The sequence below is a fragment of the Centruroides vittatus genome, unplaced genomic scaffold (genome assembly GCF_030686945.1).
Source record: "Centruroides vittatus isolate TY-2023 unplaced genomic scaffold, ASM3068694v2 contig_1218, whole genome shotgun sequence".
In the NCBI taxonomy this organism is placed as follows: domain Eukaryota; kingdom Metazoa; phylum Arthropoda; class Arachnida; order Scorpiones; family Buthidae; genus Centruroides; species Centruroides vittatus.
Genome location: NW_027120780.1, coordinates 409,785 through 460,334, shown reverse-complemented (window position 1 = coordinate 460,334; position 50,550 = coordinate 409,785). Strand labels below are relative to the sequence as shown.

The 50,550-nt window shown below is 30.9% G+C and overlaps 1 protein-coding gene across 1 annotated transcript; it reads left to right on the top strand.

Annotated features, from left to right (window-relative positions):
• Positions 1-9,185: 9,185 nt before the first annotated feature.
• On the top strand, positions 9,186-46,565 carry LOC136987409 (SUZ RNA-binding domain-containing). The gene is made up of 4 exons (XM_067285147.1): positions 9,186-9,310; positions 17,391-17,437; positions 30,951-31,205; positions 45,338-46,565. The coding sequence occupies exons 1-4, from the start codon at positions 9,248-9,250 to the stop codon at positions 45,441-45,443; spliced, it is 471 nt and encodes a 156-aa protein (XP_067141248.1). The 5' UTR covers positions 9,186-9,247; the 3' UTR covers positions 45,444-46,565.
• Positions 46,566-50,550: the final 3,985 nt, after the last annotated feature.

Here is a 50,550-nt window from a genome sequence, read left to right as displayed (position 1 = left end):
AAACTATCTAAGCCATAGAGGACACCATGTTGGTTTTCACCGTAAATTACTATTACAAGCGGCAGTTTTTGCCGTCCCGCGGCAGGCACTCAGCCGGAATATAGGAAAGCAGGAATTTTTAAACGGATGGTTACTCTCAAAATTAAGCTTTTTGCCATTTTATAATAGTTAAAAATATAAAACGTTTTAAAAATAAAATATAATAATAAACGGCGCCACCTAACGTTGCGGGAAAGTTAAGTAACTCGTTGCTGAATTTCTGCAACGAGCATACACACATATAAATATCCGTTCGTTTATACAGAAAAATTACATAATTTTAATAGGTAATCCCTATAAATGTTCTATATACAGTACAAAGCAAAACTAAGAAATTTTAACTACTGTATATTGAATTTGAGGTTTTCAAAACTAATAAATTCATTAAATATGTCATTGAACGATATTTTTATCAATAAATCGCTAGAGTAGAATATTATATTATATTGAATGTTATAGCATGTTATGTCATGAACATAACGTGCTATAACACATGCTATATTTATTACACACGATGTGTGTAAATAACTGGTAAAAAACCTTGCATTTTAAAATATTTTCACGTAAATTTTTGACTTGGGAATGTAACTGAAAATATGCGAAAAATTACGTAGAATTTCGGAAACGCAATTTTAGTTTCTTTCGTCCGACAACTCACACAATTGGTTTGAAAAAACCGTTGTTTCAAGAGTGTACTATACTGAAATAATAAGTGCCATACTGAATAATCTCTTAATATTCATTCTAAAAATACTAGAAGAATGTGTGTTTCTTTATACGATTCTATAGTTTTATGGAATTTTTTCCTTACGTAACGAGCAATTATTTATTACGGCATCGTCACAACCCCGGACAGCAAATTTTCGTCACAATGTTCTCAATTCTTTTAGTAGTGTCTTGCTCCCGTTTATTATGAACCATTGTTAAAACGGTTTTAATGTTTAAAGGTTGAATAAAATATAGCAAAACTGACCCAAAAATCAGTTTTCACGAAAATTATTTTCTTTTTTTTTCTTATAGGCTTATTCTTGCAAGATTTTTTGAAATTCGATTGGACTTTTTAAAAGATTCAAATATATTTAGTTTAAACATAAGAGTTACACATATAAAACATTGCAAAAAAAAAAAAAAAACTGTTAAGAAATTATAAAACCATTATAAATTTGCAGCATTTGAGAAATCATTTAAATGCCGGTTAGTTACAGTGCAAGACACATGAAATCCCAATAAATTATACATATCACAACACGAACGGATTGGACACAACATATCACAACACTAACTTCGTAATACGTCACAATAACAAACTAGCAAAAACCACTGTTAAATTATAAAACCTCTAAGAGATTTCCAACATTTCACATATTACATATTAATATTCTGTAACGCAGTTTGTCTAAAATGTTAAATTAACTGCCTTAAATTAAATTCCAATTATAATAAAATGCTTTAACTGGAATAAATGTAAAGAAGTTGACTGATAAGAAGGATGATCAGATGATAAACCGAAATTGTATGACACGTTACGTGCCACAGGTTCGCCAGACCAGGTGTACGGCAACACATGAGCAATTTACCGAAAGAGAGTGTCTTCCGGGACGTCTTTTATGGGAAACTGGCCCGTATTTAGGAGTTACTAATGTGGAGAAAACCCGAAAAACTCCACGGAACCAGCCCGTTGATGAGGCGCACCCACAACCAAAGTTCAACGGTTTTATCCACTCGGCCACTGATAGTCAACTCTGGTAAAACTAAAACATTCAAGTTTTATTATTTTTTTTTTTTTTTTTTACTTTACAACAAACTGAGTTTTTCTACTGAGAAATGTCAGTTATCAGAATAACCTTTTTGACGGGGACATGCTTTCCTGTGGTTGCACCCACCACCAAGTAAATTGATCAAAATAACAGACAAGCGTGAGAAAATAATTAAAGACCATTTAGCAATTAATTCTTAAGAACTGTAAAATATGTATATAAATCACTTAAATAAATTCAAAGTACTGATTAATAAATATTTGTATAAGAACTTCTAGGATGATTTGCAAACTATCAAGGTCGCGTCATCCGCTGCTGACAACGTTCAGTCTTTTGTTTCTGTCAATGTGAAATGTCATCACTAAAAGAAAAATAAGGAAACAAAACAAGTTTTTTCAATAAATTTTAATTCTAAATAAATTACAGTATATACGCAACAATTTTATTTTTTAAATGCTTACTACAATCCTACAAATACAACATGAAAAAGTCCCGTTTTTGAATTGAATGCCTCAGCAAAAAAAAAAAAAAAAAAAAAACAGAAATCTCATTTGAATGTCCCTCAGAGAATATCCGGAGATACGTCCCAATTTTAACAGTTCTCTGTCTTGCATTTCTGTTACTACAAAGAAGAATTTGAAATTGTACAAAAATGATAAAAAAAAACTAACATTATTTTTAAATGTGTAGATCAAATTCAATAGAAATAAAATTAAAAAATCTTATTGTAAAATGAATAAAACTACTGAACAATGGTATTTCAGTGGCGGTTCGCGCCTCATCAACGGTCAAAATGGTGTTTTTCGGGTTTCTCCGTGTATCTACTACCTAAATAGGGGTCAGTTTCCATAGAAATCCTCCTGGGAGGAATCCCCTTCTTGGCAGATTGCCCATGCGTTGCATTGCTTTACCTATCAATCCAATCTAATTTATTCTTGTCAAAATTAAATATCATCTGTAAGTACTCTTAGCAGAATAGCTGGCTAGAGAGAACTTATTTGTACTTAAAATTATTAGAAATTTTATGTTCGAAGATAAATACTTTATATTTAATAGAGTTATAAAGGATAGGGTTGAATAAATTATGAACTATCATTGAATATGATAGATAAAATACTTGCATTAGATAAAATGCATAATCCGTACAGATAATGTCGTAGTTACAGTTCGACGTAGCTACAGTTTTGTTCAAAAGCGAATATTTTGTTATAAGTAAGAGATAGCTATACTTGTATTACATAAGAATATTTATATCAAAATTTGCGGGTTAACTGAAGATATATGGTAATTGCCCATAATTATTTTATTAAATGTCATGTTTGACGAGCTTATCAGCTAATTATTAATAAATTGCATTTTCGTTTAAGTTCTATTTCTAAATTATTTAAATACTAAAAGCTAATAGAATATTTAATTTTTCGTTTAAATTATGAATCAGAGAACCTTCATCTTTCACACAGGAAAATTTTTTACATTAGGTAGTTTTTGTAACGTCAATTAGGAGATGTAAATTCACCAACTTTTTTTTTATTACCGGTAAAACTGTAAATTTTCAAAACATTACCGGTAATTGGTAAATATACCGATTAATTACCGGTAATTTTAAAATTTTGATTCTAAATGCAAAAATTAAAGCACTAATAATTGTTTAGTTGCTAAACTAAACAATTATTAGTATACTGTATCCAATTGAATTCCGTTTGTTTTATTCTTATTCTAAAAAGCATAGTTTCATTGCTTAAAAAAAGAAACATACTATAATTTTTAGTTGCGGTGACTAAAAAGCTGCCAGTACGACCTTTTAGATTCGAATAAATGTGTTTCATTCTATCAGCTATAATGTTGCTGAATTAAAATCGCTACTGAGCACTAGGAATTGGGATAAAGAAACAAATAGCCAAATTGTCCAGTATAGTGTTTCCCATCCTTCACCATTCGGCCGCCCCATTGTGGATCTGGCCGAATCCTGGCCGATAGAAAGGTTCTCTCAGCCCCCATAGGGTGAAAAAAGTTAAATGTACAGTACTGTACAGTACTCTACCTCATTATTAGATCCATGCAAAAAAAATTGACGATTTGTTAGTCTTTCATTTTTAGACTGTTTTGTATGTTATTCCTCTGTGAAAAACATGAAAAACAGTCTAAAAATTCGCTGATGATAAGCCAAAGCATAACCTATAATCTCTGCAGTGGAAGTCTCCGCAATGGAAGACTGTTGTTTCTGATGATTGGACATGACGAAAATGTAGGCATTTTAGTCTTTCTATATATTTTGGTGTTTTTATATTTAGTGTTACCACATTAAAAAAAGTATTAAAAGTTTTTGGCTATAATAGAGAATTAGAATAACATGAAAAAATACCCATTCTTTAAACACTATTACGAAAGAAAAAAAAAAATTTATTCAATGGGTTTAACAATTTGGCAAGGTACTTTAAGGCATGAGAACAAAGATTAAAAAAATGTATAAATAAAGCGTATTCCTTGTGATAAAGAAGCTACTGGAAGTTGAAGATGTTCATTCAAAATATTAATTTCATTTTTAATTTTTTAAGTTGTATTATATTCAAATTTTCATACATAAAAACTTACTTTTTATTAAATAAGACATAATAACACATTAATATTTTAAATAATCCTATCAACAATTGCATTTTTACTGAATTATTACATTAAAAAACTAACAAATCATCAATTTTTTGCATGGCAAAGTACTGTAACTTACACGATAGATAAAAAATTGAATAAAACTGTAAAAAATACATTAATTTAAAAGGTAACTGGCAATTATTTATTGCGATATCGTCACAATGCCGGGCTGCAACTTTTAATCATATATTTTAATTTATTTAATTTAAAATATATGTTCTCCACCTCAAATTAGTAGTGGCTTGTCCCGGTACAGTACATCATACTTTTCCTTTAACAATAGAGTAGTGCCACTCATTTATCTAGCATCTTTCAGAAGAAAATTTTTGAATTGAAATAACGTAACTTCCGGTTTTCATCGGAAGTTCGTATATAGTTAATTGCCTCTTGCTCATAAGCTTTCTATATCGGTCTTGATTTTCATGTATTTAACTCTGTTCTCGAGATTAAGAAAGGACAGACGGAGGAACATACAGACGGATGGATGACAGTTAGAATGTTTTGGTCTACAATTTTTTCAAATTGCAGCCCAATGACGTCGAAATTTTTCACTTTAAATAAAAACATTTGACGCTTCTGTTTCTTTAATACATATAAACGTATATATGCATAAAAGTGTATAGGAATAAATATTTGACTTCAAAAAAATTACATGTCTACTTTCTTTTACCGAGTATTAGATAAAAAATATCAATTTACCGGTATATTTACAAATGCATTTTAACTAATTACCGGTAAATTAGTAATGCAACTGATAAACCGATAGGGAATGTGTTATAAATACTATCCCTTGTGTTAATAACGGATCTATAAAAGATAACAAAGCCAAAGAATGTATAGAAATGTTTGAATTTTGATTTAAAAGTAAAATTTAAGTTCCTTTATTCTTTTAAAAGATTATAATTAAAATTTATATTATTTTCTTGTACCAGGTCTGATTATTTACACTATATACTGTTTAATATATAAGATAAAACGACTGTCATCAATATTTCTTTCCCACTCTTTATCCGAGGCTAAGCTTATTTATATTATGAATAAACAACTTTTAAAATAAAAAATATAAAAATCATTACTTATACTATTGTCTTTATTGTTCTTATATATGCATTTCGATCCTAAGATCCTCTTCTGTATAATATCACACTTACAATTTTTAATTATTGGCCTGTGATACTATACTGAAGAGGATCTTAGGATCGAAATGCATAGGTTACCGGCAAAACCCGATTTTACGCCAAACTAGTTTTGCCTAGGCCAAACTAGTTTGGCGTAAGCGTGTCAGGCCAAACTAGTTTAGAATTACTATTCAAGTATATTAATGGTTAAATATATTAATGGTTAAAATAAAATTAAAAGGCAATCAATCAAATGAACAATATTTATTCAAACATAGTCTACTTAATTATAAAAAACGAGGTTAATATTACGCTAGGTATCGAAGGTGGCGGCTCGTCTCCGATTCCAGCAATCAGTTCCCTGTCTTCTGACAGGGAACAGTGGGGACGCACGTTCTAATCTATGTTAACCTATTCTAATAATTTGGTTGCTGATAATTATGGTAATTTATTAGAATAGGTTAGGTTAGATTAGAACGCACGTTTCCAGTGTTCCGTCTTCTGATTGCTGGAATCGGAGACGAGCCGCCATCTTCGATACCTAGGGTAACATTAACCAAAAACGGTATTGATTAGAAGTGAACACAACACTTGTACAAAACTATAAAATAAAAATAAGCTAATCAGTAGTTATCAGTTTGTATTTTTTTTTTTTTTTATTAAGCCATGCACTTTTAAAGGTAATTAACTTTCGAAAATATTTTCAAAAATTCAAACGAAATAATAAAAATAACTTTTAAAATCAAACTAAAATTAAAAATGAACTTATCTGTGTTTTACGATGAACTTAAATTAACCATTAATATATTTAACCACTAATATACTTGAATAATAATTCTAAACTAGTTTGGCCTGACACGCTTACGCCAAACTAGTTTGGCCTAGGCAAAATTAGTTTGGCGTAAAATCGGGTTTTGCCGGTAACAATAATATAGCCTCGGATAAAGAGTAGAAAAGAAAAATTGATGACAGTAGTTTTATTTTATAAGTTGTAAGGCTTACATGGGGTAAAATTCATATTTTCAGTGCTTTTAAAATAAGACGTTAAGTAGATCTAAAGCCACAAAAATAAAAAATACGGAAAGTGTAATTAAAAAATTGTGATAAAATATAATAATATATAAAATAATTACAATAATAACAAGTAATATAATATAATAAAATTGAAGAAAATTATTTATTTTTTCAAAAATGTTCTGAATAATCAGATTCCCGGTTTTTCTTAAATCTAAACGAAGTAAATACTTGTTGCTACTGTTCTTTAACCAATTTTATCAGATAAACCTATGTGCCATCGCATAGCAACTCGATCGCAAGAATTTCTCGACACGAAGTCAGTGTTTTTTTTTAGTATTTCCGCCCTGTGGCCACTAAGATGGCTTTTTCCAGTACAATTACAGGTTTGCTAAGGCGCAAAATACGGCAGTCGAGTGTTGAGGGACGAGGCACGATACAGAACAGACCATTCTTCGAAAAATCTTTGAGTTACTAGGTTGGAATCGATCCCAAATCCTCCAAAGCGGTAAGCTGACTCCCTAGCCGCTCGGCCAAAAACCGTCTAGCGACAGATTTATATTATTTTCCATAAGTAATTCGGAGCGGAATTACATTCCCTATCTGTATTTACTCTTTTCCACCCGTGGGCACTAAGAGGGTTTCTTAGCAAGCCCATTATGGGCTTGGCCGGACCCATGATGGACAACCGCGTGGTGAGGGACGGGGCCTGATATATCCGGACGAACCACCACCTGAAGAGTTCCTGGGTGTTTTTGGACCTATATGGATTCTATCCCGAGTCCTCCAGAGCGGTAGGCTGCCACCAAATGACATCATGTTACATTTCCAGCAGGACGATGTACCACTACTGCCTTATTAGGGTGTAATTGTACGCACTTTCCCGCATTTATTCAGCAGTCCAGATGGTTCCACCCATTAGTCTCCACGTTTTGCATGACAACCCCTCTAGATGTTTTTTTTTTCTTCTGTTGGATTATGTGAAGAACAGAGTATACGCCACGAGCATACGAGATGTGGACGTGTTGAAGCAGCGAATCAAGGAAGTCGAAGTCGTTGCATGTATGACACCGGACATGCTGACAAACGTGTGACGGGAAATTGAGTATCGCTTAGATGTGCTGCGGGCGACGAAAGGTGCATATGTGGAGATGTACTGTTATGCTGACAACTGTTTGCGTTTGTCGCGAGTAGTCATGAGATCGCGACTAGTCATGAGATCGAAACGTTTCAATGCCTAGATTGCGTTTGTAAGTTTCTCGTTGTCTTAAAAATAAATTTCTAAAACTCGACACAAACTTTAAAGACACCCTGTAGAGTAGGCCAACTCTATTCGGTCATTGAGTTTCCGTTGAACATCATTTGCTATCATTCTTGTCTCGGGAGAGAATGATTATGTTAGATATAACACGAGCAGTGCCGTAACTAGCCCTCTGCCCTGTGCAAGAATTTGCATTTAGGCTCCTTAACTAATTAGGTTTGGGAAATTAATAAAACAAATACATCTATTTTGGGCCCTCCTTCCAAGTGGGCCCTGTGCGGGTGCACCTGTTGCACCTGCCTAGTTACGGCACTGACACGAGTTTTGTAATAATTTAACACAAGAAATAATTGTATTGATCATTAATAAATATATTCTCTAATCAGACTGGTTATATAAAGTATATCAGTACTATTATGTATATTTTTATATAATCGACAGCTACAGTGTATTAAAAAATAATATATTAATGCAATTTTTTTATGAAAATATCACTTATTTTTACAGTATTTCTGTACAAAAGTAAGTTCATAAGAATATGAGGAAGGATGAAATTTTGATAAACTCCAAATGATAACAAGTTATACAAATTTTAAAAATCTTTCCGAAATGCGGATGGAACAAGGAAAAAGGCGCAGTTTCTTTAATTCTATCTTTTCTTTTTTCCTAGTTGGTAGCAGAGAAATATATGTATTGCCTCCAGTGCTATTTTTTCATTAGAAATAACCGAAAAGAGATCTTTCCGAGTTATTTGATTTATAATATATAATGTTGTGCGAACTTTAAAATTATCATTAACCTTACTTCCTGCTGCTTATTATATTGCAAATGAGAAAAGTAATCCATTAATCGCCATTTATTAACAGATAAAGACCTGTATCTCGGTAGCCCATATACATTATGTAAATTAAATTTAACTTTTTAATTTGTTGAAGCGTATTTATCTGCCAAGTTTAATCCGGTTTATAGTCTCGCATTGCATAAACCTCCCTTGTCAGTCAAGTTAACGATTTAATCACGAAAACGGGCTATATTCTAATATTACCAGTTTGTGACTCACGTGGTACAGTTAGCAAGCCGCCATATGACTGAACGGGATATTTCTAGACCATAGAGAGGTGCTGGATTCGATTATCATCTAGATGAAGTTCCGTTTCTCTCCCGCAAAGAAAGACCTCCCTCAATGCCGCACGGAAGAGGGGGGAAAAATTCGACTAAATCAAACCCGAAAAGTTACATTACTTTAATAAAATTATTATAAATTTTTAAAAATAGGAAAATATAAGAGATGTTATGAACATTTCAGAAGGAAACCTCGCTTTAAAAAAAAAAAAAAAAATGGAAGTAAAGAATTTCAAAGGAATTCAAAAGATGTCGCGACTAGTCATGAATATTGAGTAGAGTCGAAGATGGCGGAGGAAGATTCTTGTGACGATGTTTGCGATAGTTGGGAGGAGATGATCGAAAATGGAGTAAGCTCGTATTCGTAATTATCGATATAGAATGTACCATAAAATGTTCTGGAAATTTTTAAATATATTATTTAAGCTTGTTAACTGATAAAAAGTCGAAATCGTCTACTTCCCTTCGTTTTATGGGTTGAGATTGAATGACCAGTTTTTTTAGCCCAACTAAATATTTTTCTCTGCGTCGTTTTCGCATCAAAAATTCAATTTTTACGAGAAATTATTGTTATTAAGGCACACGTTGAAATTTTAGCGGGATTTGAATGTGTAGATATTATTTTTTGAGATTCTTGACCGCATTAAAAGGAATCAAAATATTTAATTACTGTAACAGGTCAATTGTTATTATGATTAACTATTTTAAATGTCGACTTTGTTTTGGTTAAATAACTGTCATTAAGGCAATTAATTTTGTAATGCCAACTATTATTTAACTGCCTTAAAAACTTCAATATTAGTTACATTTTAACTGGAATTATAAAATAAAATTTATAAGTATTTGGATAGAATAATTTGACAATAGTTTTAAATTGGTGATGATTTATTTAGCCTTTATTTACTTAAAATATATAATAGTAGTGTTTACATGTATGTATGTATGTATGTATATAATTGTGTGTGTGTTGTGGTTATACTCAGGGGTGGATCTACATAGGAACTAATAGGGCTTAAGCCTGGGCCCACAAAAATAGAATTATCACAAATTTTTAATACTTTTTCATTAACAATGAGTACTTAATGTATAGTAATAAATAGTTAATATTAATAATATAAAAATACTGATAATTTATAGTATTATTTGTTGTATTGTAATTAATGTAACATAATTGGTCAGTAATTAATCCATGTAAATATTTCTTTACTTCTTTTGTTTTTTTTATATAAGATATAAAGTTTGTCATTCAACACCATTTTGATAAATAAATATATTTCAACTCTGATTTTGATGTTATTAAAAATGAATTTTAAACCTCAATTTAAAGATTCTTAATCTAACAAAGAATGGTGCCCCATTGGACTTCGATAAGCCTTAGGCTCCGAAAAACCTAGATCCACCCCTGATTATACTTAATCAAAGCAAAAATTTTTTATTTAGTTAATTAACTATGGGGCATGAAAATTTTTTGTGTAAAAATAAAAATTTAGGATATTTTAATAATTTCGGATGAATCATTTACAGAAATTGCTATCGTTATTTAATAGCGATTATTTTTGAGTATTATTCAATTTTTAAGCTACTGTTTTAATAAAGTTAAAAATCTGCTTTGTTATAATTCATTAACCTAAACATTCCTCATCTATTACTTGCAACCTAAACATTTTATGTATGCAGATTTTTTAAATCTTTATTAAGAAATTATAATAATAATTAGGTACCTAAAAAAAAATTTTTCCAACAAATGTTTTGTAAAATATATATGTAGGTACCCCAACTAGTATGTGTGTGTGTGTGTATATATATATATATAATGTATATATATATACAGGGTGGGCCAGCGAAAATGAAACGGCAGAGTGTTCGTGTTCGTCCAAGCAAATCGCTCGGACAGGTCGATTTTATTCTCGAAGGGACATCTTTTGCAATAAAGTTTTTTGCGAATCTGAATATTAACTAAACAAACAATTTTTTCGAAATAAATGTTTGTTTAGTTAATACATAATAAATGAGTTTTTAAACTTTTTTGTTGTCTGTTGTATTCAGAATCACAAAAACTTTATTGCAAAAGATGTCCCCTCGAGAATAAAATCGACCTGTCCGACCGATTTGCTTGGACGAACCCGAACACTCTGCCGTTTCGTTTTCGCTGGCCTTCCCTGTATATACATACACATACTAGTTGGGGTACCTGGCTTCGCTCAGGAAGTTGATATGAGATTATGTGGTAGTTGGAATAAAAGGATAAACTTTAAAATATAAGAGGTAAAAAAATTTTAATGAAAACATATTTTAACTATTTACAATACTTGTTTATAAACAACATTTTTCATTTTGTTATCCGGGGTATATATGTACAAATTTTTCGAATTTCCTACTCGAGAGCAAGCTATGTATAGTTGATCGTGAGAGAAGCAGGAGTCTTTGAGGTTGATGCCGCAATGTTTTAAAGTGTATCCTTGCACTTTGTCAATTATAAAAGTATAGGCTAATTTGATTGGAAATTGCAGTCTTTTAAGTTGGAATGGCAGTTCAGTAGAGATCAGTGGTATTCTGGGGGTAAATACTCTGTGTCCTTTGTCCTTTCCAGTCGTAAGTTCGGCTTTGATGATGTTATTCGATAGCTGTTTGACGATTATCCTTGTTCCATTACATAGTTTTGGTGAGTTCAGATTTCTGAGTAATATGATCAGAGATCCAATTTTCAGTCAAAGACAGTGTAATGGCATTCCTGGTACTTGCAAACAGTTTAGAAATTCTGTAGGGAAGTTGACACTTTCTTCAAAGTTTACCATCGTGTCAATCAATTTGTATATTCTCTCCTCACTGGGAATTTTCTTTTGAATATTAAAGTTGATATCGTTGACAATATTATTTTTAGTTGCCAAAATTGCCCTTTGAAATAGCCATTCCGTATTGGTATAGCTGTGAACAATGTTTGGATAAATTTGGTTGACGAGTTCATTTTCAGTAGTGGCTAGGTTGCAAAAATCACTGTTGAGTTCAATGAGGCCGGTCGTCTGGTCAGTGGGATATGTGCCTATTTGTAAAAGTTTTTGAGCAAAATGTGCTGTTGTTTCATCTTCCGAGAGTTCAACTCTCATATTTTTTGTTAGTTGCAGTATTTGAATGTGTGGCCAGAGATGTGATTTTTTTAAGCATGCATTGATCTTGTCTGCTGGTGTTGAATTTGGGATAACTGGAAGTGTTTGTCGAAAATCTCTTCAGAGTATGAGTATCCTCCCATCACTTCTGAGTTTCCTCTCAAGTCCTTTAATGTTCTGTCAATGGCTTTGAGTGATTTTTTTTATGCGCCATTGTGCATTTGTCCCAGAAGATAATTTTAGTTTGTTTTAGAAGTTCACCCCGTCCAGATCCTCTTGAGATTTTACATACCGGGAATTGTTCTTCGGCTATATTCAACAGTAGTTGTAGGGCCAAATGGGCAGTTCGTCCTCCTTCCATAAGTGTGGCTGCAATGCCAGATGATGCCAGTGCAAGTGCAATGTGTTGTTTAGCACGTATTTCTGCCAGCAATAGATTTATTAGAAATGTTTTCCCAGTGCCGCCTGGATCGTCCAAGTAAATAATTCCACCAGTGTTGTTGTTGATCCGGTCTATGATAACATTATAAATTATTTTTGATTGTCATTGAGGAGTGGTTTGTTGTGAGCAATGTATTGAAGTAGTTCGTTGATTTTGTAGCTTTTTTCCTTTGTAATTTTGAAGTTTAGCACACTGAAAGCATCTTTTCGTGGTGCTGGCATCCCAAGTTGTACTAAGGTCTGGTTTTTTATTGCTAAACATTTATCTTCTAGGCGAATGAGTGTTTCATTGAAGATGTCGTCATTGAATTTGATAGCCAGTTCTAGATGAGCTTGTTGGATTTGGTACAGTATGTCATCACTCATACTCCCTTTGAAGGAGTCCCATAGCTGTTTTGGATTTGATGGGTTCCATGTTGTTAGAATTTTGGCGAATAAATTCTCTGATTTGTTCAGCTGAGGCTGTGATTGAGGCTTCTTGTACTGTTAATTCCCAGTGGTTGTCATTTTCCAGTAGTCCTAAGTGTTGGCATTCTTCCCAATGCTTGGGACTACTGGAAAACTGGTCAGTGGAAAATTTCTAGAGGGTGAAACTTTCAGCCCTTATATCTTCAACAGCACACCCTTCAGGTAAAAACGGGAATCATCTTCATGGATGGGGGATAGAGGGCTACCACACCATATAACTTCCTTGATCGTACTGGGACTCGTTTTTGAGTTTTAGTGGCATGCACATTGTACACTTATAATATATATTGATTACTATTTCACAATTTTTTTTAGAATCAATGAAGTAAATAATGTTAGAAAAATTTTGTTTCTCAAATTTATTTAAAGCAATACTTCTTTATACTGTTAAAAATAGATTTATAATAATTATTATAACTACATTTTGAACTTGATATTAACATGTTTCCAACATAAAGAATTTTTCATTCTTCTTCCTGAGACATATACAGTAAATACTGTGTTAGATTTGAAGTATTTATGATTGTTTTTAGAGTACTGATATTATTTATGGTGAATTAGATTATAATGATGACTTTGTTTATTCATAGATGATACACAACAGTTAATTATTACATTCTTTAAACTTTTCTGGTTTCCACCTGTGGCTGACACTAACAGAAGTGTTTTTGAACTTGATCATGGAATAAACATTGCAAATGTTTGGAACATATGTGCCATGAACAGCAAATGATAGGTATGCAGCAGTTTAAGAGGCAATATTTTCTGCTCTAGTAAAGTCAAAAAAAAAAAGATGAAAAAAAAAATTGACTCAGTTTTATTTCTCCATTTTACCTCATTATTTTTTAAGTATTCTAAAGAAGTTATTTTTATCTTAAAAATAAATTTTTAATTTAAGAGAAGAAATTTTACTTTTTTAAAAATAGTTGTTTCAGTTCCAGTTTTCCTGTAATTTTTTTGCTTGATTTCATTTCAGTAATTCATTTAAAGTGTAATAAAATTTATTTTTATATTAACATAAGTGCATTTGGTATATGTGAACTTCATACATCATTTGTATCATCAAAAGTAGTGCTAATGCTTCAATAATGGTACCCATGAGAAAAATACTATATGTATCGTATGATATAAAAATATATATAATATTATCTATTATAAAGATGGATAACTATACACCAAAGATAAAAATGTAGTCCAACTAAGTGGCATTTCATTTTATTGTGGATATTGTGAATATGTTAACAAAATAAAATCACATATACATTTGTATCAATTTCTATCTTTCATATTAACAAAATCTGGAAAATTCTAAGTTGTAATATTTGAAGCTATGTTGTACACTAGGAACATAGTGTACAACATAGCTCGTACCTACACACAGGGAAATACACGTAACAATCCAATCGCTATGGTGGAATTCGTGGATAATAATAGTGCAAGAAAAATTGTAGGGTACAACCACCATCTCGATGTGATATACAGAGAAATTTCATCCATCACCAAAAATAAGATAGCTTATAAGAGGCCAAGTATACAGCTTACTCCGTAACGGAAAGGACAGATTAGACATGAAACATGCACCGGGGGTTTATGCGGTCCCGCTTTGGGATAATAGATTTAATAGCAGTTTGGTCTATGTGGGCTCAACCAAACGCTCTCTCCATCAACGCCTTCGGGTATGACATTGACAATAAAAAAAAAAAACACACTACCACTCTTGTGACTTTTGCCACAGAACCGGGAATCGCAGCGGATCTGCAAAATGCCCGTCTAATCAGACTCTCACACCGTACTGACCAGCTCAGAACCTTGGAGACTCTTGAAATATATAAGGTGGGATTGCATCAACTCTAAGACTGCAACCAACATCTCACACAAATTTTGTTATGAGAGAGTGCACACCCAAATGACTTCGCATCAATTTATTTCAATTTATATTCACCGTTTTGCAAACTTGATATTACACATGCATAATCGTCATCTTGACATAAGCATAATGTTCCATTTTCTATTTTAATTTTACAATTCTAAATTTGAATAACATTCACTTTGGTTTTTTGTTCCATTCCACTTGTATTTGAAATCTCTTATGATCTTTGCCTGAGGAAAACCCCGATGGGGTTGAAAACGTTAGTTTTTGTATAAACACGCATTACTGGATTTTAAAGGTTTTTTTGTGTGATGAAGTTATATCACTCATTCATCTAATTAACATATATACAATTCATCTTTGTTTTATCAACATGGAATTAAAAAGATTTGCTATTTTGTCAGGGGAAAATGCCTAGGGAAAGCATAAGAGTAAAATTGGTCAGGTAAATAAGATTTAAAAGAATAAGAACAACTGAGATTCCTGAAGGCAGTGAAGTTTGACTTGAGCAACATCAAGTAAGAATTGTTTGGTCAAGGGCAGAAGAAACGGCATCATAACATCAAAGCTCTTCTCAATTCTGCAATCTCTATTTTCTCATAAGAAGTATTCTGTCACACTTGATGGAGAATTTCTAGTATTAGAATGATTTTCACAGGTACTGTACATGTGCTATATTCAAATGCTATTCTGTATTTGTATCATCATAAAAAGACGTCTCTATCTTTTGTTCCTTGTGTGATAGGAAAAATTTGAAGATTTTTTTCAAATCAAAAGGATATCTTTAGAAATCACCTATTTTAATGCTAGAGATATAAAAAAAATTGTTGGGTAGTATGAACTGATTCATATAGTTATGACATTCTTGCATCAGAATTAATATGTAGTATAGTACATAGTATAGTACACTATACTATGTACTATACTATACTAGTATAGTAAGTGTAGTATAGTACACTTGTAGTTTTAATATGAAAATATATATTTTTCCACTGAGTGTATACAGGGTGATCCAAAAGTCACAGAAATTTTAAAAAATTAATAACGCACAAACTATTTACAGTAATGTAATGCAGTTTTCACAGAAATGCTTAGAAAAAAAACAGGATTTTTTTAGGTGTAATAAAAATTTTAGTACCAAAATAGTTACATTTCCTACCATAGATGGTGCTGTAGAATTTGTAAATTTGTTAAAACAAGAATAAAAAAATAAAAATGTTCTTAGTGTAAGCTCTAATAACAACTACACAAATTATGTAATCTTATGGAGTGCCATCTATAGCAAGAAATGTAACTATTTTGGTACTAAAAATTTTTTTACACAAAAAAATCCCATTTCTTTCTAAGCATTTCTGTGAAAACCACATCATCTTACTGTAAATAGATTGTGAGTTATTAATTTTTTTAAATTTCTGTTACTTTTGAATCACCCTGTATATAGCTGGCAATTGTAATTTTTAAATTTTATGTATAAATTAGTAATGTTTAAAATTAAAAATACATTTTAGCAATAAAATCGTTTAGTAAATATGATCCTTACATTTTGGTCACTCTAAACACTAATGATTGCCTTAACCCATTAGCTGTTTATATTTATACTATGCATTTTTAATGGGCCAAGTTTTTATAATTTTTCCAATTTGAATGATTGGAGTTTTAATTTATTGGTTATAGTTTTAAGTTCATCAGAAGAGAGTGGTATATTAACTTATTTTGAAGGTATGATATCATACTATATAATAGAAAAAATTTTAAATTTTTATGATATAAGGATTTATCTGTTATTGATCACTTTCTAAAATATCTAAAATCTGTTTTGAGAAATTTTCATACTAATAATTCTACAGTAATACAATGATTGATGATAAACATGGATTATAAATGCGGATTATAACTGTGCATTATATTTACAATCAACTCCGTATAAGTCGACACCTGATAACTTGACACCGTAGGTTAATTAGTCAATTTTCTGTGGTCCCGGCTGACTCACATAGGCATTAATGTTATTAACTTTAAAAAACTCGGTTTACTCGACATCGTTTAACTCGTCACCATTGATAAATCAACATACTTTTTCTGTTTCACACTTTTTAGATGTCTGATAAGTCGACTCTCCTCCTGAAAAAATGAGTTCACACCGTACAATAAGCTGTATGGTGTGAGCTCATTTTTCAGGGGGAGTCGACTTATCAGACATCTAAAAAGTGTGAAACAGAAAAAGTATGTTGATTTATCAGTGGTGACGAGTTAAACGATGTCGAGTAAACCGAGTTTTTTAAAGTTAATAACATTAATGCCTATGTGAGTCAGCCGGGACCACAAAAAATTGACTACGTAACCGACAAGTGATGAGTTATCCGGGTGTCGACTTATGAGGAGTCAACTGTAATTTTAAATATGGTATTTTTATTTTTATTTTTTGTAATTTTAAAAAATTGTTGCAGATATTTTTTTAATTTTTATTTTATGTTTAATTATGTTATGTATTACGTTACTTGAGATACTACAATATATTAAGTTTAAAATGTAATTTTTCTTTCACAGATATTAGAAAAAAAATTAGAAGAACTCAAAGTTAAAGTGGATAACAGGTATTTATATAATTTTTTCATTATTAAGAAGTTGAGTCAGCTTTAAAATTTATGGAAACAAATTCAAAATAACTAAGAAATAAAAATAAATGAAATTATATATAAAATATTTAGCAATGAACAGTTATCTGTATCAAATTAAAGCTGACTCTAAATAAATTTTTATTTTAATTAATACTTGCATTTGTAACTTATTAATATAAGTAATGATGTTTTTTATATTTTAAGTTTTTTAGAAAATTATAATATACATCAGTTATAAAAGATACTGATCTGATCTTATTTGTTTAATTCTACACACTTCAAGATCTTTCTTTAAATAGATAATTATCTTAAGACATGATCTTTTATCTTAAATTAACTGAAAAGAGTCTTCAGAGATACAATATTTTTCCTGAAGATGATATTTTAAAATATTGAAAATGTTTAAAACAGCATTTATATAGCACCAAAAGCTTTCTTTTTTTGTTAGACAAGACATTTTGTTCAAGTAAGTGAAATGTGTCAAATGTTTTTTTATATACATTAAAAAAAGATTTTGAAATGTTGTAATTATTATATATTGTTTTGTAAAACATTTGACCTACTTCTTATAAGAAGAAAAATTTTTCTGCTGCATTAAATACTTTTCTGTTGATAAAATATCATCCACAATGGCATGGCAATAGCATGCTATTTTATTATTGCTGATTTTTACATGTCATCTTATGGAATAAATTTATAGAATGACTATGGAATGTAAATTAAATCCTAATGAAGTTTTTATACATACATACATACATACATATATATATATAAATGAAAATGTTTGTTTGTTTGCTATGCACTCCTAGGATATTTGACCAATTGTTATGAAACTTTGCAGTTATATTAACATACTTCTAACTTAGGTAATGTCATACATACTGCCCCAAAATTTTGATTTAATTTTTATATACCAATTAATTTTGTCTACTTCCAATTTTCTGGCTTTACATGTAGCACCATCTATTAGCAAAAATATTTTTAAAAAATGAAATAAAGGAAATCCTCATTAGTTCAAAATTAAAGGAACAAAATAATCGCAACTTTGAATTATCGAGTTTAGAATTATCTGAGATTTATGTATATCTATACTTTATGCCAAATGCCATGTAACTGATGCAATTAAGCAAACTGTGATGTTATTAAGCAAATGGATATGGATATGTACAAAGAATGCTGTTTTTGTTAATTAAAAATAATAATAATAATAACATAAATATGAAGGTAAATAGCACGTTTCTCATTTGAACCTCATAGGTTGCCAGATACATTTTTATAAAAAAAGTAAAGCAGATTCCTTGAAATTTAGCCCAAATTATTTTTAAAGTGGCCCAAAAAGAGTAAGTCTCTCAAATCTAGTAGTGTCGAGCCCTACAAATACCTCAATCTGCTACTTGTAACCCAATCTTACAATCCCAAAAACTAGCCGTATTTTATGAGATAAGGAAAAAAAGGGATAGTCCATGGGTAAGGTGACACCCGAAAATGTGTTATACTAAAAGCAAAGCCATATTAACCAGATAAAAATTGTTCTTGGTCTAATTTTCTCTTACAGCATGGAGGCACTTCAATCTAATTGATCTATCTGATGTTGAAATTTTTCTCCGTTGCATGTCGTGCAATGGTATGCCATGGCATTTGATGATAGAGAAGCTGTGTTTCTGTAAGAAGCCGACTTCCAGGGGCAATCAGTTAATTGTGCGTCAGTGATGGTCTAGGGTCCATTCGTGTGTGCATGGTGGCAGAAGAGACGAAGACGACAAGTATCTGACAAAAACCATTTAGTTTAACATAAAATAAACATACACTATGTACAAAATAGTTTGCTTTAGGACAATCAGCTGTTTGGACATCCTGGGTGTCAATGTAGTTCTTTGATCGTTGATCAAAGGTGGCCCTGGGACAGTGGGGTTAACAAGTCTGTAAGATACGGGGACACTTCATCTTTTGGCATCGAGGGACACTGTCTAACTCTGAAGTGGCACGGGTTACAGGTTGGCACAATAGACAAGAAACTGTTTTTTTTTTTTTTTTTTTTTTTTTTTGTTTTTTTTTTGTGCATTGATACACAGTGTTTTGGTTATTCGGAATATTAACTGAGTGCAAGGTGTTCTTGATTGTCGGGGATTATATCAATCTTTGTCCTTTATTTTGTCCATTTTGATTGGTTATACTCCCTCAATCATGCTTCCCTAGTGGTTGGTCCCTCATTACTAAGCGTAATGAGACTCTTACCTGGAGTGCGAGAAAAGTCAAAATTGAAGATGAATTCGATCTTCCACCAATCATAGGACAACTTCCTTCTGCAATTTATGGTTTCTGTGTCACAGTTTGATATAAACAATGGGTTGTCGACTACAAACGACTTTTACCTATGTTTTTTTAAACTAAATAATTTTTCTCTAAATTAACTGTTTTTTTCGTGTCTTTTGTGATGGGTCAGACCTGTCCGGTACATCACATTTCCATAAAAGGTTTAAACAAATACTGGAAATGAAAAAAATATTAAATTTTTGTTGATGTTAAGCCTAATGAAAATTACACATTTTTGAAAAAATAATTGTGGCTATTGTGTCATCCAAAATTATTTTTTTATTTTGCACAAACAAAATAAATATATTAATAAGTGTAAGAACAAAAAAAATTATATTTCAAAAGTTAGTTTTAATATAAAAATTATAGCAACTAGCGACATCTAGTTTCAAAAATGTTCCGATGCTGAAACGAGATATCTTGGATCAACCAGTCAAAGTCAGCAGGTCACAACCTGAGATATGTTGAGAATAACACAGGACAGGTTGAACAAGTTAACATAGGCATATCAGTTTGGGCAGAATTTTCACTTCAAATTTTCAGGTAGCCATATTTCAAACTAACCAAATTCCTTAACATGTTAATCTCTATATCTTTGGTTGGGACAAAAGTACAGTTACGAACTAACAGGATTTTGAATTATCAGGGTTTGAATTAATGAGGATTTCCTGTATTATATACACTTAATTACTGCAATAGTGATATAACATAAAGTACATGTACTATATCTTTACTGCAATGGGTAGCACAGAGCACTTGCATGTGTCCAGTCAAAAGTGTTACACCATGAAAACTATCAGTATTTGATTTTACACATCTAACAACTCTGGCATTTTCATTTCTGATGGGTGCTTTCTTTATTTTAATAAATGACCACCAATGGCCAAATGGATAAAATCACCAAACACTAGTAGTTGGTTATGGGTTTGTGCATTGCTAATGGGCTTGCCATGTGAAGTTTTCTGGGGTATCTTCATGTTAGTAACACCTAAATAGGTGTCATTGTGCAATCTGGTGAAGCATTTCCCCTCAGATCATCAATGTGTTGCAAGGGCATAACCAAATAAATCAAACTAATTCTAATCATTTTTGTATAAAGTGAACATTATCAGAATGCCTATAAACTATGTGGGAAATATGTCCTCATATTTCCCACATAGTTTATAGGCATTTTGATAATGTTCTTAAAATGCATTTTACCACATACATTTTTGAAATTTATGCTTAATAATGCTAGTATATAAATACAGTAGAGCATCGATTAACCGACTTATTGGTTAACCGACCGCGTTCTAGTCGGCAAATTCAAATGTCTGCTAGTGATGTAGTGCTACAATATTTAGTTATGTCTTAGCTACTTTAATATTATTTTTGTTAAATTTTTACATGTTTTAGCTGGCAGCACTGGCTTGACCATGAAAGGGAGGCTAGTATTTAAACTAGGCCTAATACACTATACCAGGCATGGGCAAATGCGGCTCTTTTTGAGTTACATGCGGCTCTTGCTGAAAGTGTTAATTTCTGTTTTTTATTATTATTTTTACAATTTTATTTTTAATAATTTTGTGAAAATATGTTTATTAAAAAAATTCAATATTTGTTTTATATTATATTTATATTATATAATAAAATCGTGTGCCTTACCATACTATCTATCACGACAGTACAGAACTGCGGCTCCCATGCATTTTGCAAAACCTATATTCTGGCTCTCACTGAACTCTTGCTTGCCCACCCCTGCACTATACTAATAATGTATTTTTTCATACTTTTCGGTTATCCGACTTTTCAGTTATCTGACCAACCCCAGTCCCCAATTAAGTCGGATAATCGATGCTCTACTGTATATCTATTTAAATTCAAATTAGCAATTAGAACTTGGAATTGTTGAACTTCAGTTTTCTTTATATAGTACCTTTATGTTTATCATTATCTTCTGGTTTCAAGCAATTATCAGCAAGTTGATTGTATTTTATCTGGAAATGAAATTCAACAGAGATAATTTAGGAAGACGAAAATAGATTCATTTCATCTATTTAAGTTTTTGATTAGATTATTAATTGACATAATCAATTCAAGTCCAAGTAAAAACCTTTAGAAATTATTATGGATGGTTTTGCCCAGATATTTCAGGTCCCACTCAACTCACAATAATTAAGGGAAAATATCTCTTAGAGCCAACAAGCAAAAAGAGTTTTAAAAAAGATTAATGAATCTGAATTAAAAATAGATTTACAGCAGTTCATCAATAAGTGTCTAGAAAATGTTGTTAATTAAAGCACTAAAAAGCATTGAATGTAGAAATAGATCTCTTCTAAACCAATTAACAAAAGCAGAAAAACAGTCACGAATAACAGCAGGACTACACTCGGAAGAGACAGTTGTTGGAGAGAGGAAGTAATAGACAAAAGCTAAGTTTGAGCTGTAAGAGAGTTCTTTTCCCAAAATAGTTCTTGAATAAATGAAAACATTTCTCCAAATTGCCACTGATCTATTTCATCGTTTTTGTTTCTAATCCAATTTGAAATCTTCCTTCTGGAGACATTGTATTTTAACTCTCATATTCAGATCAAAACAATCCACGGAATGGCCATCACCCTTTTCTCCATCCATAAAAGACCATACACAACTAGTATGTATTGTCCCAGTGCATGATGTATATATACATCATGCATTGGGAGAAAATTAAGACAGGTATATTTAAAATTTCCTAATACACTAATCCTCAAACATTATTTCATAAAATTGATGAAACAGTGTTAAGTCAAAATTTATTAAAATACTTTTGCTCTCTCTGACATTGGAAGCTTCATCAGCAAAATACTCTCAAATATCAGATAAGATTACTCTCTTGTTTCATCAGTTTTATGAAACAACATTACCTATTTGATGGATTATGGCATTATATTTATTATGTTGAGACAATTGGCTTTATTCATAATTATCTATCTTCAAATACAGATTTTGAAATAGCAAAAATCAATATCAGCATGAAAATAGCAAATTCTCCAACACATTATTTGCTGAGGGAAAACTTTAATCTTTCATGAATGTTTTCAACCTGTTTTACAAGTCATCCTTGAGTGTTAACTACATGTTACCATTATAAATTGAACATTTTCAAAACAATGTTTTTGAAAAAGTTCGTTCATGAAAAATAATAATGGTAACATATAGTTTTTCTCAGCAAATAAGATGTTGAAGAATTTGCAACATAGATTTTGTTTATGAAATAAAAAATTTATAAAATGTAAATTTATTTTATATGAATATACAAATATTGAATTATATGAAATTTCATTTAATTCAGATTTATCTAGAATTAATTTCAAGTTAGGTAGCAATAAATAAATTAAATATATATATATATATATGTGTGTTAAATAAAAAAATATATATTATATATATATATATATATATATATATATATCAACTTTATTAATGCTTTCTAGTGTGGAGTTTATAATTATCAATTTGGTATAAAAGCTGCTGAATCTTAACACTGTAAGGTGCAATCCTTTGGCAAGAATGTTGTCTACAAGTCTATAATCTATGGTTAGTTCTTGGCAACACATTTGGTCACCAAATTGACCAAATTGTGCATCATTGTCTTATGTCTTGATGTAATAATACAATTATTAAGCTAAAAGCAATTGATTTCTAAATAAAAACATCTGAATGTAAAACTTTATGCCAAGTAAAAACTTACGACAATTTAGACAACAGGCAAAATTTTTCTTAAAAGTTTTTCTTTGGTAAAGATAAGCTTGGTGCTTTGAAGTGGTATCCACAAGATTTTTACCTGTATTATACTTTTCTACATTTTGCTTCAAAGTGCCAAGCTTATCACTATCAAAGAAAAACTCTTAAGAAAAATTTTGATTGTCATCTAAATTATGATAAGTTTTTACTTGGCACAATTTTTTTACATCAGATGTTTTTGTTGGATATCATTATTACAGGAGATGAAAAATGGTGTCTGTATGTTGTCTTAAAGTGCAAAATGTTATGGCTTGTCAAGTAGCACAGGCCATGCCAAAAACTAGAATTACATCAGCTACAACCCAATATATACTTTGGCTGATGCTGTCTGCACTAAGTGGACAAAGATGAACATTATCAGATGCCATGCTGTCTGTTGCAAAATTTGCAGCTTTTGAAAATTTTATTCATCTGTCGATTGGAGTGGCAAATAGCCACAAAGCAGGCCACCAAAAAAAATTCACTTGGGTGAAAAAGAGTATTGTATCATAGAACATGAATCAGTCTTGGTCTGTTGCAATTTTACTGTTAATAAACAAAACTAAAGTTGCTTGAGAAACTCAGTCATAAAAACTGTTTTTATTTATTTATTTTTTTTCTGATTGGTACAAAAAATCATAGTAAGTGAAAAAGTAACCTGGCAAATAACTTTCTATTTTGGTGAACAAAATGTGTTTTGCAGATAGATTGACAATTGTTATAAAAAAGCCAGGATGATCCTTAATTGTGCACTTTCTTTGTGACAATGCAAGATCACCTGTGCCAAAGTTGACCCAGCAGAATCTGCTTGATCTTGACTGGGAGGTTCTCCCACACACTCTGTGTAGCCCAGACATTGCACTATTTAACTGCCATCTCTTCCACCCTATGTAACATGTCTTGTTGGAAAGCAGTTCACTGATGATGAGATGAAAATTGCACTTGCAGAGTTCTTTGAGTCAAAATGACCCGAGTTTTATTCAGCAGGAATCAGTGACCTACTCAATCAATGAAAGAAGGTGCTTGAATGTAATGGCAATTACTTTCTTGAATAAACTATTTTTGTTTTTTCAAGAAAATAATGGTGTTTGGAAAGTCAGTGGAATCATGCTTGACATTCCAAGTGCCATTGTCAAACTTCTAGGCTTATAGGAAAGCGGCGCTGAACATCCAACATACACGTTTTCGCATTTAAAACTTTGGCCTCAACCTTGCTACTATAAAACTCTAGAAACTTTTGCATCAACCCAATAAAATCAATTACATAAAATGCAATTAAATGTATACATATACAATTAATTAATCTAGTCTGTGTTAGCAATCTGTCTCCCCTGAGCTACACTTACTAAAAGGTATTCTATTTGGCTGTAGATAAAATAATAGCATCACTTTTATTGATCAGTTAGGCATCTAGGATCAATCTTTAACAAAATATTAAATAAGGAAAACTATCAGTGACTAAATATATAAACTAGATTAGAAAAAGAAAACTTGAAAATAAATATAATAGTCATGAAAATAAATTTTAAAATAATAGAAAATTGAAAGAATATTGTTTGTAATTGTAATTAAAAAGAAAAATTATAGCATAGGGGCAAAATTGGCAATGAAGGCTGCTGTGCTCTAATATCAGAAAAGATCATTATACTTATTTCATTTAGAATTCTTTATATTTTCACTGAATATTATCTTACTTCAGATATTTTCTTTATCAAATTTTATTTCTTAACTAGCTGTACCCAGCCACTCGTTGCTGTGGCTCAGAAAGAAAAGAGAAAGTGCATGTTTCTAATATGTTTAATTTCACAGTGCTTGTGAGTATACAATGTTTTTTGTTGTTCCATTATCTGTGCAGATATAGAGATTGTCTGGTTTGCCGACTCTAGAACATACAATGTATATTTGTCCATGTGAGAAGCAATCTGTGTGTAGATCTAAACCGCACAATTCTAAAGATTGGCTCTGAGCTTTGTTGATGGTAATTGCAAATGCCAATTGAATTGGGAATTGCAATCTCTTAAATTGAAATGGCATATTTGTTGGAATCATAGGAATGCTAGGAATGAAGACATCTTTACCTTTGAAAGGTCCTGTCAAGATTGTTGCTTCTACAACGTTGCTCATTAATTATTTTACTGCAAGCCATGTGCTGTTGCAAAGCTTTGGCTGGTTGATATTTCACAACATGATAATTGGCATGCTGATTTTCAATTGCAATACATGCGGTGGCATTCCTGGCAGATCGAGTGAATTCAAAAATTCTGTTGGATAATTAACCACTTCATCTGCTTCCACAATAGTGTTGATGGACTTGACTGCCTCGCTTTGAATGTTAGACTGAATAATAATGTTAAGTTCATAGACGTCTTTGTTCTTGGCCGCAAGAATTGCTCGTTCATTCAGCCAATCGTGATTCTTATAATTGGTTTGAATATTGGGAAATACTTTTTCAACCAATTCTTCTTTTGACGTCACTAAACTGCAGAAGTTATAAGGCAATGAAATTTGTTCTGAGGTCAGATCAACTGGCACCATTCCATTCCCAATTTCCAGCAATTGATGTGAGAATATCTCAGCTGATCGATCGTTTTGCAGCTGGACACACATATTTGTAGTTAATTTTAACATCTTTGTGTGTTACCACAAAGTAGAGTATTTCAGGCAATCATTTATTTCGTCTGCTGGTGTGGATCAAGGAATTACAGGTAATGTTTGCCTGAAATCTCCTGCAAGCAATATTAATGTGTTCCCAAATGGTCTGATGTTTCCATGCAAATCTTGCAATGATCGATCAAGAGCCTTGAGTGATTTTTTGTGTGCCATTGTGCATTCATCCCAAACAATAAGTTTGCATTTCTGCAATACTTTTCCCATGCTGGATGCTTTGGAAATGTTGCACGTGGAGTTTCAATGAATTACATGTTCAATGACAATTTCAAAGCAGAATGAGCAGTTCTTCCACCTGGTAGCAATGTTGCAGCTATTCTGGATGACGCAAGAGCTAAGGCTATGACATTTTGGAATCGAATTGCTGCCAGAATCAATGTAATTAGGAACATTTTACCAGTTCCTCCTGGCACATCTAAGAAGATTTCTCCAACCCCGTTATTGACAGTTTGCATTATTTGATCATAAATGGCTTTTTGCTCAAGTGTTAGCTTAGGAATATTTGATTGCACATATGACAAATGATCACCCGAGTTGTAATTTTGTTCACGACGCAATTTTACATCGAAGGAAGCAGCAGCAGATTGATTCGGTGACGGCATTCCCAATTGATTGAGAACTTTGTTCGCAATTTTTAAGCACAAATCTTCAATCATTATCAAAGCTTCGTTGTAGATTTCTGCTGTGAAATCCATGTTCATATTTGAGTTTTCCTTGCGTATTCGACAGAAAATATCTTCAGCCATGTGCAATTTATATTTCTCCCATAATTCTGTTGGAAATGAAGGAGAGCAGGCAGTCTATATGATTGCAAACAATGCACAAATTTGATTTGGATGTGACATATTGCACACATTATTAATGCATACATCCCAGTGTCAGTCGTTCTCCAATAAATTCAGAGCTTGACATGCACTGTCGAAAGTGGCATGTATAATGCCATTGACAATTGTCAATTGCTGGAAAGACATTGGACCAGACACATTTACCAACAGCATGCGAAGAAAGAAGCATTCATCTTGATTGGGATGCACAGTGTACAGTCTGCCTGTTGTACTTTCTTTGAATATGCCAGGTTGTTCGTCGACTCATTGTCCTCAAATGGCACTGTTTTTAAAAAAAAAAAGCGTGTTTTTTACCTGTTACAAGTGTGACATCTATATAGTAGGTATATAAAAACGTGTGTATTCGAATGCAATGTTGTGTTGAAATTTCAAAGCAGTTGGTGAAGAGCTTTAGTGATTTAGTGTTTTAGTGATTCTGTTAAGAATTATAGAGTAAAATGATTATAAATTTTCCCAAATGCATTTTCTTGAAATTTCCTTTATTTTAATTTCAATACGAGGATTGAAAAAATTTATTGATGTCAATGAATTTATTGTATATAAATTACTTTATATATTCTATTTCAATCTTAAGATATAATTTTATTTGGAATATGAAGATATTTATTCATTTATGGATGGATCATAATGCTAATATGAAGCAACAAAATTAAAACAAATTTTAAACATTATTTGCTCTTAAAAAACTGGTAAGGGTTCTTGCTTGCCTTTTGCAGCATTTGAACTATTAGGATGTCTGATGATTTTCATTTATACTAAGATGTAAAATATAAATAATAACAAAGCTTAAGAGGAGTAATTTGATGAATTAAGAGAAATTTCTTTACTTAAAAAGAATATTTAAGTTTAAAAAATATACTAGATACATTAGCACAAGCTAAAATTTTTGTGTAGTGCCATGTTATGAGAGTTTTATTAAAAAATAATTTTTTTAATAATAATTATTAATATAAAAAAGGCTATCCTGCTTATAAGGGTAGAGATGAGTTTTTGAAAAAAAAATTTATAATGCCAATAGGTAAAGCTTTCATTAATTCTGACCTACTCAATATGTGATATGACTCCCTTATCTCCCCAATGCCTTGACCTTTAACCACCAAAATTTAATAGCATCAATGCCCCATATATAGAAATTAATCTGCCAGTTTCAAAGTTTTTGGTTCATTCAGTCCTGAGATATGATTTGTGTGCAGTCATCTATTTATATGACCTCATATACACCATATCTCAGGACAATCTGTAAGGGTTTTTTACATTTTTGGGCTCCTTGAGTGCCAAAACATTAAAATGCAAAAAAACTAGGGGGATTAAAATTTGACAGATTACCATACTTTTCCTATATTATACTGTATAACAGATGGAAAAAATGTATAACGGCTAGAAAAGTAAAAATGTGTGTAAAAAGAAAAAAAATCATTTGACTAAAGGTAAAGAATAATGGTTTACTGGAATAATTTAATTGAAATAAAAGTAAAAATTTACATAAACCAACATAAACAAACTTGATTTTCCTAAAGAATCATTTGACAGTCAGATGCAAGTAATTTGAGAAATTTTTCCAGATATTAATAAAGTTTAAATTATCATTTGCAGCATTCAAGATCTTAATGACTGTTCTTTGCTCAGCCAAAGACCAGTCTTCTATGAGTCTTTATTTCATATTTTGTTGGTTATTTTGAATTATTGTTTCCAGAATGTTTCTAATTAATGAAAACAAAATATATGTATATATAAGCAATAGATGAGGTAAATATTATACATTTAATTGTTCTGTTAGTTTCATTTGTACTGTATTTTTATTTAGTTTGCAACAAATTTTTTTTCTTGTTCTGTCATTATGAATAACTACAATAATTTACATGTTGCAAAATATTTTAATGCAGTGGCATACAATCAAAATTGCATGATTTACCTTGTAAAAAAGCAATTTGATTTATTTACTGTTCAAATACATTGAATCTTGAACATAACATAGCTGTAAAATGTTATAGCATTTCTTATTGATTCATTTAAAATAAATAAATAAAAGCAAATTATACTGTTTATTTTACTCTAAATAAGAGAGTTTATCTTAATTACAGTATTAAAAGAATTTTTTGTTACTTTCTAGTATAAAAGTTTACATTTAATGTAAAAAAACATAATTGTATACAAGTATACTTACTAAAAAGTACAGACCTGAACTGAATGATTTAAATAGATTTTTATTCTGTATTTGAAATATTTCTAGTTTTACATAAACAACTTTTGTTTGTTCATTTATGACAATGCATATTTATCTATTTATCCCAGATTGGATTAAAACTGAAGACATGTCCAATCTCTGACATATCTAAAGAATGCATTTATTATTATTTTTTTCTTTTTACATATTTAAGTAAAATGTTTTCTGTTAAAAATTTTGTTAACTTTTGTGTTTTCTTATTTATTATTCATTACTTTTTATTTTTCTTAGTTAATAAAAGTCTATTGTTTTTAAATTATGAATTTGCAGTAATGCAGTTCTCATAATGAATTATAATCAATAATTTGCAGTTTTTATGATTTGATACATCATATTTGAAAGTTGTTATCAGATTATTATATTAATTTTTTAAAATTAGTTTGATGTAATTTACAAATAAAATTACATTACTGGTCTGTAGAATTATATTTAAGTTTTCTAATTTAAATTCTTCAAAAATGGTTGACAATCAAATCAAACATAAGTTTGATGTATGTATGAGTAATAAATATCCAGCTTATGCTTCTTGATAGCTGTATGGTTAAGGCATTAATGCATTTGCTGCTGCTCTGGAACTTGGAAACCTAATCTAGGCAAGAAAAATCAAGAGTATTTTTATGGGTAGTCTATCTCAAATATGTTGGGCTCTGTTCCTCACCAAAATTGGTCTTGTGTTTGGGGAAAAAAGCACTTGTAGTTGCCCACTGAGTGGCAGAAAGTCATAAAATGAAAAAATTATGCTTTTTTGTTAAACTTCTGACAATTTTAATAATTCTTCTTTAAATCAGTACACTTAAATTTTTTATTTTCACAACTCAATGAACACCATAAAATTAACAGATTTTAGAGAAAAGTTTCTTTTTGAAAAAAAAATCCCATATTTATAACAGATATATAATATTTGTGGATGCTGAATATTTATACAAATTAAAAATTACTATTATGATATCAAATAAATATATTCTTTATTTTTATTAATATCAACATAATAACTTAGAATAATAAAACATTTCATTATATATTTGGTATATAAAATTTTTTTTAATTTAATAGTATATTTCCTTATTATATGAAAATTTTTCCTATATAAAATGTAAGTAAATTTCTAAATAATAAAATAATCAGTAAAATTCTTCCAGATATGATTATAATCATGTTCATAAAATTTGCAAAAGTTGATTCTAATCTAAAGAAACTAATTTTTTATCAGTAAACTTTAGTATTAAATATTTAATAATGTAAGAGTTGTTTCATATAATTGATTATTTTAATTATGAATTTTGTCCATCTTTCATTATTATTTAAACTGTTAGTATAAGTTTTAACATTTGAAATTTTGTATTCTATATTCCATACCTGATGAAGAGCACATGTCAAAAATAAGTCCATTTCGCTTGAATAAAGTTTCAATTGGTATAGCAAGCAGTTTGATCTTTTTTCATTTTAATGAAATTACAATACAAATTTAGATGCTATTTTTTATTTTAAACAGAATTTCAGGGGGAAATGAATATTTTATGAGTGAAAAATTCTAATATAATTCCATTATATTGGTCATTAAGACCAATGAAGCCTGTCATTAAGAGATCCACTTCATTGGGTATATACTTTCTCATTTATCTCTTAAAGGTTTATGTTGTTTCATTTAATTTAAAAACTGAATTTAAAATTACAAATAAAAATATATATGTTGTTTCAGTCATCAAGAAAATATAGAATGGGATGGTGTGTTACCAATTCCTCAAGTTAAATTAGAAGAAACAACTCGAACACAGTATGTACCTCAGGTTAAAATATTGAAAAGACCTAATGATACCAAATCAGGATCCACAGGAAATGAAAAGTCTCCGAGCAAGCATCCAGTTAAAACATTACAACAAAGAGAAGCGGAATATGCTGAAGCAAGATTGAGGATTCTTGGAGCATCTTGTAGCAGGGATGAAGAGAAAGAAAAGTAATTTCTTTTTAGTATTTAAAACTCACTTATTATCATTTTTAATATCAAGTTTAATATCAAAATATATAATTTGATTTTGATAGCCCACATTTGAATATAGAATCAGTGACAAATTATATTAAGCATTCATCATTGTTTAAAGAGAATGAAGAAAAGGTTATCCTTAATAACAGACAAATAAACTTAGTTTTAACTTGAAAAATATTCTTATAAAAAAAATTGATAAAAGTTTAATATATTCGAGAGTTTTTTCATTGTAAAAAATAAAGCCTTGCCCATCTTTCCTTCTGGATGGGATGAGGGCAACTTTAAAATTTCAGTTGAAACCCAGCATTTTTACATTTTTGGATTCTTTGTTTAAAAATAATCTTTTATTTAGAACATTTTTTCAAAACAATAATTTGAAAAGATATGAGCATATGTATTTGCATTGTTTTGACAGATAACTTTCTAATAAAGTAGGGGAAACCAGGGTTAGTTGTGACAGTTTTTTATGAAGGTTCGACTTAGCATAGAAATCTGTAAGTCTGCTGACAGGTTAAGCATTCTCTTAGCTATATATTCCACATTTTTGTACTTTTCTATGAAGTTATTAACATTCTGAAATATTCAGTTTTCTGAAGAGTGCGACTTTGTAACAATGTACCCCTTAGTGGGGCAAGTTGTTACAGAGCCAGGACAAGGTGTTACATTTACTTTTTTCATACCAACAAAACAGATTAATTGAAAATCTGAAAGTAAACATGACGTAAAGTTTAAGGAATATTTATTTTAAAAAACTTTCACAATGAAACACAGTTATACATATATATATATATAGTAAGAGAAAAAGCCATTGCACCAATTCAGAACATATTTCGTAAAACAAAATGTGCTCTTACAAAGCATAATGATTTTATTAATCAGAGTCCATTGATATATCAGAAACACAGTGAATACAAACATAGTAAGAATCAGTTCCTCCGCAGCGCTCGTGTGCCCACTTTTTACACTCAGTGCATTGGATCCACTTTTCCCCAGAACTACTAAGAGAGAATGGTCCGAAACAAATCAAACAAAGACAATCTTCGTCATCGTTTTCTGAACTACTACTGATTTCAAGTTTCTTTTTTACGTTCTTCTTCATGGGTCTTCTGTCTTTGTTGAGTGAAGTCTCCTTTTTATGTCCTTTCTTCTCATTCTTTTTCATTCTTTTTTCATGTTCTTTTTGAAGCTGTTCTTTCACCGGAGTATCAGTTAATATTGACGATTTCCCCTTCTTCCTGCAGCCCATAGTTTTTCTAGCTCCTGCCTTTGGGTATGGTCTTATATCTTCGGGAGATATGGGGCATTCTTTAGAGGCTCCACTGGTAGAAGGACCTTGTGCTTCATGGACATCAGTTTGCCCATTGACACTGCTGGTATCTTTGGTATAGTCCTCAATGGCAATATTTCGCGGTCCCTGATGTGGATTATCTGGTGGAACAGGTCTGTCAGTAACAGCTGACGTTAGGAAATCTTCATCAGAGAAAATGCTGCGGTTGAGTGGCCATATTCCAGTTTTGCGAAACCCAGATGTTATATTTTTTGGTGTTAAGGCATTAGCATTAAGGCATTTAAAGCTTCTTTGGCAATTCCCGGAATGTCATAGATTGATATTGGAATACCAGGATGGGAGTTCATGAAGTCAGTGCATGCCAAGTAGTAAAATTTTTTGAATGGTCCATATACACTCGCATCCAGAGGTTGCAGACGATGTGAAGTGTGAGGTGGAAATGACAGCAGGTAGATTCCGTTTGCTTTGCAAAAATCAAGAACTGGTAATGACAAACAAGAAATATGGTTATCAAGAATGACTAAAACTGGCGAATCAACTGATGATGATACATGCATGTGGAAATGTTCCATAAACTGCAAAAAAATTGGTCTAGTCATCCATCTGCTGGGATGAGCAGCACCAATGCAACTCGTTGGACCCTGGGCGATGAAATGCTGCTTAAAGTGGACACGTGGAAATATGAAGAGGGGAGGTACAGAATTGCCTATAGCATTTACTGCTACTTCAATCGTCAAAGTAGTTCCCTTTTCTGCGGACGTTGTTCTTCCTACTTGTTTTTTGCCCTTCTCAGCTATGATTTTATTTGGTTTTTGAACTGTAGTTGCACCTGTTTCATCCACATTCCAAACCTGGTGCCCTTCAAATCGGTGACGTTGAAGAACATCTTGCAAATTGTCAAAAACTGTCCAACGTTATGAGCATTAAAGCTTGTTGCCCTAGATAAACTCGTGGCCTCAGGAGTTCGAAGGGATAATTTGGGATGCCTTTTTAAGAATCTTGAAAGCCAGTTTTCTGTAGCTTGTTTTGTTTTGTCCCAATTTTTCGGATAGCTAACTTCACAGGCAACACCATATTCGTACACAAGCATCCTTACATCAGTGGAAGATAAACCATAGTAAATTCTACTTGAATGAACAATATATTCCTCGAGTTTTGATTCTTGTTCATCTGAAAAAACTTGCCTGTGCCTAGTGTACCCAACCAAGTTGACAGATGGTGCAGAATTATTGTTATTTTTCCCTACTCTTTTGATGTAGCGTTGGAGAGTCATAAAATTAATTTTATAAATATCAGCTGCTTTTCTAAGTGATAACTTCTTTTCTTCTACATCCTTTGCTGCAGCTTCGTAGATACTCACATCTGTAGAACCTCTAGTGGTCTTCCTTTTATGTGTTCGATACATTTTCTGAAATATAATAAAAAATACAAGCAAACAAATACACGGGGTAAGTTGTTACAATGTAACAACTTGCCCTGATCCCGCCATTTTGATTAAGTGGCGAAATACTCTTGAGCATTTCAAGATATTTATGCAATTACAACAAAATATTACACTATCGTATACTGTTAATAAGCATGTTAAACATTGGAAACCTACCACGCAATCCTGTATTCAAAAGTAGATGGGGATCACAATACAAAAAAATTACTTTTAGGTTGGAAAATGATACAAATGAAGATATCACAACTCTATCAGCTCCTCCTACCGCCAAATTTCACGCAGCGTTAGACTGACGTAAGTGTCAAATACCACGTTAATTAGCAAGTGCTGCCTCTTGCGTGTGCTCAGAAAACTTAAAATAACAACTAACCCCGGTCTCCCCTACACACATTTTATGAGTTAATTAATGGAAACAGAGTTGAAAATTGTTAATGGTTAATTTTTTAATCAATTCTTAATGTGGTTGAAAAGTTAAAAAGTTAATTTTTTTATAGTGAATTCAAATGATATGTATGTATTCATGGCCATCTAGATCACAGGTCTTGACATCAACTGATTATTTGTATGGGATTTCATAAAAGATCAAGTTATGTTTCAATAATTTACCAAAATTTAAAATATGAAGCAAAGAATAAGCAATGCTTATACTAAAATAAGACTGGAAATGTTGCAGTCTGTTCAGTGAAACTTTTGTTACTTGATTACTGAAATGTTTAGATGAAAATGGACAGCTCTTTGAACATTTGTTAAATAACTGAAAAAAATAAAAAAAATAGAAATTAATCAGTGCATAAAATTTTGAAATTATTTATTTGAAAAAAATGTTCTGAATAACAGTTTATTACAGACATGGGCAAATGCAGCTCTTGCTGAAAGTGTTAATAATAATAAAAAGCAGAAATTATTACTATTTTATTTCCACAATTTTGTGAAAATATGTTTATTAAAAAAATTCAATATTTGTTTTATATTATATTTATATTATATAATAAAATGGCAGTACAGAACTGCAGTACAGAATTACAAAGTACAGAACTGCGGCTCCCATGCATTTTGGAAAACCTACATTTCGGCTCCCACTGAACTCTTGCTTGCCCATCCCTGGTTTATTACTTTTTAATGGAAAATCTGAAATTTTAAAAAAATTGAGGGGTTTAATTTGAAATGTCTGTCACTTATGAGATTCTTATCCCACAACTTTGCTAATCAGAGAAAGATATGTGCAAAATACAGTTTACTGATGGTATAATACCAAAACACATAATAATAATAGTAATAAAAAGAGTATTTACACTTAGATTTTTATACTAATATTTTTCACATCAGTCACTAGTTAATTTTTAAACTTTACATTTATAGTAATGTAATGAGACATTACATTTATATTTAAACAATAAGTGTTATTATGTTGCTTATACCGTATTTATATGTTATTTCAAGAATATGTTTTGATAGTTGTTATGTAAGAATATTTACTCCTTAATATTGGTCGATGCATTATATTATTACTAATTATCTCAACAAATATGATTTATTTAAAATTTTCTGGTAGATGAGGGTTGTCAGGAAAGTAGTGCTAACACAAATTTTAAAACCATTTTTTATTCTAACTTTGGCTGTTTTAAACCTTCAATATAGAATATATTCCTTTCATCTTATAAGATGAAAGGAATATATTTTTAGTTATAGTTTATAGTTTCTTTCCATTTTATAAGATGAAATTCTAGATTCCATTAGCAGAGTTGTTTTTATTGATATTGGTGATGGAATACTCTACACCTTTCTAGAATGCATCTAAAAACTAAAATCATCTACCTCTAAGGATTTTACTTTCCTGGCTGTTATGTATACATAACAAGGGAAAGTATTGGAAGTGTCAGATTTGACCCTCCAACTTTTTTGCTAATCTCAATATTTTGAGACCTGAATCCAAAAAAGTAAAAAAAAAGGCAAAAAATTCCATGTGTGTGTGTGTGTGTGTGTGTGTGTTAGCATCTATTTCGTTCAATATCTTAGAATGGAGTAAATATTCAGTAACAAAATTTGACATGGTGGCTTGTATATGAGGGGCATTGATGCTGTTTAATTTTGATGGATAGAGATCAAAGAAGGCAGGGGGATAAAGTGTGTCATGTGTATCTCCGGTAGGGTCTGACTTAGTGACAATTTTACTCATTATCAACATTTATACTTTTTTATAAAACTCATCCTTACCCTCAAAATTAAGCTTTTTGTCATTTTATAGTAATTAAAAATATAAAAGTTTTTATAACAAAATCTTATAATAGATGGCATCATACACAATTTTATTAAGTTATATTGTAATTAAAAATATAAAAATTATTTTCTAAATAAGATGTCATAATAGCTGGGAAAGTTATGCAACTTTTGTTGCTGGATTTTTTTCATTTTTAAAGAGGTCATAGTTACGAGTCATATCCAGGTAGATTTATGAATGGTACTCCAATACTTTCCATATCCATGACATTAAATATTCAGTTTTTATTTCAAATAACTTCTTGCTAACTGTGAAAATATATCTGTACTTTTTGCAGTTGATAGTAAAATTCAGTCATTCATCTATATATGCCTTGTTAGATGAGCAATGCTTAAATCTTTTACAAGACCAACTACATGGCAAGTGGCATTATCATACAAGGTAATACCTATATAGACAAGAAAGATTAATTCTTGTAAGATTAATTATCTTACAGGATTTGGAGTATGAGTATATTTTCTTACTCTCTTAATTCATAAACCAAATTTTTGGTTCAGCATTCTATTCCAAATTTCAATTGTCTGACTTGCAGCAATTCAAGTAACTATGCTATTTTTGACACATGTGAGAAAATAAATATTGTGTCAAAAATAGCATAGTTACTTAAATACTACTTGCAAGTCAGACAATTGAAATTCAAAACAGCATATTCTATCAAAAATTTGTTTTACAAATTAAGAAAGAAATAAGAGAATAAACTGAAAATTCTTGTGCCAGATTACCACTTAGAGACTGATGTTCCAGAAAAGAGCCATAATAAGTAGCTTATAACTGTTTTACTTTGGTAAACATAAGTTGGTATAACATTTTCAGCATTTTATGTACAATTAACATATTCAGTTTTGAATCTTCAGATGAAATTTCTTTGGTGAGGAGACTTCTGATGATACCATTTTTAGAATGAGACTTCAGTTTGACTTTATTTTATGGAAACACTCAAGTCTCATTAAGAACAATGATATGATGAAGAAAATTGTTTTTTCTTTTCAGTAGCATTGCAGATGCAGACAACTTCATACCATACACTATCCATGAGATGATGGGAAACTCACCTTTCTGTGCTCTTATGTATAAACAGCTTGCATTGCAAAACTTTCCTTGCAGTTTTAGGATATATATCAACTTCAAATTCTAGAGAAATCTGATAAAAGAAATGGTGTACTTCATGCCAAGATTTTTATTTAAAATAACAATAAAAATATTATACTCTGTCTTCTTCAAGAAATCACTTCTTTACATTACTAAAACTTAATGAACAGTGGCTAAACCAATGGACACAACTCTGGTTCCTGCTGTGATGTGAAAATATTGCAAAGTGTTAATAAAGTGTTGATTTTAATGTCTCAAGACAGAGTATGTTATTTTTATTGTTATTTGAATGTACAGTACATCTGTTTTAGCATACAGATTGTACATTTTTCTCTTAGTTTGTATGTTAGAACAGGATTGTTTCAAGAAACTTTTAACTTTAGTGTCATAAGCCACTTGTGTCAAAGTAAAGCAATTGGTATTATTCCTATTAATTAACACACAATTTTTTTCAAAGCAAATATCTAATTATCTAATCATAGAATCTATATAACAGGAACTTTCCCTGTCTCTACCTAGCTTTATTTACTATATTGATTTGACCTTTATCTGATCTAATCAATATAGTAAATAAGCACTTGCATTATAGTAGAAACAAAATAATGTATATTTTTAGATTAGAATTTGTTATAAATTCTTTAACTATTATTACTGTTTGTTTGTTACCAGAAAAGAACCACTACTAGTATTATCAATATGTTGTACTGTTTTCTTAGCCTTCCTGTACAAATGCGAATTAAACCATCTTTGGAACTTTTGGAAAACTATTACATGTCATAAGATCTTCAATGTATATATGAATCAACATCTGTTTGCTTGTAGAAGACTTTATACTTGTCATGTTCATCTTCACCAAAACATCAGACTTTCTTCCAAATAAGATGTTTGCAAATTGCTTATAACAGGGTTTTCCAAACTATGTTCTGCAGAACACTGGTGTTCCACAGAAAGTGAAAAGTGTTCTATGAAAAATCGAAATTAAATATGAGCTTGGAACATTTTTTCTTATTAGAATTATTATCCATTTAGCATTTATTTTGGCATTAGTACTTTCAACTGCTTTATATTTGATGATTTTTGTGAAACCGTGTTGTATTATTCTTCGAAGTATCAAACACAAATTCGTGTTAATAACAACCACTTGGCTCTTTTCCACCTTTATTTAGTTGCTTTATATTTGATTTTATATTATACTACAATAACATATCTGATTTATTTTGAACAGTTTAATATTTGTTACTGAACATTTCATCAAATCACTCTTGTTACAATTGCTTTTATATTACTTGACATTTCTTATTTATAATCTTATTTTTTTCATACTTCAGTTACCTTTATAAAATAACTATGTTTGTTTCTATTAAATTTTAACAAATATTAGAATTTAAGTATTATTCAAAAATTACGTAGATTTTTGGTTAAAGACAGGAACTTTAACACAAAGAGAGGCAAATATTTCTGCTGATACATCCATGATGGAGAAGAAATGAAAATACAAACTGTGGTCTCTTCAAAATTTAATATTAAAGAACAATTGTCACCTAAGAACAGACCAAAATGGAAGTGTATGATGAATGTTGTTTAAATTTTTAATTTATGTATATTAGCCATACAGATGCTCCTGATGCAATGTGTTTTATTTAATAAAATACTAGCAAACAGTTCTTTGGTTTCAGCTAAAATTCATAGACACTTTGAAAAGAATTATGTTGATTACAAAAGAGAAGATTTATATTCTAGAAAAATCTAAACTCCAAATGATTACAATTGCTAAAAAATGAAAATGCAATGGAAACATCTTTTCATGTGAGCAAAATGGTAAAGTTCATACAATTGGAGAGATGCTCATTAAGCCTTGTGTGTAAGACATATCACATATATAAAACAAGCAGGCTGCTAAAAAAATACATGTAGTATAACTGCCAAATAATACTGTTCTGTGTCACATCAAAGATCCTTCTGGTAACATAGAGAAAAAGTTAATTTTATCAACTTTGACTCTTCAGTGAATATGCATTGCAAGTGAATGAAACTTCAGATGTCACAGGTCTAATTATATTACTAGAGTTTGTTTGTTACATATCTGATAAAAGATAATTACATTACAAAACAGGAAATCGGTTTGGAGAAGTGTATTGATGTTTAGTTTAGCTTTAGTTAGATGTATTGTAGTTTAGCTGTATTATTTGAATTGATATCCTCTATCCTTTTATGGTAACAGGCAAACAAGCAACATTGACAGTTAAAGGATTTATAACATTCTAATTTAAAAATATATGTTAACTGGTTTCCTACTATAATGTAAGTGCTTAGATAAGATAAAGATCAAACCAATATGCAGTAAAACCTGTCAATTTGGACACCCCAATATCCTGGACACTTTCATGTTTTGAACATTTTCACATGGAACTGGACAAATTCATAGACTTTCACATGTATGTGTATCTTAAACATCTCTCTACTTTGAATTTTGAATATCTTTTAGTGATTTAAGTTGTAAAGACCAACAACTGCCAAATTAATTCGGCAGTTGTTGGTCTTTATATATAACGGGTTAGTTGTTGTTTATTTATATGATTTAAGTTAGATATTTTCAGAGATTTCTCTCTCCAATTTTTAACTGTTAAGTCATCTTACACAAGTGTCCTGTTTTAAAGTCTTATCAGTGAAAAGCAGATTTTCTACATTCGACCAGCAATAGACTTAGGCATCATTTCTTCCCAAAAATTTATCATGGTGCTATATTTGACTACTTAAGCATCCATTGCACCCAAAAATTTATGCTGACAACTAGCTATAAATTTGGCTATTTGCTTTGGAGAAAAAATTAGTGGCTTTTGTTTGCCATAGTTGGCATTTGTTGTTGTGAATCTGATTCATGTTTTAATGTGTTTCTGAATCTACATCAGCCATTGAGTGTAAACTGTACATGAAAAATTTTTTGTCTCTGCCTTAACAAGGGCTTTTTTCAAGCATATGGGTTCAGCTAGATCTACAGACAGGACTCAATGTATTCAGAAGGGACCTAAAAAAAATTGTTGGGTTTGTTGACCTTTCTTAATTCAATTTTGGGTTCTCCAAAGCACTAGGATAATGGTGTATCCACTTTGGCCATTCAACCTTCATGTGATTATTGCCTATTAGTGGCCATATTGATAAAATCATTGAAACTAGACAAACTGGTCACAAGTTTGCTCCTCACCAACAGGCTATCATGTGGAGATTCCTGGGTTGTTTCATATGTCTAATGTCTAATTAGGGGTCAATTTCTGATAGATTTTTCTTGGAAGGCATTTCCTTGGTAATCCCATTTGTTGCATTGACATATTTCATTAAATCAATTATGTGATTATTAGTCTTTCTCAAAATACAGTATGAAGCAAGATTAAATAATTGTGACAGTGATTTGTGTTCACTGATTTAAAATGATAATGTTATTTACTCAATGGAGACATATTTTGCTTCATACATTGTAGAATAGGATCATTATGCCAGCAAATTTAGATTTAATTTCAAAGCTTTCAGGAGAAAAACTACTCATTCTACATCTTGGACACCTGTCTAAATTGGACACATTCTTATGGAACCAAAGATATTTATCATACAGGTTTTACTGTAGCAAATAAAGCTGGGACTTAATAAAGTTATGTAGAGACAGAGAAAGTTCCTGTTATATAGGTTCTATGATTAGATAATTAGATATTTTCTTTAAAGAAAATTGTGCGTTAATTACTAGGAATAATACTAACTGCATTACTTTGGCACAATTGGTCTATGGCATTAAAGTTAAAAATTTCTTGAAACAATCCTGTTCTAACATACAAACTAAGAGAGCAGTCTTTGTGAAATTAAGAGAAATTCAATTAAAATAACTATGAAAATAATCCAATAGACCAAGATATGTAACATATTTAAAATAGATAATAATAATAATGATAGAAAAATCTGTAAAACCTGGTTGCCATTCTTGAATAAGGGCTGAAAAGATTTGTATGGTATAAAATGGTCTTTAAAAAGCAGACCTGTCAAGTTTACGCATTAAAGAGTATTTTTTATAACAATGTTTTTGAAGAGATTTCAGTTTTAATTAAATGCTTTATATGTAATAAAATTGTTAGCCAATAATTTTTCTTTCACATGAAATTATAAATTAATGCCAATAGGAGATTACAATTTCATATACAAGACGATCTGTGTGTATTATTTTCAATAAATGATACAAAGGTATTAAATAATTTATAATTTTAATTATGTATTAATATACAATAACCTTTTATAATATGTACAAAAAGCATTATGGGGCTGCTTATCATATTTCACAGCACCTCTGAAATATCATTTCAGTACTCTGGTTGATAATCACTGATGTAGATGAATATCTATACAATCATGATGGAATTCTTTGTATTCCTATCTCCTAGCTTACACTTTGTATCTGAGCTGTGCAGATTAAATTTCAACTCATCTGAAAAAATAGCTTACTTTTTCACTCTTCAGGCTTATTCTTTGGCACATTGCAGCTACTGCATTTTTATTTTCTTTATTAGAGGAAGATTCATTCTGGGACAATGGTCTTAAGTCCTGGTTGGAATAATCTTCTTCATAGTTATGGAACATTTTTACTTCAGGATGTTCTTTACAGTCAGCTTTCAGGTCTTTGGATGAAGAATGTTGGTTTTTGACACAAATATTTCAAAATTCTGTCTTGTATAGTAGAGGAGACACCATTTATTTTTTCTCCCTGTAGTGCTCATTTCAGAGAGCTTAGATAGCAAGACAAAGCAGACTGATTACAGTTCAGCTGAAAGCTGTCTGAAGAAAATCTTTCTTTATTAAAAACAAGTCTCTTTTTTTCTTTTTAATATTGATTGTTTTATCCCATACTAATCGACCTTGCTAAAATAGAGCACTGAAAACATGTTCTGCCTTTTTATAGCCTTTAAAGATTATGGTGCAATCCCTGAAAAATTTAATTGATCTAAAATGTTTTCACAAATGAAATGTAACTAAATGCACATATTTAATCATAACTTACAACATGGCAAGCTTAAAAATGCAGCAAATATAAACTTTTGTGAAGTGATGCAGTTGTATTGAACGCACTGTAAATGTGATAGTAAGTTTTCTACAAGTAAAGTTTTAATAATAGAATTAATATTTCAAAAAATGTCTGAAAAATTAATTATTACAAAAATAAATCTTTGTATTTCTGTTTCTTTAATGAATTCAGAATGCCGTTATTTGTTTGTTTGGTTTAACTTAATCATAAATCTTAAATATATATATTTTAAATTTTTTAAAATATTGATTTTTCTTTGTTGTTTTGTTTATTTATAGAATTATATATTTAAAATGGATGTATCATAATGAGAATCAAATGAGAGAAAAATGTAAATTATTTTTCTTTCTAAAATTGCATTACAGTAAAATTCAGTTGATTTCATAATAAAATTAAAATCTATTGATTTTCAGAAACTTTTTGATATTTTTGTTACATGAACCAATTTTTAATCAGAATTTTATTAGATAATCTAATGCCAAATAAATCAATAGAATAGATATCGTAAATCAAACATTTTATGTACAACGAAAAATAACTTTGGATATACAGTTGAGCCTGTCTATCTTGAACATGTTTATCACAAAAACCTCTTTATCTCAAAATTTATTTTTCCCTGCATTTTAAGCATAAATTTAATATATTTTCCATGTTTATCTCAGATAATTTTCTCTTAAAACTTTTATATCTCAAATTATGGTCTGAAGTGTCTATTACAAATTCAAAGCTAAGTGACTACATTTTGATAGCATGAACTGCAGTTGACATCTCTTGCAATATAATATATAGTTGCAATTAATGCTGCTTTTCTCTGATTGGCTATGAGTTTGGCTTCATTTTATTGATTGAAGAAAGTCAGGGATCAGAAACTATTGACAAACTATTTGTTATGTCAAAAATGTTTTATTTATACTAATACAGGAATGTACTGTACTTTCTATTGTATTAATAAAATGCTGTACCTCCAATCAAACCTTTTACTGTTTATTGTATAAGACCTTCTATATGGAAACCTGTCTGTCTAGAATTTTTCTTGTTTCTGTGAGATTCGAGATAGACCGGTTCAACTGTATAAGAAAGGTATAATTGTCATGATGGTCAGTTAATGAATTCTGTAAATGATGTGTAAATAAGATGTATGTAAGACTACTATTACAGATAAATAACATTGGCCAACAAATTTTTTGTTGAATATCTATCAACACCTCTTCTTAACTAATTTGGGGGTACTGAGTTCAGATTGGAGGTTTGTTTTTTCCAGAAAGCTCTGGTCATTTTGCAATTGATAAATGTCAAAATTTCAATTTTTCATGTTTAACTCATTGACCTCTTTTGCATATGTGAATAGATATTTAATAAAACTCTCTCAAAATAAACTGGGCAATAAACATTAAATTGCAACATAGTCTAAATGTCTTTAGTAATACAAACTGAAACCCATAGTCATAAACTCTTAAAATTAGCTAATTAATAAATATTAAGTTGCAAAATAGTGTAAATTTCTTCACTGGTACAAAATAAAACACAGAGGCATAACCTGTCTTAAAATGAGGTGATTACTAAACATTACATTGCAAAATAATCTACATGTCTGTGGTGGTAAAAAATGGAAACACAGACATCAACTGATTGTTACATAACACATTTGGTCCTATACTGGGGGCTAAGTGATCAAGGCAGAAATTTGCATTTTAGGCTCTTGTGTTTATGACCTGTTTCAAGACAATCCTGTTTAATGCTCCAGCAGTAGTCTGCCATCATATGTTTGTCCCATCTCCCTTGGTAGTGCTCTTCCATGATCTTCAAGTCCTGCTGGAACTGTTTGCCTTGCTCATCACTAACGTGTTCTCAGGGAATCTATCAAGATGACCGTAGGAAATGCAGTTTGACACTCATGTTACATCCCAGATTATGAAATGCTGACAACATATTAGCAATAAGAGTTTCATAGTTAACAGCCTTTTTATTCCTGAGAAAGGTTTTCGTTACCACCACTAACAATACCCATGCAACTCTTTGCTGTTCATTTTTGAGACAAATTTTTCGTTGCAATCAAGTTATGAATCTGGGACCCATCAAGCACACCTGCCTTAATCTTCTCAAGGGACAAAGCAGGGAGAGCACTGACTATATGTTGGAAGCATTTGCCATCTCTATTTAATGCCTTCACGAACTGTTTAACTAACCCCAGTTTGATATACAGTGGAGGAAAAATTATCTTCTCCTCTACTAACAATTGGATTATTGACAATATTTGGCATACATGCTTTCAGTCTTACATGTGGGCCACCCCTGGTTCCAGTGCTTGTCTCAAGCTCTGCTGTTCCACATGAAAATAAAACAGGGATACTTTGTGTAACCTGTTTGTTGCCCAAGGAGACAATTAACCATTTTCAGATCAATTCAAATTGTCCACTTGTGCTCGTACTATTTTAGTAGGTCCATATCTACACTATTTTATCATAAACATAAACATAAAGTGCTGGAATGCAAAAGTTTGAATTGCATGAAAACTAGAACGTGGAGAAAAAACCCATTTGCAGATTTGAAATCAGCACATCCAAATTATTATGAATCAGTGAAAAAAATCTTATGCAACTGAGATTTCAAAAAATTTGTTGACTAGTGTAATATATTCACATGTTTTTATGCAACTAATATAATAATATGTTCAAATATATTGGGAGAAATACCAGAGATATTTAATGATTCCTATTCTAATTTAATGCAACTGTTTTCTCTAAATAAGATAAATCATTAAACAAATTGGAATAAGTTTCTTGTATTTTGTTTTTGTCAGTGTAATTTTTTTTGTTTCTATGCTATATATTTGTTTTCTTTAAAAAATATTTTGCTAAATAAAATATTAATGGAATATATCTTATATGTAATTTTCAGTAAACATTATAAATTCTCAATATCTGTTTATTTTTTTTTTTATCAGGATAAATCGACTCACTTTAATTTCTTCAGATAACTCTGAATTAAATGTCACCATACGTCAACCCCATGGCCCCGACGGAACAAAAGGATTCATCCAAAGAAGGTAGCATTGGTTGGACCAATCTAAAGGTTTAATTGTGATAATATATATACACATAAATAATAACTTTATACAATGTGGATATTCGCCTTGATTTAGTGAATTGCAGATTTTAAATAGCAAAGCTTCGTGTTCAGTCACAAATTAATTTGATATTTGTGCAGGATATTTCTAATGAAAACAATAAAATGATGTTCAAAAATAAAGGAAAAAGCCCAAACGGTCAAATTCCTGATTATCGTTTTGTCATTTTAAAATACTAGGGACTGCCTTCTTTGGAAAGAATAACTTTGAAGCATACGTGAAAATCACGAAAATACTTAGATGTTTGCCATAAAAGTATATTTTCTTATTCTGTATGTTGCACTTTTCATGAAATGTGTATAAAATGATGTATTCTTAGTAAAGTTGCGCGATCTACTTTGTCTCATTACAAATATTATTTATATATCATTATCAGAATTGTCAATACGCGTAAATTGTGCTGTTGTATTATTTAATTTTTACAATATGTTACCTAAACAGTGTGCAGTTTCAATTGAAAGTATGAGAATCAAGAAGCATTTTTCATTTTGCATATCAGTGGAAGCAAAATTGTCATGAAGATTCAAATGTGTAAATATAGTGTGTGTGTGTATGTGAATATATATATATATATAGGGTCTATATATAACATACACGGCATTTTATCAAATTCACGTAATATACATAATGATAAATGTTAGAAACAAGTAAGAATGAGCAAATAGTCATGAAAAAAAAAAGAATCCATCCATATTTGATCTTCCTCAAATCTTTATAATCATAAATTGAATTCGAATGATACACAAATTTCTATTTGAACGCGATATTAAATCGAAATACGAACGGTAATTTCCATTCTGTGATCGTGATTTGTCATTTTATAATTCTATATTATATCACGTTACAGATACAGCTCATTCTTACTTTCGTTGTTTATTTATTTTGAAAAGTATTTTTGTTTCTTTAGACTGAAACGAATAAAGAATATTTATTAATTTATGTGAATGAATAACACTGAAATTGAAAAATAACAAATTTAATTGAATAATGAAATACTATTTTATCATTTTTTAATTAAAATTCTGTGGAAATATGTATATTATCTTCAATAAAATAAATTTATTCTTGAAATTATTTGAAGTGAATTTTTCTCGGGTTAAAAAAGGTTTGAATTACGAACATGCTAATTTCAACTGATTTTTACAACGTTAATACACTTCCTTTATTCGTTCTTGTAAATGCATGAGCGAAGTCGCTTATTCACGTTAAAATATTTGTTACCATTTAATCAGTATTCGTGTCATGATCGAAACATAATTAATATTTTTGTGGACTTTAAAACTCTCTTTCAAAGTCAAGTTGCCCCGAGAACGATGGTGGTAAGAGCCTGAAATAATTTTAAAGGATAATACCATAAATAAATTATTAATATATAATAGCAATGATTTTTTTTTCATTATAAATATTAATGTTCGTATGTAGTAAGTAACACATCGAAGTACAAATATTATATTGAGTTTACTGCATTTCGTAAAAACATATGAAAGAGCCCGAATTGTTTTAAAAAAACAAATATGACGTAATGGGGATTGTTTCAGCGATTTACTCCAGAAGTCCTCAGTTGAAACGTACGAATTAGGGTTTCTCAAACTGGATCCCGGTTGTTTTTTTTACCCGGGGAATTTTTCTCATCCCGGGAAATCCCGCATATTTCTTAAGAATTCACTTTTTTCTTATTTTGTGTTAAGGTTGAAGAAATTTTTCAAATAGAAAGTACAATTACTCATAAACTGTCAGAATACATTTGCATTTATTAATTTTAAACCTAGTTATTAGTTTTTTTTACTTTAAACTTTTAACTTTAATTTTTTAACTTTATTGGTTTTTCTGTGTTTTTTAAAGGAACTTTTTAAAGAGTAGGCAGTTGCGTAGCCTAAAAAGGAAGGTCCACAGCTGTCTATAATTTTGTTCTGGAACATCAGAGTAAATGGTGATTGTCTAATAAATTTTGGAGCGACTTGTCTTTTATTTGTAAAATATATTTATTCATCCGACCGAAAATCAAAAAAAAAAAAAAAAAAAAAACTAGTTATTAGTATTTTAAATTTTTGCTCGTTATGGCAGGTCACAAATAGTCAATAATCAATACGTAGCTTATTTGTGGCAGGACACTGAAAATTCTTTACTTGTCAGAACCTGTAATATATGGATTAATTATGCTTATGCTGTCTTAATTTTTAACCTTGCCCGGTAGCTTCAATAACTGCGTAACGCCAGGTTGTGCAAATTGGGCAAGGATACCAACGAGTACGAAGTCTGCGAGTATGAAGTTTTTCTTCACAAACCTGATTATTAAAGACAAACGAACTGCCGAATTATCGGGCTATAAGGTTGATGTTTCTATTAAAGCAGCCGAAGTAGACAAATCAAGAATACTAGAGAGCAAAAGAAGTACTACAATCTCGAAAATGAACTAGAAATCTTCCAGGCTACAGGTGAAAAAACACAACACCTGTCTTCTCTTAAATGCATTAAAGACGGTTCCACCCACATGAATTGAATCGGAAAGGGATTTCTTGGTAGCAGGCTTTTCATTAGTTAAATAAGAACTAGAACCAGTGATTAGAGTATTGACCATCTTTGCTTTTTAAAATTTTATAAAAATTTAATGTGTTTTATTTAATAACAAAAATTACTTTTTAAGTTAGAAGTTTGATCTAAGTTCATTGTTTTTTAAATTTTCAACTCAATTTCAAAGCATTTTTTGTTGTCGTTGTATGCAGTTTCCAGCAAACTTTAATAAATTTTTTCTATTCGTGAAAATTTCTATGTAATTCAAAGATAATTTTTAATATATATCTTACTCAGCATTATTAATGATTTTGGAGGTTGCGGAACGTATAATTATTTTTTATTTTTTAAAGTAGTTTAATATCATTTGATTTCAAGATATTTTGTATATCTTAAAAATAATTACTTCTATCCCGGGAAACAGTTCACTTTTATCCCGGAATCCCGGGACAAGCAAAAGACCGGGAAATGAGAAATACTAGTACGAATTCAGGCCAATAACCACGTGTTTCACGAGTAATTAGAAAGCATGGAGTTAGCCTAAATAGCCATACTTTATTTTACATTTAAAAGATTTTTCATTAAATATAAATTTTGTATATTAGTGACAAAATTATATATACAGTATATATATATATATATATATATATATTTTTTCTTAAACTCCGCCTAAAAGAGGGCCTCTTTTAACAAGCTCATTATGGGTTCGGCTAGGTCCACAATGAGGCGGCTGGGTGGTGAGAGATAGGATTCCACATATCCGGACAGACTACTACCGAAAAATTTCTGGGGATTTTTCGATCTAGTTCGGATTCTATCCCGAATTCCTCTACAGCAGTAGTCTACCACATTGACCGCTTGGCTATCCGACTGTCGACGAAATTATATTGTTAAAACTTTCTTTAGAAGCTCGAATGATAACTTTTCATAGACACCCTTTTGCAAACAATTTGGAAATCTCTGCTTTAAAAACACATTAAATTATTATTTTTAAAAATATATATTTATTGGTCATGCTTTTCGAGACTGGGAGTGGGGAAACCTCACCTCCAACATGTTATAGTGCATTTACATATATACATGATTAGGTTTATAAGATTTCGGAATGGAAAGGATGGTGAAAGTCTAAAACATCATTAAAATGCATTGTCATCGGACGTGGGGTTCTTCAAAGTTTCATCTTTGTATCTTAGTTCGAAGTGGATGAAATTTGAGTTCCTAGATTTGAGGACATTATACAAAGCGAATTAAATAAAAGCATTAAAAAGGTGTTGAAGCATTTATTTTCTGTAGTTGAATAATGATAGGTTTAACATTTAAATTTTTATTGATGTTTTAATTCGTATAAAGCTTTTCGCATAAAGCTCTTGATACACGATTGTGAACCTTTACTTCAAGAATATCAGTTAAAATCAAATTTCAATAATATGGAAACTTGATTCGATCATGTCAGACGTCCAGCAAGTCCAAAATCTTGTCAAATCAAAATCATAGCTTTTAATAATGGTGGACAACGCTTCAGCATCTTAAATATGCCGCCAAATCAGTCGCACGTGTACCGTTTCCATGCTTCGCGATAGGTTTCTTTTTTTTTATCTCGATCGTCGCTCACCAATGGCAGAGTGGATAATAGTGAACACTGATCATGGGCTCGCGTGTCTCAAACGGGCTTGCCACGCGGAGTTTTCCGGGGTTTTTCACGTTGTAACACCTAAATAGGGGCCAGTTTCCTATAGAGTCATTCCTGTAGGTAATCCCCTAGAGTTTCATTGCCATGTATTAAACAAACGAAGCCTAAGAGGAAGGTTGTAGTATTGACGATTGAGGTGTTTGTATATGACAACACAACGACCGCGTTTTTTTTTATGCAGCGCTCGAGAAGCGCTTTACAGCGAACACACTGAAACTGGTTTTTAATTGGCCAACACTGCTCGTGACGTCATTTCGCTACTCTCGCTGCATTAAGAAAAGCAGCTAACTCGAGAGAATTGGCTTCGGGAGGACTTTCTCTGGTAAAGGTCCCTATTTAGATGTTACGAACGTAAAGAAAACTCGGGAAACTCCACGTGGCCAGTCCGTCACGCGAGACGAGAGCCCATGACCAACTACTAGTGTGAGATAAGCAGGGGGTCAGGGGGTCAGGGGTTAATCCCTTCCTGACCACTTAATCTGCACTGGCTGGTAAAGCCCGACCTCGGTGTCGTTGGATGGCTAGGAGGGCAAAACGTGAGTGGGGAGGTCGTAAGTAAGTCGACAAGTGTCCTTTGATTGACAGGAGACATAACATTAACATTTATTCTAAATATAAAGGTAAAATATACAGGTTAAATACATGCGGTTAAATATGCGATTAAATACAGGTACAAATACTCCTATCGGGAGGAGAGCCAGATAGTTCTAGGTAGCTCGCGAAGCACATGCTCGCCCTATTCCCCAAGTTCTAATGGGTTGCTCGCGGAGAGAGTTTACAAGTTTCTAGCCCCCTAAATACCTCTCTTATGCGTAGCGGAGAGTCGATT

What these genes read in the sequence shown, in the direction of transcription:
- LOC136987409 (XM_067285147.1), top strand. Translation starts at nt 9,248, where the DNA reads ATGGCGGAGGAAGATTCTTGTGACGATGTTTGCGATAGTTGGGAGGAG. An exon ending in AGGAGATGATCGAAAATGGA is followed by an intron (nt 9,311 to 17,390) that starts GTAAGCTCGTAT and finishes TTTCTTTCACAG; the next exon opens with ATATTAGAAAAAAAATTAGA. An exon ending in AGGGATGAAGAGAAAGAAAA is followed by an intron (nt 31,206 to 45,337) that starts GTAATTTCTTTT and finishes TTTTTTTATCAG; the next exon opens with GATAAATCGACTCACTTTAA.